The following is a 72,089-nucleotide window of genomic DNA, read 5'->3' as shown; positions in this document are numbered from 1 at the left end:
TTGACGCTATTAAAGCCTAAAGGTGCCAAATTTCTGTCTCATTTTTTAACAAACGTCCATGTGTCATAACTTATAAGGTTTTCTTTTTGTACAAATGGATGTGTTTTAAGGGCTTTTTAGTAATTTTTTATATTAATTAATGTGATTTTAAATATAATATAAAAAAATAATTAATTAAGGTGATTATAACGAGGTGAGAATATGATTTGAAGTAATTTTATTGATTTTGGATGAAAATAACCCTAATGTATTAAGTTTTTAATACAAAGGTGAAGGCATCTTTGACCTTTCAAATTTTAGCATAGAACCACTTCTACTCCACCTTCTCATTATAATAGTAAAGATACAATGTATTTAATAAGGCTAATGATAATCTAACTTGAAAATTTTCACTCGGTCGATGCTCGTTTGAGGTGATAAGTGCATAGAATCGTAGATCTTTTCCTTTGTGGATCTCGAAGAAAAAGATTCATGGTTATGCGCACTTGCCACGTTGACCAAGTGCAGACCGAGTGAAAACTTTTGAGTCGAATGTCACCACTCATTTAATAAAACTTCATTTCATATATTAAGTGATTGGTTTCAATGCTTGGAAAAAGTCTATCAATTTGAAAAGTCAAGAGATTCAGGTGTGAACATGGACATGATCAGCATGTGTTGACCTCAGGCGACAACCTTGCTAAGATTCCGTTTGATCATCTGACCATCACATCATAGACACAAAACTAATAAAAAAATATGAAACTGCTATTGGCACCCAACTTGTACTTATTGCATCCCAATTAAAAATGAGTTAGTTTAATTTCACACTTACTTAGGGTCCTTGGGTTCATTTCTTGGCATTTTAAAACATGATCCTATGATTCATGGTTGTAGAGGATGAAATTTTATAAATTTTGAAAAAAAAAAAAAAATTTAATGTTATCTTTCATCATAGAATTTCATGTTTTTATTTTTGGGAATTATGTGGAAGTTCAGTAGTCATCCATTTCCAAACCTTGGATTTAGTTCAAAATAAATTATTTTTTGATTTTTTTCATTTTTAGATATGAGTTTTTCGATGAAGCTTAAAGAGTTGTGGACGTGGTGTTGGATTTTTGATGTGGTAATCCATTTTTGAGCAAAATGATCCTTAGAAAGGAAAGGGTTTAACATTAAAAATAAGAAAAATAAGTAAAAGTTGGGGTTCCAATAAAAATTCTCTTATTTTTCTCTTAGATTTTTATGTTTTGGGTTTAGGATTTTATTTGAGCCTTGATCATAATTGTAAATAACTACTGGAATTGTTTGAGTGTTATATAATGTTTTGTAATGTTGAGATTCTAATCTGAGCCAAACCTATATAATGTTTGAAGATTGTGTGTTAATCTTTACTTTGAGGTGTGATTAATAATTTAAGACATTAGGTTGTAATAAGTGAAAGTTGGGTGCCAATGGCAACTTTCTAAACCTAACCTTCAAATTTTGAGGCTTTTTTATGAAGCATTTGGGTCAATGATCATTAAATGAGATTTCATTCTAGGTTCATTTATTAATAAAATGATAGGAAGGTACAATTCTCTTAAATCATTCAAGATCGATGCAAATGTGTTTGACTGAAACAACTTTAATAAAAGGACATTTAATAAAATAAAAATTCCATAGGTTTACGGAAATGGAAAAAAAAACAGGTCACTTTTTTCTTTATATACTAAAAATAGGGCTTTTTGGTACAGTAACTCATGTTACCCCTAATTTCTTTAATAAATCTTTGAAAAATAATATTTTAAATTGTAACTTTCACATTTTCAACATTTTGTATTCTATATATAGGGGCCAATGCATGGGACATATGTAAACCATATGTAAAAACAATGATTTTTCAAAATATGGGTTAGATCTTTTGGATTGAGCTGATTATTTGCGATGATGGTCACTATGATGAGAAGATCATCCTTACAAAAAAACAGCTCAATCTGAAGTTTTTAAATCCATTAAGAGTGATTTACAAATTATTGACAAAAAATAACGGTCCACATTCTAAACCACTTTTAATAGGGTTAGAAGTTTCAGATTGGACTGATTTTTTTTTTTTCCGGATGATCATCCCATCATAGAGATCATCCTAACAAAAAATCAGCTCAATCTGAACATATTTTGAAAATTTATAAATATTACATTGTTTTTACATATGTCCCTTGATCCGTTCTCATATATGTATAGTATGTCAAATCACAAATATGTTGTTGGGGCTCTTGCGCCACACGCGATCATGTGACTCTTTGAAAAAAAGTTGTTGCTTTGTTGGTATATAGACCGACTAATAGAATAGTATGGGAAATCTAAGAAAGAGGAGTAGACAATCTGGGAGGTACTGGTCCGGCCCGGCGCACAAAGCAGGAGGAAATCGATACCCCGCGAGGCTTGCGAAGTCGGCACAAGAAGTAGGAGGATCTAAAGTAGAGGTAGCAGTTGCGGGATGAAGAACTCATCGAACACTATCTACGTCCAAAGATCGCAGGGATCCATCAGGACAGGGAAGTCATCAGAGAACTCCAGATCTGCAACTATGAACCTTGGGAATTGCCAGCACATTCGATTATTCGGTCCGACGATTCAGAGTGGTTCTTCTTTCACCCTTATGAGAGAAAGTACCATGGCAGCTCACGGATCAATAGAATAGGTTTTCGACTGTTGATCCAATAGGCCTTAAAGAGAGAATAGGGGTGAGAGCGAGATGTTCAGGATTTCTATCTTCATCCCCAAGTGTCTCTCATTGATGAAGGGAGATATATTCATCCAGCAAACTCTTAGTTTGCTTATGTTAATTGACCCATCGAACACCTTCTATTGAAGATAAATAGATGTATATATAGGGTGAGGATCCGTAGACACATAAAGCTACAGCGTATTTTGTCTTATATGGGTAAAAAGGTTCGGAATAGGTTGATTTTTTGCGGGGATGATCTCTATGGTGAGGATATCATCATTGCTAAAAATCAGCCCATTTTGAAACTTCTAACTCCATGTTTATAAGTTGAAGAATTTTAGATAATCCATTTTTTGTAAACCACTTTTGATGGGGTTAGAAGTTTTGGAATGGGCTGATTTTTTGCAAGGATGATCCTTTCACCATAGAGATCATCCTCACAAAAAAATCAGCCCATTCCGAACCTTTTTACCTATGTAAGACAAAAGATGTTGTAGCTTTATGTGCATACGGATCCATATATATATATATATATATATTATATATATATATATAGAGAGAGAGAGAGAGAGAGAGAGAGAGAGAGAGAGAGAGTCATTCTCTACCAAATAGGCTCTAGATTTGAAGGACTATAATGAACCTTTTAGATGTATGCACTATCGCGTTCGATTCCTGATCTATTGAAGATTTCCACCAAAGATAATTAATTTCTTTTTTGTTCTTATAATTTTTTAAAATCATTTATATATTCTTATAATCTTGATACATTTCTCGTCCATAGTTATCTAAATGAAAACTAGTAATAATTTTTTTTTTTTTTTTGATTTCATGGAATTTTTAAGATTTTATTTATAAAACTTACCCAATGTCAAACCTTGACGCTAGAATGTATTATAGAGTCAAAACTCAACGGTACTTATTGTTGAGGTTCAACGCGATAAACATTTTTCACTTACAGAAAATCTTGTTGGATAATTTCGTCGAGATTTGTCAATAAGTATTGGTGAGCCTTGACACTATAATACATTCTAGTGTCGAAGTTCGACACTGGATAATGAAATCGTAAAAATTTCGTAAAATCACTTTTTTTACTATCATTTTTCATTTTTATAACTATGGAAGATCATAAGAATATATACATGATTTAAAAAAAAAAATAAAGAAATAAAGGAGAACTACAAGAATCACTATCGTTTCTCAAATCGGATGCCTCTTTGGTGAACTCCAACGATTTTTTTTGTAGAGAAAACAAATCTCTCTCTATTTTGATGGTATAAAATGTTAAGAGAGAGAAAGTTATAATTTAGAAGATTATTCTTAAGGATTTATTAGAGAAATTTTAGGTGAGGGTATTTCTTTCCAAAAACATGAATGACGGTAGCAAATAGTCTTATTTTGAGTATTAAAAAAAATTATTCTTTTTTTCCATTGCTGTAAACCTATAAAATTTTTATGCAAAATGTCCATAAAATTGAAAATTCTGAAGTTCAATGACATTAGATGCTTTGTGTCAAACAAACAATTGAATTGTAAAAATATTCTTACAAATTCCATACATAACGGATCATGGAATATCTATATTTTCTCTTCCATCTGAGCTGTAAACTGAAGTCCTAATATATCTCCTTATATTTTCAGAGTCAGGTTGCAAACTTTTTTATTGGACATTTATGTCCTGTATTAGGGAGGGGAGGGGTGTAAAAAGAAAGCTTCTATTAACATACCAATATTTACTTATAACATGCCAATCAATATGTAAAAGTTGTAAGTAGATAATTATTGTAAGTAAAGTTGGTGTGCCAATAGAACCCATCATTTTTTTATCCAAAATTTTCATAATTTTTTTTTTTTACTTTTCCGAAAATCCTATTGTGATATTAAGGTTTGAAGGTTGAAATAAATACAATTTTAAGGTCAAGGATGAAAATATAACAATTTACCCAAAAAATTAAAGATGACTAATTTCTTTGAGAGTTGCTAGTGTCATCTCAACTTTTACTTATTACATCCCAACTCGAGATTAAAACACATCCTTCAAACATTACAAAGATTTGGCTCAAATTATAATCTCAGCATTACAAAATATTGTAATTAACACTTGTTCAAAAAATTTAATAGTTGTTTATGATTATGATTAGGCTCATAAAATCCTGAATCCAAAATTTAAAAATCTAGCAAATAAAAAATGTGAGAACTCCTATTGGCATCCCAACTTTTAATAACTAAAAGTTGGAGTGCCAATAGTAGCTTTATTTTCTTTCTTAATTTGAAGATGAGGGCATGTAAGTCATTTTACATGGGTATTTTAAAGTAGGTCAATTTGAAAGTGCACGTCATCATTTTAATAAAGGGATGATTATTCGCACACATCAAAATGGCTTATTGTACCCACTTAAGTGACTTTTGTAAAAGAAAAAAAAAAGTTAATGACCATTTCCCCTTTTTTTTTATGTCTACTTTGGTTTATCGCACTCACCACCACCTATTGAACAAAAGTCCAAAATCCACTTTCTTTTTATTTCTTTCTTTCCTTTCTCCTCCTCATTCTTCCTTCCTTCCTTCCTCTTCTTCTTTTTCTTCTTATTTCGAGTTATGTGAGAGGTTAATGGAAATTAGGTTTTAGTATTTTTTCTTTTCTTTTTTTAATTTATCTTATTTCTTTGAAATATCTTTTATTTATTTATTTATTTCTTTTTTATATTTAATTATCAAAAAAGATGAAAAATCGTTATTAAAATCTCAAAACGACAATTTTAAATTGAAGAACTCGAAGATTTTTTGACAGTTGTATTCGATAGATTTTGACCAAACTTATTTTAATAAATTTGATAGATACCTACCGAACAAAATTACTAATCATTAAAAAATCGATTCGATAGGTGTCTACTAAATCTTACAAAATAGATTCATTAAATAACTACTAAATATAACTTTCTCATGCGAATGATTTCGATTCGATTGAAAGTGTTTAGGATAAGAAAAATAATAAAGATCAAAATTTGAAATTCTCATTAAAATCTTTCTAAATAAGAAGAAGAATGAAGAAGAAAAATGATTTGATGTCTTTAAGAGTTTAGTGGGTGAAATAAGTAATTTAGTTAAATTACATTTAATAGTTGTGTGTAAATAATTATTTTAAGGTTACGGTGGGTATCCCAATGACCGACCCTTTTAATAATTGCGATATGGAAAAATAGAACAAAACAGGAAATCGTAAGAAAAACCTCACCACATATGCAAACTTTTCTAATCTAAAAACTTAAAAACATTAAATAACTCCTTATTGTAATCTAGAGAAAAATCCGATGAAAGAAAATCTATGGTTCTGGCACATCCCACGTCAGGAGAGTATTTTAAGTATACTAAGTGGTGGAGTATCAGATTATGATTACTCTAATATCATAAGTAAATACAGAACTATAGAACATAACAAGACTTCCACTGATCCTCTCTTATCCATGGAGTTCTCCTGGTTCTTCATCTTAGTTGCTCTCTGTCTCTGCGTTTCCCTCAAAGCTCTCCTCAATCTGATCCAACACATCGGAACCAAGAAAACCAAGTTACCACCAGGCCCACACACTGTACCAATCTTAGGCAACTTTCAATGGCTTCGCAAATCCTTCTCTGATCTCGAACCAATACTCCGTAATCTACGCTCCAAATACGGTCCCATCATCACCCTCAAAATCGGTCATCAACGAGCCATCTTCATCGCCAATCATGATCTGGCCCACCAAGCTCTCGTCCAAGACGGTGCCACCTTCGCTGATCGACCACCAGCAACCGAAACGGGTCGGATCGTAAGTAGTAACCAACATAACATTAGCTCCGCTTCGTACGGTCCATTATGGCGTCTCCTTCGTCGAAATATCTCTTCTGAGATCTTCCACACATCTCGCATCAAATCCTACGCTCATGGCCGTAAATGGGTTTTACAGATTTTAAAGAAAAATCTAAAATCCGAATCCGAATCGGGTCAACCTGTTTGCGTTGTGGATCATTTCCAGTACGCAATGTTCTGTTTGTTGGTTCTCATGTGTTTTGGGGAGAAATTCGATGAGAAGGTTATTCGAGAGATAGAAACTGTGCAGAGAGATTTCTTACTGAGATTTTCAAGGTTCAACCTTCTCAATTTTTTCCCCAAATTGGGGAAAATTGTGTTTCGTAAATTACGGTGCGAGTTCTTCGATCTTCGAAGAAATCAAGAAAAAGTGCTCATCCCTCTAATCAGATCCCGTCAAGAGAAGAAGATTGAGGATTCCTCTTTTGTTGCTTACGTGGATACTCTCCTCAATCTCTCTTTACCAGATGAAGGAGGGAGGAAACTCAACGATAGCGAGTTAGTGAGTTTGTGTTCCGAGTTTCTAAACGCGGGTACTGATACTACGTCCACCGCGTTGCAGTGGATCATGGCAAATCTGGTGAAGAATCAAGAGATACAAGCAAAGGTGTTTGATGAGGTACGGAGAATCGTTAGATCAGTAGATGATGATATCGAGGAAGATGATCTACATAAGATGCCGTATCTCAAGGCAGTAGTGTTGGAAGGACTAAGACGACACCCACCAGGACACTTCGTGCTTCCTCATACAGTCACGAAGGATACATCTTTGGACGGCTACGATGTACCGAAGGGTGTTTTGGTAAATTTCATGGTGGCTGAGATGGGGTGGGATCCAAAGGTTTGGGAGGAACCGATGGAGTTCAAACCCGAGAGATTCTTGAACAGTAGTGGAGAAGTGGAAGTATTCGATATAACAGGGAGTAGGGAGATTAAGATGATGCCGTTTGGTGCTGGGAGAAGGATTTGCCCTGCTCTTGGTTTGGCTATGCTTCATCTTGAGTATTTTGTGGCTAATTTGGTGAGAGAATTTGAATGGACGGCTAGGATTGGAGATGAGGTTGATTTATCAGAAAAGCAAGAGTTCACTATTGTGATGAAGAATCCATTGCGGGCCCACATCACTCCTAGAATTAAATAAGGTAAAAGTCGATGTCGCGTTATGTTAATAATTTCTAGAAATTATATAAATGGTGAAATAATGTCTTGGACTCGTTATGTTAATAAATCGTCTTTGGGTTGTCAAAGTCAATTTCATTATGGTAGCTTTGTTTTTAGGATTTTGTTAGGTCACACGTCAAGGTGCACTAAATACACTTTGAAAATTGGAATTAGAGGGTATTTTAGTAAAATACAATTTTTTAAGGGTTTTTTACGTATAAAATTCAATTTTCAAAGTGTACTTACGGCACACGTGAACAAGACCTTTTGCAGTCGTACGTTACATTCCTTTAATATTTGTGATCTTGGGACCGTTTAGTTTGAATTCTAGAATCTGATTCATGGAAGAGCAATGGATATTTGGTTGGATCTAGTTGAAAGGGTATCCTCTGCTTTTCTTACAAAAACCCTCTGCAATTTGATTCAATACAACGCACATAGCAATATAAATTTACAACCGGGCCCACCCACATATCTATCATCAGCAACTTCCAATGGCTTTGCGAGTCATCCTTCGATATCGAACAAACCCTCCGCCAACTACGCTCTAACGGCCCTATCTTCTCCCTCCAAATCGGCCATCGTTCCACCATCATCATCACCAATCATGATCGGGCCTACACAGCTATCATTCAAAGTGGTCCACCTCCGTTGATCTACCACCAGCTCCCTTGTTGAGGTGGATGATCTACAGAAGATGTCGTATCTCAAGTCAGTGGTGTTGGAAGGACTGAGACAACACCCACCAACGCATTTCGTGCTGTCTCACGTAGTCACATAGGATACATCGTCGGATGGCTTCGTTGTACCAAAGAAATGTATGTTGAATTTCTTGATAGTGAAGATGGGCTGGGACCCAATGGTTTGAGAGGAAATATGGATTTCAATCCAGAAAGATTCTCGAAGAGAAGTGGAGAAGGGAATGTAGGGGTGGCAATCTTAACACGAGCACATGACCTACGAAATTAGTGGGTTTGGATCAAGGCTAATTGGGTTTGAGTTATAATAGTATCAATCAGTCTAACACAATTATTAAATGAATCGGGTCTAGATTAGGGATGTCAATCAGCTTAACATGTTTTGACATGTTTAGTTATTTTGTTGTTAACATGTTGTTTTAAATCATGAAACATACGAGGTATCTCTAATATCAACAAATTATTTAAGGGATTTTTAAATTATTCATTTTAAGTTAGAATTTCGTAAAAAAAATTCATAATAAATTTTTTTCTCCTTTATATTTTATAAAATATAGAAGGTGTTTTAAGATATTTTTCAAATAATTAATAGTTAAGCTTTTAGTTTGAGAAAGAAAAAAAAACATTCTTTACTAAATTATTTATTTATAATTTTTTTTAATCTAACTTTTTCATTGAAATCTAGAGGTTTGTAGCGTTTGATTCCTAATAGGATGATCCATATAGGCAAAACGACTCTTATCAAGATTTAAAATCTTACTAAGGCTTGTATGATTCATATGATAATGAAAAATGCTTTCCTTACAAAGTAAGGAAATGGTGTTTTTCTTTACTTCTTTTCTCATTCCTTTAATTGGTTCTGATTCATTTTTGTGATGAAACTTAGTTTTTGTTTTGTGATACTTATTTATGTTGGTCGGTATTGATTTGTAGTTGTGTGACTTTATTTTTCGTAATGATATTTTATTTTTGGTGGTGGAAATGAAACTTATTTTTTTCAATTAAAAGTTTAGTAAACAGTTTAAATGGGTCGGGTCAGGTAATTTATTTATTGAATGTCCCCAAGGGGTGGTAGACAAGCAATTTCAAATCGATAAACGGTTAATACTTGTAGGTTATGAGTTCGATACTCAATATAAGCATTAAATCATTAGGAGTCACCCACGAGGGCACACCCTCACTACTTGGTGTGTGTGATGTGTGTGAGTTGCATGTTCTCCTAGACTAGTCCTTCGACAAGACTATGGTCTATGGATTGGGCAAAGCCCAAATACGGGCCCGGCCCATTGTCTATAAGGTACTCGATTATCAAAAAAATGTCAGGTTTGGGTTTAAATTTTTGACATGATTATTAAATTATTAAATGGGTCATAAATTTTCATATTACCCTTACCTCAACACTAGGGGTGCAATTTGATTCAATTTGAGGTCAAATTGAAATCGAACCGACAGAGGTCACTTCCACTAAATAAAAATTAGAACCGCCCCAAATTCCATTGGAACCAAACCAACCCAAATCAAACTAAAGTTGATTTGGTTTGGTTCAGTTCTATGGGTTGCCAATATTCTATAAATTGTAATTAACATTATTTTTTTTATATGAAAAAACAAACATAAAATTTCATACAATAAATCTCTAATTTATCCATTAAAAATCATTAGTTTATCCCTAAAAGACCATTAATCTATATCCTAACCCCTAAAATAATTCATAATAATTATTATATACATATACATTCATTTATTGCATAAGGGTTCGGTTCTATACAAACTTGATCCGAGAATCAAACCAAATTGATCGGTTATCTATTTTTGTAATCCGGAACCGAACCGCAACTTGTTCCAAACCGAATCAAACTACCCCAAAGCTATCTGTTCAGTTTGATTCTCGGTTTGAACCGGACCAAGTTGCACCCCTACTCAACCTGACCCGATCCATTTCCACTTCTTAGGGAAAGTATTTTATATAATAGGGAGTAGGGAAATTAAGATGATACCTTTGGGTGTTGGGAGAAGGATTTGCCCTGATCTTGGTTTAGCAATGTTTCATGTTTGAGTATTTTGGGGCTAATTTGGTGAGGGAGTTTGAATTGACGGCTACGATTGGAGATGAGGTGGACTTATCTGAAAAGCAGGGGTCCACTGTGGTGATGAAAAATCCATTGCGGGCCCACATTATTCCAATGTTAAAATAACGTATGTTATCACACAGTCTATTATTAGTCTTATTATTATTAACGTAGTTGCCATAACTAGCCATTGATAACATTTGCAATCAACTTATATGGTAAATGTCATGGGAACACCAAACGCATTGTTGGGAAGGTAGAATGTCATACAGGGCTGCAACTTGGGCAGGCTGGCCCAAACTAAACCTGGGCTCAACCCGATTTATGGTGATCTTGGGCTAAGCTATGTATAACATGATGTGAGCCTAGGTTAGAATAACTCAACCCAACCTTGAGGGCCTGGCTCAATAGCAATTTCGGATCCAATAAGCGGTGACATTCCGTAGATTGTGAGGTCGATGCCCAGTATGAGCAGTATTTCCTTGGGGCCACCTGTGAGAGCGCACCCTCACTAACTCGGTGTGTGTGATATGCGGGCGTTACACGTGCTCGGGGGAGAGACCCTATGCCTTGGCTCCAGCCCTGGCTCTTTCGATCCCCCTTAGTTGGACATAAGTTCGAACACCCCTGTAAAAGAAAAACAAAAAAACTTAACCCATCTTTTATTCGAGTTGAGGATTCAGGAAACCCAAACTCAACTTGAATCTGAGGCTATATACTAATAATATATAGATTTTTTTTATATAAAATATATATTGATTTTTTTAATTTTATTTTGGGTTAAGGCAGACCCAAACTAGTTACAATCGAAGAATCAGAACACCACAGGCATCTTGATAAATAATAGAGACAAGGTTGCTAGAGAGCAATTCACAATCTAATTCAGTACAACTTAAATTAGTCTGGTAGAATGCAAGCATGTCAGCAATCCTATTAACCTCTTTATAGACATGGGAGAAGGAAACTTCGTTGAATCAGTCAAGGAAGTTCCTTATAGCAAGGACCACATGAACGACACTCCATGGGGGGTTCCACCTTTCCTGTAGGACTTTGATAGTGAGCAAGGAATCGGATTGGATTTGAATCTTAGAACATCCTTCAGAGAATTCTATACTTTTAATTAGTTTTGTTTTAGATATATAATTTTTGTTTATTTTAATTGAAAATGACGATGTTGAGTTCGAGAGAAGTAGAGGAACTTAGGTGAGCACTATCACAATCATTCATTGAATGAAATGAGAGGTTTTAAGCTGAATTTCACATTATTACTTTAAGATGATTTTGGAGGTTGGTTATGGTAGAAATGCAAAGAAGACCTTTGATAAATATTTCCAAACATAGGGGTGTAGACCTTTGATAAATGTTCAAAACTATAAACAATGTCATTAATTTTGGCCAAACACTCTGGCCGTTTTAGTACACCACCCTTTCAAAACCACAACATCAATTAATAAATTAAAAAGAGTAATAAATCAATTAAAACCTACAGTTTCCAAAGATCTATCCCATTCTCTCTCTATATAAGACCTCCCCCCATGGCATACAATATATCTTAGAACCAAACCACAACCAATCATCCTAGTACTCACAGAACAAGGAAAAGGAGATCGTTTTGAGGATCATGGCTTGGAGGAGGACAACGATGATATTGATGATAACGATGACATGCACAGCAATGTGTGTCATACCAAGGGCGGAGTCATTACGACGAGAAATTGAGGCTCCTTCCCCCAAACCTTATGATAACGACATTCGTACTTTATCAGATGTGATAGTAGTCGACGTAGAGAAGATAAAGTGTTGGTTACCACTAACGGACATAGGAGACTGCGATAAGGCCATAAGCTTTGGGTTTTATAAACAGGATTGGTCTTTGTTGAATCAGCCATGTTGTCAAGCCATCTCCAAAGTTACCCAGATATGTTGGGCGAAGTTGTTCCCTTCCTCCCCTCAATTCCCACCACTACTCGTGAACAATTGTGCTAAATTTGCACCCAAATCCTTGTAAACTGGGTTGGAGGAGCAATTAAATTTCGAGTCAGGGTTGGTTCAATAAAATAAGAGTTAAATTATGTGAGGGTTGGTTCAATTAATTAATAAAACTTGAGTGTTATCTTGATAGATCCAAGTTTCTTTTTTTCTTTCTTAATGCCTCCTCATCTCCATCTCCCCTTATAATATTTTTCTTAAATGCTTAAAATAGTCTGATGGGCTATGTAAAAGACAGTACATTGAATTACTAAATCGGTAGACAAAAATTGAAAAGGTTACCAAAATGGTACATTGTTCATTTTCATTTTGAAATCGATAATTTACCATTTTCGAAGTTAAAATATTTGATGAAAACTGTAAAAAAAACAAAATATTAAAAGTGGATATTAATAAAATACCCAAAGTTTTTACTACAATACCCATTTCACCATTTTAGTAAATTTGTTCTCCTTTGCTTCTCTTTGTAGATTGACCATGCCCTAAAACCCAAACGCACCCATCACCATCGTCCTTTGCCGCCGGTGAGGCCGTTATTCAGATTTCTAGTCATCAACTTTGTCGTCGTTATGTTAGACTATAATAGACTTTACAACATTGAATCTATGATAATATGTATGAGGAAAAAGAAAAAACAATGACAAACTTAATATTAAGTTTTATCTGATTAGTGGATATAGGCACATTGTCGAACCAAGTAAATCCTTGTGTTTTTGTGTGATTACTCATTTCTCTTTGTCGTTTCATTTTTCACAGGTGTTCGATACAATACATGATCCCAAAGAGGAAAACCCTCTCAAAACTTTCTAAAATCCCTTTTATCTTCCAAAGCTCATCTCTCTCTTGAACTTAGAAAAAAATGGAGAAAACTAAGATGGACCTTCTCCTCCGTTGTGTTGACTTTCAGGTCCATATGTTTTACCCCTTTTTCGCAAAGAATCATGACATCCCTAGGTCCAAAACGATGCTAGTCCTCGGGCTTCACAGTACAAATTTCCAGCACAATCCAACGGCCTAGAATGAACCCGAGAACATGTAGGGAGGATAGCAATAATTTCAAAAACCATCTGCTAGGCATCCAATAACTTGTCGGATCTTTGAGTAACTTCTTGTTCTACATGCTTTCAATAATTTTGTATGCATTTAACTAATAATGTCAGGATTCAAATATTATGGACCAATTGGCCAAGCCCAACAAGAAGGTACATACCCTAAAAATTTCTCTATCAATGAAGTTGGCGTGGCACATTAATTTGTGCACCACACACACATATACGGGTCCCGTTCAATGGCCAACAGTTTGGCAAACATTTTGGCAAACACTTTTTTAAAACATGGGTTAGAGGTCTTGGAATGGGCTGATTTTTGGTGAGGATGATCTCTACGGTGAGGTGATCATCCTCACCAAAAATCAGCTCATTCCAAAACTTCAAACCCCAGTTTACAAGTTGAAAAATCATGAACCGTCAATTTTTTGTAAAGCATTTTTGATGGGGTTATAAGTTTTGGAATGGGCTGATTTTTGGTGATGATGATCTCCTCACTGTAGAGATCATCCTCACCAAAAATCAGCCCATTCCAAGACCTCTAACCAATGTTTTGAAAAATGTGTTTGCTAAACTGTTGGCCATTGAACGCTACCCCCATATAAATATATATATATATATATATGGGTCCCGTTCAGCAACAACATTTTGGCAAAACATTTTTCAAAACATGGGTTAGAGGTTTTGGAATGGGCTGATTTTTGGTGAGGATGATCTCTACAGTGAGGAGATCATCCGCACCAAAAATCAGCTCATTCCAAAACTTCTAGCCCCATGTTTACAAGTTGACAAATCGTGGACCGTCCATTTTTTGTAAATCATTTTTGATGGGGTTAGAAGTTTTGGACTGGGCTGATTTTTGGTGATGATGATCTCCTCATCGTAGAGATCATCCTCACCAAAAATCAGCCCATTCCAAAACCTCTTACCCATGTTTTGAAAAATGTTTTGCCAAAATGTTTGTTGCTGAACATTTCCCTATATATATAGGGTGGGGTTTCAACGACACACATTGCGACAACGTGTTGTCTTATATGGGCAAAAATATTTGGAATGGGCTGATTTTTTGTGAGGATGATCTCTGTGATGAGGGGATCATCCTAGCAAAAAATCATCCCATTCCAAAACTTGTAACCCCATCAAAATTGATTTACAAAAATAGGACGGTCTATAATTTTTCAAAAAAAATTGGATGGTCTAGAAGTCTCATAATGAGCTGATTTTTGGCAAGGATGATCTCCTCACCATAGAGATCATCCTCACAAAAAATCAGCCCATTCCAAACATTTTTACCCATACAAGACAAAACACGTTGTCGCAATGTGTGTTGCAATGTGTGTCGTTTGAACCCGACCCATATATATATATAAAGTGTGTGGTAAACCTTAGGGTGCTGAACATTTCCCATATATATATATATATATATATATATATATATATATATTATATATATATATATATATATATATATATATATATATATTATATATAGGGGGGCGTTCAATGGCCAACTTTTTAGCAAATTTTTGGCAAAACATTTTTCAAAACATGAGTTAGAGGTTTTGGAATGGACTGATTTTTGGTGAGGATGATCTCTACGATGAGGAGATCATCCTCACTAAAAATCAGCCCATTCCAAAACTTCTAACCCATGTTTACAAGCTGAAAAATCGTGGACCGTCCATTTTTTGTAAACTGTTTTTGATGGGGTTAGAAGTTTTGGAATGGGCTGATTTTTGGTGAGGATTATCTCCTCACCGTAGAGATCATCCTCACCAAAAATCAGCCCATTCCAAAACCTCTAACCCATGTTTTGGAAAATGTTTTGCCAAAAAGTTTGCCCTTGAACGCTACCCAGTTTGGCAAACACATTTTCCAAAACATGGGTCAGAGGTCTTGGAATGGGCTGATTTTTGTGAGGAGATCATCATCACCAAAAATCAGCCCATTCCAAAACTTCTAACCTCATCAAAAATTGTTTACAAAAAATGGACGGTTCACGATTTTTCAACTTGTAAAATGGGGCTAGAAGTTTTGGAATGGGCTGATTTTTGGTGATGATGATCTCCTCACCGTAGAGATCATCCTTACCAAAAATCAGCCCATTCCAAAACCTCTAACCCATGTTTTGGAAAATGTTTTGCCAAAAAGTTTGCTAAAAAGTTTGCCCTTGAACGCTACCCAGTTCGGCAAACACATTTTCCAAAACATGGGTTAGAGGTCTTGGAATGGGCTGATTTTTGGTGAGGATGATCTCTATGGTGAGGAGATCATCATCACCAAAAATCAGCCCATTCCAAAACTTCTAACCTCATCAAAAATTATTTACAAAAAATGGACGGTTCACGATTTTTCAACTTGTAAAATGGGGCTAGAAGTTTTGGAATGAGCTGATTTTTGGTGAGGATGATCTCCTCACCGTAGAGATCATCCTCACCAAAAATCAGCCCATTCCAAGACCTCTAACCCATGTTTTGAAAAAGTGTTTGCCAAAATGTTTTGCCAAACTGTTGGCCACGAATAGGGACCCATACATATATATTATATATATATATATGGGAAATGTTCAGCACCCTAAGTTTTACCACACACTTTAACAAACGTTTTTTGTCCTACATGGGTTAGAAGTTTTGGAATGGGCTGATTTTTGGTGAGGATGATCTCTATGATTAGAAGATCATCCTCCCCAAAAATCAGCCCATTTCGAAATGTTTAGCCCCATGTTTACACGTTGAAAAATTGTGGACCGTCCATTTTTTGTAAATCATTTTTGATGGGGTTAGAAGTTTTGGAATGAGCTGATTTTTGGTGAGGATGATCTCCTCATCATAGAGATCATCCTCACAAAAAATCAGCCCATTCCAAAACTTCTAACCCATGTAAGACAAAACACGTTTGTTAAAGTGTGTGGTAAAGCTTAGGGTGCTGAACGGGACCCTATATATATATATATATATATATGGGAAATGTTCAGCACCCTAAGTTTTACCACACACTTTAACAAACGTTTTTTGTCCTACATAGGTTAGAAGTATTGGAATGAGTTGATTTTTGGTGAGGACGATCTCTATGATTAGAAGATCATCCTCCCCAAAAATCAGCCCATTCCGAAATGTTTAGCCCCATTTTTACACGTTGAAAAATCATGGACCGTCCATTTTTTGTAAATTAATTTTGATGGGGTTAGAAGTTTTGGAATGAGCTGATTTTTGGTGAGGATGATCTCCTCACCATAGAGATCATCCTCACCAAAAATCAGCTCATTCCAAAACTTCTAACCCATGTAAGACAAAACGCGTTTGTTAAAGTGTGTGGTAAAACTAAGGGTGGCGAACGGGACCCTATATATATATATATATATATATATATATATATATATATATATATATATATATATATATATATATATATGGGTCCCGTTCAGCAACAAACATTTTGGCAAAACATTTTTCAAAACATGGGTTAGAGGTTTTGGAATGGGCTGATTTTTTGTGAGGATGATCTCTACGGTGAGGAGATTATCCTTGCCAAAAATAAGCTCATTCCAAAACTTCTAGCCCCCAGTTTACAAGTTGAAAAATCGTGGACCGTCCATTTTTTGTAAATCATTTTTGATGGGGTTAGAAGTTTTGGAATGGGCTGATTTTTGGTGATGATGATCTCCTCACCGTAGAGATCATCCTCACCAAAAATCAGCCCATTCCAAAACCTCTAACCATGTTTTGAAAAATGTTTTGCCAAAATGTTTGTTGCTGAACATTTCCCTATATATATATATATATATATATATATATATATATATATATATAATATATATATATATATATATATATATATATATGGGTCCCGTTCGGCACCCTAAGTTTTACCACACACTTTAACAAACGCGTTTTGTCTTACATGGGTTAGAAGTTTCGGAATGAGCTGATTTTTGGTGAGGATGATCTCTATGGTGAGGAGATCATCCTCACCAAAAATCAGCTCATTCCAAAACTTCTAACCCCATCAAAAATGGTTTACAAAAATTGGACGGTCCACAATTTTTCAACGTGTAAACATAGGGCTAAACATTTCGGAATGGGCTGATTTTTGGGGAGGATGATCTTCTAATCATAGAGATCATTCTCACCAAAAATCAGCCCATTCCAAAACTTCTAAGCCAAGTAGGACAAAAAACGTTTGTTAAAATGTGTGGTAAAACTTAGGGTGCTGAACATTTCCCTATATATATATATATATAGGGTCCCGTTCAGCACCCTAAGCTTTACCACACACTTTAACAAACGTGTTTTGTCCTACATGGGTTAGAAGTTTTGGAATGGGCTGATTTTTGGTGAGGATGATCTCTATGGTGAGGAGATCATCCTCACCAAAAATCAGCTCATTCCAAAACTTCTAACCCCATCAAAAATGGTTTACAAAAAATGGACGATCCATGATTTTTCAACTTGTAAACATGGGGCTAAACATTTCGGAATGGGCTGATTTTTGGGGAGGATGATCTTCTAATCATAGAGATCATCCTCACCAAAAATCAGCCCATTCCAAAACTTCTAACCCATGTAGGACAAAAAACGTTTGTTAAAGTGTGTTGTAAAACTTAGGGTGCTGAACATTTCCCATATATATATATATATATATATATGGGAAATGTTCAGCACCCTAAGTTTTACCACCACACACTTTAACAAACGCGTTTTGTCCTACATGGGTTAGAAGTTTCGGAATGAGCTGATTTTTGGTGAGGATGATCTCTATGGTGAGGAGATCATCCTCACCAAAAATCAGCTCATTCCAAAACTTCTAACCCCATGAAAAATGATTTACAAAAAATGGACGGTCCACGATTTTTCAACTTGTAAACATGGGGCTAAACATTTCAGAATGGGCTGATTTTTGGGGAGGATGATCTTCTAATCATAGAGATCATCCTCACCAAAAATCAGCCCATTCCAAAACTTCTAACCCATGTAGGACAAAAAACGTTTGTTAAAGTGTGTGGTAAAACTTAGGGTGCTGAACATTTCCCATATATATATATATATGGGGTAGCGTTCAAGGGCAAACTGTTTGGCAAAACATTTTTCAAAACATGAGTTAGAGGTTTTGGAATGGGCTGATTTTTGGTGAGGATGATCTCTACGGTGAGGAGATCATCATCACCAAAAATCAGTCCATTCCAAAACTTCTAACCCATGTTTACCAGTTGAAAAATCGTGGACCGTCCATTTTTTGTAAACTATTTTTGATGGGGTTAGAAGTTTTGGAATGAGCTGATTTTTGGTGAGGATGATCTCCTCACCGTAGAGATCATCCTCACCAAAAATCAGGCCATTCCAAAACTTCTAACTCATGTTTTGAAAAATGTTTTGCCAAAAAGTTTGCTAAAAAGTTTGCCATTGAACGCCCCCCATATATATATATATATATATGGGGACGGTTCGAGGGACGTGCTGAAAACCAACTGAAAAATAGACGCTTGAGGGACGTTAGATCTACGAAAACGGACGATGCAGATTGTGCAAAACGTCCAATCCAACTAAAGAAACTCTGTTTCTTTTATTTACAGAAAACTCCCTCCTCTTTTGTGCTATAGAGTATAAGTCCACATTGTAATCCATCTCTCTTCTCTATTCATCTTCGTCTCGACAGAATGACTGAAAAACCCAAATCTGCACGTTTTCCTTTGAACCCTTCGCCAATTGGAAACCTAAGAGAAGAAGTATCACACACACACACACACACACACACACACACACACACACACACACACACACTCTCTCTCTCTCTCTCTCTCTCTCTCTCTCTCTCTCTCTCTCTCTCTCTCTCTCTCTCCACTACAACATTTTTGATCTACAGCGGCGGATTTCTCCGCCGCTAAAAGGTAATTTTTCCGCCGGTAAAAGCTATTGCGGCAATGAGCAGCGGAACCAAATATCCGTCGTTGTTTCCTCCGTCGCTAACTATAGCAGCGGATAACGTATTCCGCTAATAGAATAGTATGGGAAATCTAAGAAAGCAGGAGTAGACAATCTAGGAGGTACTGGCCCGGCCCGGCGGACAAAGCAGGAGGAAATCGATACCCCGCGAGGCTTGCGAAGTCAGCACAAGAAGTAGGAGGATCTAAACTAGAGGTAGCAATTGCGGGACAAAGAACTCATCAAACACTATCTAAGTCCAAAAATCGCAGGGATCCATCAAGACAGGGACGTCATCAGAAAACTCCAGATCTGCAACTATGAACCTTGGGAATTGCCAACACATTCAATTATTCAGTTCGACAATTTAGAGTGATTCTTCTTTCACCCTTATGAGAGAAAGTACCATGGCAGCTCACGGATCAATAGAGTAGGTTTTCGACTATTGACTCGAGAGGCCTTAAAGAGAGAATAGGGGCGAGAGCGAGATGTTCAGGATTTCTATCTTCATCCCCAAGTGTCTCTCATTGATGAAGGGAGATATATTCATCCATCAAACTCTTAGTACGCTTATGTTAATTGACCCATCGAACACCTTCTACTGAAGATAGATAGATGTATATATAGGGTGAGGATCCATAGACACATAAAGCTACAACGTATTTTGTCTTATATGAGTAAAAAGGTTCGGAATTGGTTGATTTTTTGCGAGGATGATCTCTATAGTGGAGATATCATCATTGCCAAAAATCAGCCCATTTTGAAACTTCTAACTCCATGTTCATAAGTTGAAGAATTTTGAATAATTCATTTTTTGTAAACCACTTTTGATGGGGTTAGAAATTTTGGAATGAGCTGATTTTTTGCAAGGATGGTCCTCTCATCATAGAGATTATCCTCACAAAAAAATCACCCATTCCGAACCTTTTTGCTTATATAAGACAAAACATGTTGTAACTTTATGTGTATACGGATCCATATATATATATATATATATATATATATATATATATATATATATATATATAATATATATATATATAGAGAGAGAGAGAGAGAGAGAGAGAGAGAGAGAGAGAGAGAGTCATTCTCTACCAAATAGGCTCTAGATTTGAAGGACTATAATGAACCTTTTAGATGTATGCACTATCGTGTTCGATTCTTGATCTATTGAAGATTTCCACCAAAGACAATTAATTTCTTTTTTGTTCTTATCATTTTTTTAAAATCATTTATATATTCTTATAATCTTGATACATTTCTCGTCCATAGCTAAATGAAAACTAGTAATAATTTTTTTTTTTTTTTGATTTCATGGAATTTTTAAGATTTTATTTATAAAACTTACCCAATGTCAAACCTTGACGCTAGAATGTATTATAGAGTCAAGACTCAACAGTACTTATTGTTGAGGTTCGACGCGATAAACATTTTTCACTTATAGAAAATCTTGTTGGATAATTTCGTCAAGATTTGACAATAAGTATTAGTGAGCCTTGACACTATAATACATTCTAGTGTCGAAGTTCGACACTGGGTAAATTTTATGAATGAAATCGTAAAAATTTCGCAAAATCATTTTTTTTACTATCATTTTTCATTTTTATAACTATGGATAAGAAACATATCAAGATTATAAGAATATATAAATGATTTAAAAAAAAAATAAAGAAATAAAGGAGAACTACAAGCATCGCTATTGTTTCTCAAATCGGATGCCTCTTTCATGAACTTCAATGATTTTTTTGTGGAGAAAACAAATCTCTCTCTATTTTGATGGTATAAAATGTTAAGAGAGAGGAAGTTATAATTTAGAAGATTATTTTTAAGGATTTATTAGAGAAATTTTAGGTGAGGGTATTTCTTTCCAAAAACATCAATGACGGTAGCAAATAGTCTTATTTTGAGTATTAAAAAAAATTATTCTTTTTTTCCATTGATGTAAACCTATAAAATATTTATGCTAAATGTCAATAAAATTGAAAATTCTAAAGTTCAATGACATTAGATGCTTTGTGTCAAACAAACAATTGAATTGTAAAAATATTCTTCCTAATTCCATACATAACGGATCATGGAATATCTATATTTTCTCTTCCATCTAAGCTGTAAAGTCCTAATACATCTCCTTATATTTTCAGAGTCAGGTTGCAATCTTTTTTATTGGACATTTCTGTCCAGTATTAGGGAGGGGAGGGGTGTAAAAAGAAAGTTTCTATTAACATACCAATATTTACTTATAACATGCCAACCAATATGTAAAAGTTGTAAGCAGATATTTAATTTCAGAAGGCTAGTGTTGTAAATAAAGTTGGTGTGCCAATAGAACCCATCATTTTTTTATCCAAAATTTTCATAATTTTTTTTTTACTTCTTCGAAAATCCTATTATGATATTAAGGTTTGAAGGTTGAAATAAATACAATTTTAAGGTCAAGGATGAAAATATAACAATTTACCCAAAAAATTAAAGATGGCTACTTTTCTTTGAGAGTTGCTAGTGTCATCTCAAGTTTTACTTATTACATCCCAATTAGAGATTAAAACACACCCTTCAAACATTATACAGGTTTGGCTCAAATTATAATCTCAGCATTACAAAACATTGTAATTAACACTTGTTCAAAAAAATTTATAATTGTTTACGATTATGATTAGGCTCATAAAATCCTGAACCCAAAATTTAGAAATCTAGCAAATAAATAAAGTGAGAATTCCTATTGGCATCCCAACTTTTAATAACTAAAAGTTAGAGTGCCAATAATAGTTTTATTTTCTTTCTTAATTTGAAGATGAGGGCATGTAAGTCATTTTACATGAGTATTTTAAAGTAGGTAAATTTGAAAGTGCACGTCATCATTTTAATAAAGGGATGACTATTTGCACACATCAAAATGGCTCATTATACCCACTTAAGTGACTTTTGTAAAAGAAAAAAAATAAGTTAATGACCATTTCACCTTTTTTTTTTTTTTTACTTTGGTTTATCACACTCACCACCACCTATTGAACAAAAGTCCAAAATCCACTTTCTTTTTATTTCTTTCTTCCCTTCCTTCCTTCCTCCTTTTCTCTTCTTCTTTTTCTTTTTTTTCTTCTTATTTCGAGTTATGTGAGAGGTTGATGGAAATTAGGTTTTAGTATTTTTTTCTTTTCTTTTTTCAATTTATCTTATTTTTTTGAAATTTCTTTTAATCATAAAAAACGATGAAAAATCGTTATTAAAATCCCAAAACGACGATTTTAAATTGAAGAACTCGAAATTTTTTTGATAGTTGTGTTCGATAAGTTTGACCAAACTTATTTTAATAAATAAAATAAGACTTCCACTCATCCTCTCTTATCCATGGTAAGTGGTGGAGTTCAGATTATTATTACTCTAATATCATAAATAAATACAGAACTATAGAACAGAAGAAAGACTTCCACTGATCCTCTCTTATCCATGGAGTTCTCCTGGTTCTTCATCTTAGTTTCTCTATGTCTCTGCGTTTCCCTCAAAGCTCTCCTGAATCTGATCCAACACATCGGAACCAAGAAAACCAAGTTACCACCAGGCCCACACACTGTACCAATCATAGGCAACTTTCAATGGCTTCGCAAATCCTTTTCTGATCTTGAACCAATACTCCGTAATCTACGCTCCAAATACGGTCCCATCATCACCCTCAAAATCGGTCATCAACAAGCCATCTTCATCGCCAATCATGATCTGGCCCACCAAGCTCTCGTCCAAGACGGTGCCACCTTCGCTGATCGACCACCAGCAACCGAAGCGGGTCGGATCGTAAGTAGTAACCAACATAACATTAGCTCCGCTTCGTACGGTCCATTATGGCGTCTCCTTCGTCGAAATATCTCTTCTGAGATCTTCCACACATCTCGCATCAAATCCTACGCTCATGGCCGTAAATGGGTTTTACAGATTTTAAAGAAAAATCTAAAATCCGAATCCGAATCGGGTCAACCTGTTTGCGTTGTGGATCATTTCCTGTACGCAATGTTCTGTTTGTTGGTTCTCATGTGTTTTGGGGAGAAATTCGATGAGAAGGTTATTCGAGAGATAGAAACTGTGCAGAGAGATTTCTTAGTGAGATTTTCAAGGCTCAACCTTCTCAATTTTTTCCCCAAATTGGGGAAATTTGTGTTTCGTAAATTATGGTGCGAGATCTTCGATCTTCGAAGAAAGCAAGAAAAAGTGCTCATCCCTCTAATCAGATCCCGTCAAGAGAAGAAGATGGAGGATTCCTCTTTTGTTGCTTACGTGGATACTCTCCTCAATCTCTCTTTACCAGATGAAGGTGGGAGGAAACTCAACGATAGCGAGTTAGTGACTTTGTGTTCCGAGTTTCTAAACGCGGGTACTGATACTACGTCCACCGCGTTGCAGTGGATCATGGCGAATCTGGTGAAGAATCAAGAGATACAAGCAAAGGTGTTTGATGAGGTGCGGAGAGTCGTTAGATCAGTAGATGATGAGATCGAGGAAGATGATCTGCATAAGATGCCGTATCTCAAGGCAGTGGTGTTGGAAGGACTAAGACGACATCCACCAGGACACTTCGTGCTTCCTCATACAGTCACAAAGGATACATCTTTGGACGGCTACGATGTACCGAAGGGTGTTTTGGTAAATTTCATGGTGGCTGAGATGGGGTGGGATCCAAAGGTTTGGGAGGAACCGATGGAGTTCAAACCCGAGAGATTCTTGAACAGTCGTGGAGAAGTGGAAGTATTCGATATAACTGGGAGTAGGGAGATTAAGATGATGCCGTTTGGTGCTGGGAGAAGGATTTGCCCTGCTCTTGGTTTGGCTATGCTTCATCTTGAGTATTTTGTGGCTAATTTGGTGAGAGAATTCGAATGGACGGCTAGGATTGGAGATGAGGTTGATTTATCAGAAAAGCAAGAGTTCACTATTGTGATGAAGAATCCATTGCGGGCCCACATCATTCCTAGAATTAAATAGGGTAAAAGTCGATGTCGCGTTATGTTAATAATATCTAGAAATTATATAAATGGTGAAATAATGTCTTGGACCTCGTTATGTTAATAAATCGTCTTTGGGAAAGCAATGGTTCTTCACACAACAATGCTAGTTGGTGTAAATAGTCACTCAAATCGTCTTTTTGGATTCTCAAAGTAAATTTCATTATATTATTTGACTCAATTTCTTAAGTCACACCTATGTGATAAATGAGTGGAATTCTCTTGAGAAAAATATGTTTTTAGAGTTATGTTAATCTAGCTATCCCACCTGACACATTCTATTGACTCTCCTGATGTGACAAGTTTGGGAACTGTACATTAATACGTCTTGGGATACATGGGAGACACATTTTTATAGGAGTGTAGTTTTGTATCTAGAGGTGTATAGATCTACGATTCCGAACTTAGTCACATTAGGAAAATGGATTGAGTGTTGCATGTGAGGTTGTTAGAGTATCATGATTCATGTTTTTATCTTAGGATTCTCAAGACTTAAGAAAAGGAAAATCAAACAGATGAAGAGGGAGAAAAGAACAAGGTGTTAGAATTTTTCGAGGTCATCTATTGTCTTTAAGAGAAAGATTATGTGTGAGAGATCTTCCTTTTGAACCCACCACAGAGTATTGAGTCTTTTCCATCAAGAATAAAATGATTTATTTATTGTTAAAGTTAAAATTTTATTTTTCTTCAATTATTTGTAATACCTCAAGTTTTGGACAAGATCCTGAGAAGAGAACCCTTGTACCATTATATTCTCTTAATGCATTGAGAGGGATTTCACGTAAAATCTTGGTGTTGTGAGGTTTACCTTTTATGTGTTTAATTAATTGTCTCTTAGATTTCATTGCTAATTTATTTCATGGTTTGATTTAGTAATTGCATTTTTACCATTTAATTAATAATCAGAAAGGTTCTACTCATTCCCCAACAATATCTTTTTAAGGCAAAATTGCAATCTAAATAATCAGTTTGTAGTCTTGAACAGTTGAAATCTAGGCGTTTAAGAGGTTCCATTTCTTTATTTTTATTTTTTGAATTTAATTTTGAACTTTAAAATCTTAGGGCCATTCATAAATGGTTATAAGGTCTCTGATAGGAAATAAAGAAATATTGGACCGTTGCTCAAACTGCACCACGTGGCATCTAACGAGAATAAGAGTACAGGATCATACAGCTTAGATGCTGAAACGCTTCTGTATCTCTCTCATATGTTTTAATCGCTTGTCAATGGAGGTCCTCTACTCATCATATTAATCTCTCCTTTCCTCTGCTTTTCTTAAAAAAAATTAAAAATAAATAAATAAATAAAAACCTCTGCAATTTGATTCAATACAACGCACATAGCAAAATAAATTTACAACGGGGCCCACCCACATATCTATCATCAGCAACTTCCAATGGCTTTGCGAGTCATCCTTCGATCTCGAACAAACCCTCCGCCAACTACACTCAAACGGCCCTATCTTCTCCCTCCAAATCGGCCATCGTTCCACCATCATCATCACCAATCATGATCGGGCTTACAAAGCTATCATTCAAAGTGGTCCACCTCCCTTGATCTACCACCAGCTCCTTTGTTGAGGTGGAAGATCTACAGAAGATGTCGTATCTAAAGTCAGTGGTGTTGGAAGGACTGAGACAACACCCACCAACGCCTTTCGTGCTGTCTCACGTAGTCACATCGTCGGATGGCTTCGTTGTACCAAAGAAATGTATGTTGAATTTCTTGATAGTGAAGATGGGCTGGGACCCAATGGTTTGAGAGGAAATATGGATTTCAAACCAGAAGGATTCTCGAAGAGAAGGGGACAAGGGAATGTAGGGGTGGCAATCTTAACACGAGTACATGACCTACGAAATTAGTGGGTTTGGATCAAGGTTAATTGGGTTTGGGTTATAATAGTATCAATCAGTCTAACACGATTATTAAATGGATCGGGTCTAGATTAGGGATGTCAATCAGCTTAATCTGTTTTGACATGTTTGATTATTTTGTCGTTAACATATTGTTTTAAATCATGAAACATACCAGGTATCTCTAATATCAACAAATTATTTAAGGGGTTTTTAAATTATCCATTTTTAAGTTAGAATTTCGTAAAAAAAATTCATAATAATTTTTTTTTCTCCTTTATATTTTATAAAATATAGAAGGTATTTTAAGATATTTTTCAAATAATTAATAGTTAAGTTTTTAGTTTGGGAAAGAAAAAAAACACATTCTTTATTAAATTATTTATTTATAGTTTTTTTAAATCTAACTTTTTCATTGAAATCTAGAGGTTTGTAGTGTTTGATTCCTAATAGGGTGATCCATATAGCTAAAACGACTCTTATCAAGATTTAAAATCTTACTAAGGCTTGTATGATTCATATGATAATGAAAAATGCTTTCCTTACAAAGTAAGGAAATGGTGCTTTTCTTTACTTCTTTTCTCATTCCTTTAATTAGTTCTGATTCATTTTTGTGATGAAACTTAGCTTTTGTTTTGTGATACTAATTTATGTTGGTCGGTATTGATTTGTAGTTGTGTGACTTTATTTTTCGTAATGATATTTTATTTTTGGTGGTGGAAATGAAACTTATTTTTTTCAATTAAAAGTTTAGTAAACAGTTTAAATGGGTCGGGTCAAGTAATTTATTTATTGAATGTCCCCAAGGGGTGGTAGACAAGCAATTTCAAACCGATAAACGGTTAATACTTGTAGGTTATGATACTCAATATAAGCATTAAATCATCAGGAGTCACCCATGAGGGCACACCCTCACTACTTGATGTGTGTGATGTGTGTGAGTTGCATGTTCCCCAAGACTAGTCCTTCGACAAGACTATGGTCTATGGATTGGGCAAAACCCAAATACAGGCCTAGCCCATTGTCTATAAGGTACTCGATCATCAAAAAAATGTTAGGTTTAGGTTTAAGTTTTTGACATGATTATTAAATTATTAAATGGGTCATAAATTTTCATAATAACCTTACCTCAACACTAGGGGTGCAACTTGATTCAATTTGAGGTCAAATTGAAATCGAACCGACATAGGTCACTTCCACTAAATAAAAATTAGACCCGCCCCAAATTCCATTGGAACCAAACCAACCCAAATCAAACTAAAGTTGATTTGGTTTGGTTCAATTCTATGGGTTGCCAATATTCTATAAATTGTAACTAACATTTTTTTTTATATGAAAAAACAAACATAAAATTTCATACAATAAATCTCTAATTTATCCATTAAAAATCATTAGTTTATCCCTAAAAGACCATTAATCTATATCCTAACCCCTAAAATAATTCATAATAATTATTATATACATATACATTCATTTATTGCATAAGGGTTCGGTTCTATACAAGCTTGATCCGAGAATCAAACCAAAATGATCGGTTCTCTATTTTTGTAATCCGGAACCGAACCGCAACTTGTTCCAAACTGAATCAAACTACCCCAAAGCTATCTGTTCGGTTTGATTCTCGGTTTGAACCAGACCAAGTTGCACCCCTACTCAACCTGACCCGATCCATTTCCACTTCTAAGGGAAAGTATTTTATATAATAGGGAGTAGGGAAATTAAGATGATACCTTTGGGTGTTGGGAGAAGGATTTGCCCTGATCTTGGTTTAGCAATGTTTCATGTTTGAGTATTTTGGGGCTAATTTGGTGAGGGAGTTTGAAATGACGGCTACGATTGGAGATGAGGTGGACTTATCTGAAAAGCAGGGGTCCACTGTGGTGATGAAAAATCCATTGCGGGCCCACATTATTCCAATGTTAAAATAACGTATGTTATCACACAGTTTATTATTATTAGTCTTATTATTATTAAGGTAGTTGCCATAACTAGCCATTGATAACATTTGCAATCAACTTATATGGTAAATGTCATGGGAACACCAAACGCATTGTTGGGAAGGTAGAATGTCATACAGGGCTGCAGCTTGGGCAGGCTGGCCCAAACTAAACCCGGGCTCAACCCGATTTATGGCGGTCTTGGGCTAAGCTATGTATAACATGATGTGAGCCTAGGTTAAAATAACTCAACCCAACCCTGAGGACCTGGCTCAATAGCAATTTCGGATCCAATAAGCGGTGAGAGTCTGTAGATTGTGAGGTCGATGCCCAGTATGAGCAGTATTTCCTTGGGGCCACCTGTGAGAGTGCACCCTCACTAACTCGGTGTGTGTGATATGCGGGCGTTACACGTGCTCGGGGGAGAGACCCTATGCCTTGGCTCTTTCGATCCCCCTTAGTTGGACATAAGTTCGAACACCCCTGTAAAAGAAAAACAAAAAAAACTTAACCCATCTTTTATTCGAGTTGAGGATTCAGGAAACCCAAACTCAACTTGAATCTGAGACTATATACTAATAATATATAGATTTTTTTTTATATAAAATATATATTGATTTTTTTAATTTTATTTTGGGTTAAGGCAAACCCAAACTAGTTACAATCGAAGAATCAAAACACCACAGGCATCTTGATAAATAACAGAGACAAGGTTGCTAGAGAGCAATTCACAATCTAATTCAGTACAACTTAAATTAGTCTGGTAGAATGCAAGCATGTCAGCAATCCTATTAACCTCTTTATAGACATGGGAGAAGGAAACTTCGTTGAATCTGTCAAGGAAGTTCCTTATAGCAAGGACCACATGAACGACACTCCATGGGGGGTTCCACCTTTCCTGTAGGACTTTGATAGTGAGCAAGGAATCGGATTGGATTTGAATCTTAGAACATCCTTTAGAGAATTCTATACTTTTAATTAGTTTTTTTTTAGATATATAATTTTTGTTTATTTTAATTGAAAATGACGATGTTGAGTTCGAGAGAAGTAGAGGAACTTAGGTGAGCGCTATCACAATCATTCATTGAATGAAATGAGAGGTTTTAAGCTGAATTTCACATTATTACTTTAAGATGACTTTAGAGGTTGGTTATGGTAGAAATGCAAAGAAGACCTTTGATAAATATTTCCAAACATAGGGGTGTAGACCTTTGATAAATGTTCAAAACTATAAACAATGTCATTAATTTTGGCCAAACACTCTGGCCGTTTTAGTACACCACCCTTTCAAAACCACAACATCAATTAATAAATTAAAAAGAGTAATAAATCAATTAAAACCTACAGTTTCCAAAGATCTATCCCATTCTCTCTCTATATAAGACCTCCCCCCATGGCATACAATATATCTTAGAACCAAACCACAACCAATCATCCTAGTACTCACAGAACAAGGAAAAGGAGATCGTTTTGAGGATCATGGCTTGGAGGAGGACAACGATGATATTGATGATAACGATGACATGCACAGCAATGTGTCTCATACCAAGGGCGGAGTCATTACGACGAGAAATTGAGGCTCCTTCCCCCAAACCTTATGATAACGACATTCGTACTTTATCAGATGTGATAGTAGTCGACGTAGAGAAGATAAAGTGTTGGTTACCACTAACGGACATAGGAGACTGCGATAAGGCCATAAGCTTTGGGTTTTATAAACAGGATTGGTCTTTGTTGAATCAGCCATGTTGTCAAGCCATCTCCAAAGTTACCCAGATATGTTGGGCGAAGTTGTTCCCTTCCTCCCCTCAATTCCCACCACTACTCGTGAACAATTGTGCTAAATTTGCACCCAAATCCTTGTAAACTGGGTTGGAGGAGCAATTAAATTTCGAGTCAGGGTTGGTTCAATAAAATAAGAGTTAAATTATGTGAGGGTTTGTTCAATTAATTAATAAAACTTGAGTGTTATCTTGATAGATCCAAGTTTTCTCTTTCTTAATGCCTCCTCACCTCCATCTCCCCTTCTAATATTTCTTAAATACTCAAAATAGTGTGATGGGGTATATAAAAGACAGATTGTCAAACATAGGGACAATTACGACAAAAATCAGATTTTTGAACTTATGTACCAAATAATCTCATCTAAAAAAATAGAGACTCTTTAGTACTCTTACTTCTACAAATATTAGACTAATTAAGGACTTTTGAAGGTAAAGTACCGAAATCACCCTTTCAATGAGGTTTGAAGAAGTGTGTTGGCTTGAATGTCCATTCAATCAACTCGAAAAATCTTGTCTAAAAAAAAGTTATATTATTTTAACTTGCTCAAGTTTTTACCTAAACTTGATGTATATTTTTGAGTTAGCTTGAGAAAGTCAAATTGGCAACTTGATTCCGCTGAGTTTGGGGCCAAGTCACTATGAAATCAATTCGAATCGATTGCAATGTACAAAAATTGATTTTTGAGTTGACTCCATTGTTTTTTAAAAATGACTTGGCCAATCTCAGTGGAACCAACTTGGTCGAGTTAGATAAAAAATGCACTGAGTTATTCTCATAAATTTAATATAACTTTATTTGACTCATTTGAGTTGATTTGATTTGATGGACATTGAAGTTGAGTTTCAAAATTATGATTTGCGAGTTTATGATTTGATTTGATTCAATTACTTGTAATACTTCAAGCTTTGGACAAGAGTTTGAAAAGAAAACTTTTGTATCGTTATCTTTTGAATAATGAAGATTGTTCGAAATTGTCTCGTGGCTTTTCTCTCACCTTGAGAGGGATTTCACATAAAATCTTGGTGTTGTAGTTTTGCTTGTATGTAGCTAAATAATTGTCTCTTAGATTTCTTTGCTTGATTATTTCATGTTTTTCCATATTTAGTTGAGTGTCTCTTTATTACACATATTCGGGGAGGTTCTCATCCTTCCCCCAACAATACCATTTAAGGCAAAACTGTACGCTAAAGAATCAGTTTGAAGCTAGACATTTTAGAGGTCCCAATTTTTTTTATTTATTACATATTAAATTTTCATTTTGAGCTTGAAACGCTTGTCAATGGAGGTCTTTTGGCTCATCATCTTAGTCTCTCTTTTCTCTCAAAACCCTATTCAGATACAATACAATGCACGTAGCAAAATAAGCTTACCATCAGGCCCACCCACCATACCTATCATCAGCAACTTCCAATGGATCAGAAGATGATCTTAAGAAACTGTCGTATCTGAAGGCATTAGTGTCTTGCTTTTAGCAATCTTCATCTTCAGCATGGTTTTAAAAATCTTCCAATATATAGTCCGAGTTAACTTGGTAACTTAGCTGAACGAGACTAACTCACAAGTCACTTTTTTGACCGAAAGTTAATACCGCATGTTCAATTTTTGATTTTTTGAAAAAGACGTCTCAAACATATCGGAAAACTCGTCCGAGATGACTCCATATCTGGCCTGGACGAGACGAGATGCGAAACTGAATTTTAAAACCATGATCTTGAGTATTTGATGAGGGAGTTTGAATAGACAACTAGGATTAGCCCAAACCAAACCAGGGCACGGTCAGATTGATGGCAAGTTTTCACCGAGTTATGTAGAACTTAAGTTGAGCTTAGGTTAGAATAACTCAATCTGACCTTTATTCGAGTTGAGGATTCGGGCAATCCAACTCAACCCGAATCAAAGTCAATATAATAATAATGCATAAAATCTTTTATATTAATTATATATTTTTATTTATTCTTAAAGTGATTAAATGTTTTTTTTTTTAAGATATACAATTTTTATTTATATTATAATATTAATAGTTTTTCTTGTTTAAGATATAAAAGTCAAAATAAAATTAAGCTTGTTCAACGAATCTAACCCACCTAATCCACTCAAAACTACGTAACTCAAATTAACCTGATCTCAAACTCAAGTTTAGAAGCTCAAGCTCAGGTTGAGGGCTAGCTCTACCCTCAACCCGCCCAGGTTACAGTTCTAATGCCATACATGCAAAAGGCTGGCCTCACCCAAACCAAACCCGACCTCAACCAGATCGATGGCAAGCTTTGGCTGAGTTACGCAAAACATGAGTTGAGCTTATGTTAGAATAACTCAATCTGAACTTTATTCGTGGTGAAGAAAACTTAAATGATGAAATTATTCCGAGAAGAAGATGGACTCAACAAATTGATCTAATTTGAATTGGATGGTATAAGAATGAAGAATCAATTCGATTCAAAACTGTCGAATAAAACTTAAATGATGAAATATTAGTAAAGAAAAAAAAACTCTACATATAGGTCTAATTGGACAGTATACTTTTGTGGAATATTAATTTCATTTTTTTTTTCTTTTTAATTAAGAAAGTAGATATAATTGTTATTATTAATATATAGGGGTATTCATAATTTCGCCACTATCTTAATAAGGTAAACGTAAAATTCCCTATAATAAAATAAAAAATTGAAAATTATCCTAATATTCTAATGAGTCGTGATAATATGACTTGCCAGGTGGCATACTCAATCGACTCCCTAACATGGACAAGTTTGGGAATCGTAGATCTATACGCCTAAGGATACATGGGTCCCTTGAGATACATTTTTTACAGGAAAGTGCAATTGTGTGTCTCAAGACGTATGGATCTACGGTTCCTGAATTTATCACATTAGGGAGTCGATTGAGTATGCCACTTGGCGACTCATATTATCAGGACTCTATCCTAATGGGTATATGACCGCTTTGATAAACAGTTCATTTAACATACAAATTGTCATTAATTTTGGCAAAGCACTCTGGCCGTTTTTGTACGTCACCCTTCCAAAACTACAACATCAATTAATAAATTAAAGAGAGTAATAAATTAATTAAAACCTCTGTTTCCAAATATCTCATTCTCTCTCTCTATATATAGAACGTCCCCCCAAGGCACATACAATATATCTTAGAACCAAATCACAACCAATCGTCCTAGTATTCATAGCAGAAGGAAAAGGAGATTGTTTCAAGGATGATGGCTTGGAGGAGGACCACGATGATATTGATGATAACGATGACATGCACAGCAATGTGCATCATACCAAGGGCGGAGTCATTACGACGAGAAATTGAGGCTCCTTCCCCCAAACCTTATGATAATGACATTCGAACTTTATCAGATGTGATAGTAGTCGACGTAGAGAGGATAAAGTGTTGGTTACCACTAACGGACGTAGGAGACTGCGATAAGGCCATAATGTCTGGGTTTAATAAACAGAATTGGTCTTTGTTGAATCAAGCATGTTGTCAAGCCATCTCCAAAGTTACCCAGATATGTTGGACGAAGTTGTTCCCTTCCTCCCCTCAATTCCCACCACAACTCGTGAACAATTGTGCTAAATTTGCACCCAAATCCTTGTAAACCGGGTTGGAGGAGCAACTAAATTTCGAGTTAGGGTTGGATCAATAAAATAAGAGTTAAATTATGTGAGGGTTGGTTCAATTAATTAATAAAATTTGAGTGTTATCTTTATAGATCCAAGTTTCTTTTTTCTTTTCTTAATGCCTTCTCATCTCCATCTCCCCTTATAATATTTTTCTTAAATGCTTAAAATAGTCTGATGGGCTATGTAAAAGACAGTACATTGAATTACTAAATCGGTAGACAAAAATTGAAAAGGTTACCAAAATGGTACATTGTTCATTTTCATTTTGAAATCGATAATTTACCATTTTCGAAGTTAAAATATTAGATGAAAACTGTAAAAAAAAAACAAAATATTAAAAGTGGATATTAATAAAATACCCAAAGTTTTTACTACAATACCCATTTCACCATTTTAGTAATTTGTTCTCCTTTGCTTCTCTTTGTAGATTGACCATGCCCTAAAACCCAAATGCACCCATCACCATCGTCCTTTGCCGCCGGTGAGGCCGTTATTCAGATTTCTAGTCATCAACTTAGTCGTCGTTATGTTAGACTATAATAGACTTTACAACATTGAATCTATGATAATATGTATGAGGAAAAAGAAAAAACAATGACAAACTCAATATTAAGTTTTATCTGATTAGTGGATATAGAGGCACATTGTCGAACCAAGTAAATCCTTGTGTTTTTGTGTGATTACTCTTTTCTCTTTGTCGTTTCATTTTTCACAGGTGTTCGATACAATACATGATCCCAAAGAGGAAAACCCTCCCAAAACTTTCTAAAATCCCTTTTATCCTCCAAAGCTCATCTCTTTCTTGAACTTAGAAAAAAATGGAGAAAACTAAGATGGACCTTCTCCTCCGCTGTGTTGACTTTCAGGTCCATATGTTTTACCCCTTTTTCACAAAGAATCATGACATCCCTAGGTCCAAAACGATGCTAGTCCTCGGGGCTGCACAGTACAAATTTCCAGCACAATCCAACGGTCTAGAATTAACCCGAAAATATGTAGGGAGGATAGCAATAATTTCAAAAACTATCTGCTAGGCATCCAATAACTTGTCGGATCTTTGAGTAACTTCTTGTTTTACATGCTTTCAATAATTTCGTATGCATTTAACTAATAATGTCAAGATTCAAATATTATGGACCAATTGGCCAAGCCCAACAAGTAGGTACATACCCTAAAAATTTCTCTATCAATGAAGTTGGCGTGGCACATTAATTTGTGCACCACATATATATATATATATATATATATATTTGAACAAGTCGAAAGCCTTCTTTCTCATATAAGATCTAGATTGGTACGATTATACCATTGAAATCAATTTGATGCAACTCTCTCCATGTGGAACAAGGAAAGGAAAATCTTTTCGTTTCAGCAGTTTGATGGTAATAGAACAATTGTCTTGCTTTGTACATAAATTTCAATATATTATTCTCATTAAAACAAGGGAAATCGATCTGAGCAAAGTATGGCAATAATCACCCATTAGTCTGATCTTCATGAGATTTTAGAACCATTCGATTAATAAGATCACTAACCTAGTCTCCTACCTTTGAGTTTTCACCAACAACCTGAGTGGCTTGTAATTTAGGATTTGGTAAGGGGGTGGATGTTGAACCACTAATTTCTCCATAGCTTGTTTGATTGACACCAAGGTAACTTTCATAGTGACAATCACTTCTTCTAAACAGTCAACTCACTCGTCAAAAAAGCTCATCTTTGTTGGCTTTTTGTTCTTGCTGGTGTGTCCAAAACAATGCTCTGGTATCAATTGTTAGGAACCTAGTTCCTAACGTGCCCAATCAAATAAGAGAAAGGGCGATCTCGAGTGCTCCACGCACAAGGATTGTGTAAAAATATTATTAAAATAAATATTCTCTATTAATTGATAAGGTATTACATCATTTTATAAATAAAGAATCATAGTCCTAATAACTTACTAATTCTACTCTTATTAGAATACCTATCCAAATCAAATACCTATTAAATCAATAATTAATCCTAGCGATAGAATTCTAATAGAAATAGAAATTAAATCTAACTAAAATAGCTTCCTAACACAATCTTACAATCCTATCTTCTTCAAACCTTGAGAACAACATAAATTATTGGTTAAGCATAGAATGATGGGTTGAAGAAGAGAATGAATGTGTTAAAGTGGTCTACCCTAAAGTTTCACAAGTTAAAGATGATGAATTTTTAGGTTGAGCTTGTCTCCGATCTTAAGTTTCTTTCTTCTTCAACCTTGAAATCTCAAGATCAAGATAGGATTTTGTAGTAATTGAAGAATGGAGTTTTGGGTAGAAAAATCAAGGACTTTCCACCAAATATTGAAAAGGTTAAAAATAGTCATTCCTAATAGTAAATAGCTCGAAGTTGACCTCGTTTTAAGAGAAAACAAAAGGGGCTATGTCTAGAGTATGTAGATGAGGGTAGTTAATTCTAGTACATTAATATTATAAAAAAAGACTTGGGTCAAGGGGCCATGTCATCGATTTAAAAACACTTGAGTATCATCGATCAAAATATGGTGGATATGTCTAAATCACCATAGTGAGGAATTTATGCAATGTTTGCAGGGTGTGAAAATCGCTCGATGACAACTATAAAAGAATTCTTTGGAGGAAGTAATTAAGTGAGAAATATTAATTTTAAAAAATAAATCCCATTCATTAGTGCTTGAATTTCCTTCTCAATGGTATGTTATTTATATATATATAATAAAGTAATTAATATATTTTATGTTCATTTCCTTGTTCTTTTTGAAAAAAGTAAGTAATTAATAATAATATCAGTCAACTATAGTTTGCCCCCCTAGAAGAAAATCCTAGCTCCACCCTGACTACAATGAACCATTTAAAATCTAGACGCTTAATGTCTATTCCCGCTATTCGGGAAGACGAAGAGAACTTCTCTTGATTTTGTCATTTTTTGTTGATTCTAAGATTTAAAAGGTTCTAAAATAATTATTTCGACGGATTATGACAATAGCAGTAACATAAAATCTCTTTCTATTTTTAGGTTTTCTTATTGATTTACTTCATTTGTTTGAAATCAAATGAATGATTCCCAAGAACTCAATCTAAAAAAGGAAAAAAAACTCAATCAACTGACCACAATTACAATGAATGTGATAGTTTAAAAGTTGTAAATAAAAATTGTATCTTTTCATGCATTTATCGATTTTTGTTTTTGTATTTTACATTGTAAAAAAAAAATTTGTGTCGACAAGAAATGTCTAACATAACTTAAGTCATGTCGACCATGTCCGGTCGACGAAGTGGTTTTAGGCACACAAAAAAAATATCGATAGGAAACATTTGACATGGCTTAATTCTTGTCAGATGTGTGTTGTCAACATGGTTTAACATATGTTGACCTTTTTTAATCAACATAAGAAAACAAAATTTGATTTTTTATTTTTATTTTTGGTAGATTTAACACATTATCAACAAGTTCTTGTTATCAATACTCTCTAAAAATATTTCAACGATTTTTAAGCATTCAAATGTTGTACATTATATTTTTTAACCATAATCTAAATTAATGCGTGGCATTTGGCAAATATTTCTATCGTTTTTTTTTTTTTTTTTTCATTACAAAGTAGAGATGATAAACAAATAAAAAAAGAACTTAAATTTGATGCCTTTCAAGATTCAAATCAACTCTTAGTCCAAGATGACAATAGTTCATTGTAAAGTTTTCTATGGGAAAACAATGAGGGCAAGATGTGAAGTTCAATCGTGGATGATAGCAAAATGTATTTGGTAGGTGCATTTACCATATAGGTATGTTAACAACCATGTTTTGAATTTTGGGGGCATGACTACTAAGTGGAAGTAGATGTCTTAAAAAGTGGGTGCAAATGTTCTTACCATTTTTTTTGTTCTTTTTAAAAAGTAGATATAATGGTATCTTAATAATTTCACTCTTAAGAGGACATTTTAAATAAATTTCAAATTCTCCATTATTTGTTGTGAGTTGACGCTAGTTTTCGATAAAGGAATTTTATAATTTCCCCTCTATATTAATAACATACACCTAAAATTCCGTCTAATTAAAAAGAGAGTTATTGTTGGCACCCCAATTTTTACTTATTACATCCCAATTTCTTAATTTATTTATCACTACCTATCAAAAGATTAAAACATAGTACTCTTCAAACATTGCAAAGTTTTCACTCAAATTACAATCTCAACATTACAAACCACTATCACCCTAATTCAAAGAATTTCAGTGGTTGTTATCCATTGTGATTAGGCTAATATAAAATCCTAAACCCAAAGAGAGAGAGAGAGAGAGAGATATTTTCTATGGCACCCCAACTTTTACTTATTCTCAACAATTCACTTTCTTAGAGTAAATAACAATTTCACCCCCGACAGTTTGGCATAATTCTTGGCCGACCCCTTAATGTTTCAACAATTATCTAATGAGTTCACTTACCCCCTTTCATCTAATTGCCTTCAACCAAACAGTTAATAAGTTTTCATAAAGACTATTTTATCCTTTTAAAAATTAATTATCATTTATAAACAAAAATATCCCTGTGAAATAATGGTTTACTTGTGAATACTTAGATGGGGACATTTTTAATAGTTTTAAAATTTATTTATTTTTTATTTAAAAAGATAAAATGAGAGGGTAAAATAATAAAATACATTTCAATTTTAACATTGTGTGAGGTAAGTGCAACTGTCAAAATATTAAGGAAGGTAACTGCCAAATCACAGAGGGATCAAAGTGTAACTTACCATTATTTTTATTTGGGATGTAATAAGTAAAAGTTGGGGGGGTGCCAATAACAGCTCTCATTAAATTAAAATAAATAAATAAAAAGGTCAAAATTATCTTAATATCCTAATGGGTATATGTGAACCCTTTGATAAATATTTCAAGAAGAGTACTAATAGTACGACTTGCCAGATGGCATACCCAATCCACTCCTTGTCACAGACAAGTTTGGGAACTATAGATCGATATGCCTTGGGATACACTTTTTCATGAGAAAGTGCAATCGTGTGTTCTAAGACATACAGATTTATGATTTCCATCAGGGAGTTGATTGAGTATGCCACCTAACTAGTCATATTATCAAGACTCTTTCTAGAATATACATAAACAATATCATTAATTTTGGCCGTTTTGGTATAGCATCCTTTTATAATTACAATATCAATTAATAAATTAAATAGTTGTAATAAATTAATTAAAAACTACACTTTCCAAAGATCTCATTCACTCACCTCCTCTCTCTCTCTCTCTCTCTCTCTCTCCTCTCTCTCAATATATATATATATATATGGGAAATGTTCAGCACCCTTAGTTTTACCACACACTTTAACAAACGTTTTTTGTCCTACATGGGTTAGAAGTTTTGGAATGAGCTGATTTTTGGTGAGGATGATCTCTATGATTAGAAGATCATCCTCCCCAAAAATCAGCCCATTTCGAAATGTTTAGCCCCATGTTTACACGTTGAAAAATCGTGGACCGTCCATTTTTTGTAAATCAATTTTGACGGGGTTAGAAGTTTTGGAATGAACTGATTTTTGGTGAGGATGATCTCCTCACCATAGAGATCATCCTCACCAAAAATCAGCTCATTCCGAAACTTCTAACCCATGTAAGACAAAACGCATTTGTTAAAGTGTGTGGTAAAACTTAGGGTGCCGAACGGGACCCTATATATATATGAGTCAGGTTCAAAGGACAACCATTTCTACACACATATAGACAACGTGTTTTGTCTTATATGGGCAAAAATGTTTGGAATGAACTGATTTTTTGTGAGGATGATCTCTGTGATGAGGGGATCATCCTGGCAAAAAATCATCCCATTCCAAAACTTGTAACCCCATCAAAATTGATTTACAAAAATTGGACGGTCTATAATTTTTCAACAAAAATTGGACGGTCTAGAAGTTTCATAATGATCTGATTTTTGGCAAGGATGATCTCCTCATCACAGAGATCATCCTCACAAAAAATCAGTCCATTCCAAACATTTTTGCCCATATAAGACAAAACACGTTGTCTATATGTGTGTAGAAATGGTTGTCCTTTGAACCTGACCCATATATATATATATATATATATATATATATATATATGTATGTATGTATGTATGTATGTATGTATGTATGTATGTATGTATGTATGTATGTATATATATACACATAAAACTTCCGCTCAAGAATGTCTTAGAACCGAACCCACAAGTAATTGTCCTAGCTAGTATTCGTAGAAGAACAACAAGGTGATCAATCGAGGATTATGGCTTGGAGGAGGACAATGACGATGATAGTGATGATAACGATGACATGCACAGCAATGTGTGTCATACCAAGGGTGGAGTCATTACGACGAGAAATTGGGGCTCCTTCCCCCAAACGTTATGATAATGACATTGGTCATTTACCAGTGCCGATCGATAAAGAGACGATACAGTGTTGGATACCAATAAAGAACTTAGATGGGTGCGATGTGGCCATATTAGCAGCTTTTCATCAACAGAATTGGTCTTTGTTTGATAACGCTTGTTGTCAAGCCATCTCCAAAGGTACCCATAGATGTTGGACGAAGTTGTTCCCTTTATTCCCTCAATTCCCACCACTAGTCGTGGACAATTGTGCTCTATCCGCACCCAAATCCTTGTAAACTGGGTTGGAGGAGCAATTAAATTTCGAGTCATGGTTAGTTCAATAAAATAAGAGTTAAATTATGTGAGGGTTGGATCAATTAATAAGATTTGTGTGTTAATTATCTTGACTTGATAGTCCAATTTTTATTTCTTATAACCGAGTATCCCTATAGACAGCAGACTAGGTCCGTATCTGGGCATTGCCCACCCCGTCCATAGACCATGCATGGTCTCGTCCAAGGAATAGTCCCGAGGCACGCACATCACACGCACTACGTACATGAGGGTGCACCCACCCAAGTGTGATCAAAAGATTCACAAAAAATCAGATTACAAAACTTTTAACTTCACCAAGATTAATTTACTTACAAGTAAATGGTAAAAATTGATAGCCCATGATTCTTCAACTTATAAATCACTTTTGATGGGGTTACAAGTTCAAAATTGTTGAGATTGCAAGTTTTGCCACTAAAAACAAAACCTATTTACAACTAGAAAATATCAATCTAAGACCAAAAAAAATTATTTTAAATCAATATTTTCTAGCAAATATCTGAATTTTTCAAGACACATCCATGCATCTAATATTCAATATAGATAAATTTTAAGATCCAGAATTTATTTAGAAAAAATCAATTGCTCAGATATACCAAAACAAATAAGAGCCCAGTCTCTTCTAAGACTCTAATCTAAGAGTGATGAACCACCAAAATATCGTCGAGGTATTATGTACGATGTCTTGTATATTCTTTTTTGGGCTTGGGCTTCAAGAGCCAAAATCAAAGGGGACATTTTCTGAAACTAGTCAGGCTTCTCGACTGGGCCCATGCAGGGTTCGATGGCAGCGCACCGAGGCAAAAAATTTCTGGGTACATATATGTATTCTTTTGGAAAAGTCATCAAGGGTTTTCTACTTTTGGTAGTTTTTTTATTATCTGAACCATGGGTGTACACATACTGCCAAACCACGTAAATCCTTGTGCTTCTGTGTGAATTTTCTTTGCCGCTTCATTTTTCACAAGAGGTTAATACATGATCCCAAGGCAAAAAAATTCTCTAAAATCCCCTCTATACTCCAAAGTTCATATCTCTCTTGCACTTGTAAAAAAAGAAAAATGGAGAACACTCAGATGAACCTTCTTAACTGCTGTAGTGACTTTCAGGTCCACATTTTTCAACTCCTTTTTGCAAAGTAGCACAGCCTCCCTAAGTCCAGAACCAAGCTAGTCCTTGGGCTTCACACGACATAAATCTCCAGCACAATCCAATAGTCTAGAAAAAACCCAAGAATGGTTTAGGGATAATTTCGTAAACTAATAGTGCTCTTTGTTCAATTAAGCTGTTAGGAGTGAAAAAGATTTGGAGAGTTTAAACGTCGTAACAATATTTGGAGTATGAACTTATTTTGGAAGTAATACTCCGAAATCCAATAATTTTTCAGTAGGAATCACTATTGGCATCAAATAATTTTAATGATTTGTTCTACATATAATGGACAAAATAAGTGATGTTGCTAGCTTTATGGAACCAATTGGCCAAGCCCAACAAAAAATGTTAGATTACCAAGTCAGCTTAGGAAACTCTTTGTCTTGATTATGAAACATGGTAAAAAGAAAAAAAAAATTCTTCATGTTCTATAATTTACTCTTTTTTATTAATAATTTGTAAAGCAGTACAAAGGGATCCACATCATGAAAGTAAACTAAAGCATGCCAAGTAATACTCACTGTAGAACATCATAACTACTGCTTAATACTTGGTGCAATCAGTTGGTTTGAAGGAAACCAACTCATTTTTGAGATCATATACAACATGCAAGTTCATCTGAGCCATGTTTCCAAAGATCCCAATTTCTCCTCCTGGCACAATAATTAAGCAAACGAAATCTTCTCCATATCGAACAAATGTACTCAATGAAGGTAACTTCACGTCAGCACCACCGGAGAAATGAAAAGTGATGATAGGAAACTTGATCTCATCAGACTTTGTGTTGTAGCATAATTTGTGGGAGGGAAGCGGATCCGGGGTAGGTTTAAGTTTAACGAACTCCTTTATCGATGATTCAATCTTTCTGTAAAGCTCGATAGGTAGCAATGTTAAGGTAGTCCCTGAATCAATTACAATGTTGCCCACATTATTGGTCTTTGATGAAATATTATAACCAAATTTCTTATCTCCAACACTAACACCTTCTAGTGTTAGACGATACACAGTCTTTGGTTCCATGTTTCTCACTAATGGAGTTGTGACAACTCCTTCACCTGAGACCATAGCTTCACTACCAAACTTCATCTTACTAGAAGATGAAGTTAAAAAAAAGGGGATTAAACAGTAGGCGAATTTCCAATCAATTTTAGGACCCAATTGTGATATCAACGAAAAAGGTCCACCTCCTAAGCCAATCAGACCCGAAAATGTATAACTGAACGTCTCTTCGTTTCCATATGCGCACCCAAATATGATATTTGGGAGCGCCACTGATGATCTTCCACTACTTGATTGCAATTTAAATGTCTCAGTGGCAAGGTTTCCCTTAGTGAATGATCTGTCACCATAACCGTACAAGTAATTGCAAATGTCTTGGCTAGTACTACAATTAAAGTTCTTACCAAGAGCTTCACAAGGCTTGGACAAACAAAAAATGTTTTTGTAGCTAGAAGATTGTTTGGGATAAAGGTAATCGGTTTCAAACATGTGGCATTTTTGGCAAGACTTACATTGGACCCATACTAGATCACTACCAGTGTCGGCAATTGCGTATATTTGAACAGGAAGAGTTCCAACAGAGATTCCCATCAAATACTCAAAATCCGAAGGGTACACATTGGATTGAATTTGTTCTGTTGAAGTTGATGAAGAAGATGATAGCTTGAGACGATTCATACGAGCCATAGACCGATGATCAACGTTCTCCATTCGGTATAATTACTTTCAGCGGGATTGAAGAAAGGAGAGATTGGAGAATCTCTATGTATCAAATCAACATGGAATCCATGACAAACATGAACAATAGTGAAATGAAAGTTGTAGAGGTAAGTGACAATGACTATAACCATTAAGACGGAGTTGGATGCCATGGTAGAGAAATGATTTATTGGTTATAGGAGACTTCAATTTATAGTTAAACCTTAATAACAATTTGTTATTTGTCATCAATCAATAAAGACTAATGAGGGACTATTAAGAAGAAGAAAAAAAGTTTACTAAATGGACTATCAAGTTATCACCAAGAATTCAAGGACTATTAAAAAAGAAAACCCTCTATGAGGGACCTTTAAGTAATTTTCCCATTATGTTTCATGATAACAGGGCTACAATGGCATAATGATATCTTTTTAGTTTGGGTAATAATGCTAAGATTTAATTGGGTGATGTAGACATAGTCTTCCATATTGATGAATATTTGAGATCATGTGTTTTTTAAGTCTTCTTGGGCCAAAAAACCGTTAATTTTTTTTCCCCAAAATCTTTTAGTTTTTATTTTTTCTTTTATTGGTAAAAATCTGTCATCTTCCTACTCTTCAACCTATACGATATATTATTGTAATATATTAAACGTTGTCTTCAATCCACGATTTCCATCCTATCTCTATTTTTTTACCCAAAATTTCAACATCTTCTATTTTAAAAATTAGTTCTTACTTTAAGACTTGACGTAGAATCTTAATGGTGAAGATGACAGTAAACAAATTTTATCCAAGAAATTAAGGATGGCATGGTTTTAGAAAGAAAAATCAAGGTCTTTTGACTAAAGTTGAAAGGAAAATGCTGAAATGACAAAAAGAATCTCACAAGTCTGATGTGGGATGTACACATAATAACCATAGATGTGTTTCCTCGTGATACGAGTAAAAACCATATGTGGTTATGTATGCACGTCCACTTCAGAATTCTGAGAATCACAGTAAATCCATTGTCACCCCAGCACGACTCGTGTTGAAAATGAGGTCATTTTCTATTGGTCGGCTAGATAAAACAAAGGTCAAGGGACATGTAATCACCAAAAGGTGGCTGGGTTAGTGGGTATGTCTAAATCATCGAACTTTATTTCATAAATGGGTTTAAAGGTTAAGAAGAAAAGCCCAATACTTATTGCATAGCCCAATAGGGATTTTTCTTTTAAATGGTCCCTAAGTTTTGGATGGTATCTTAATAGTTCATTTAGTAAATTTTCCATTTCTTAATAGTCCCTAGACCTCATCTCACGTGTATAATGTCTTTGAAATACTCAAACTACATTTTTCTCATCTTCTTCACGTAGTAGTTTTCCAGTGGAGATTGTAATCTTTTCTGATGATCTTTGATCATGAATGACGAACGGATAATGATATTCGCGTAATTTTGAACATCTAGGCATATTTTATTGATTTATTTCGAGGATTTATAAAAAAAGAATTAAGAACAAAGTTGAGATTCTAAATATTTTTATGATTATATTGTAATTTTTTTTATTTGTAACTATTTAAGCATTTTGAGTATTTCGAGGAGATTTACTCAATATCGAACTCAAAAAAATAAAAATAAGATCAAAAAATCTTATTCACATTTACAGTGTCGAGTTCACCACTTTTTATTGTCTATTTCAACATATTTATCATCGAACTTACCACTTTTTATTTTGTAGTTCAACATTTAATAATTGTCAAATTTGACGGGATTTTTTATATGAAAATTATGTCAAAATCAACAATAAATAAATGTTGAACTACACAATAAAAAATGATGAACTTGACTCTAAGTAATTAATGGCTAGCTCGATAAAAAAATAATAGAAGTGTTGAGCTCGACACTAAGTAATTAATATTGAACTAAACAATAAAAAGTGGTGAACTCAACACTAGTTGGTGAATTCAACAATAAAAATATTGAACCAGACAATAAAAAGTGGCGATGCGCGCAAGTTGGTTCGGACACTCGGTTAGAAAAAAAAAAAAGTGGTGAACTCGACACTATAATATGGGTACCCATTGACACCCCTAATGGAGAATGATATTCTCTTTTGAACATTTAGGCATATTTTTTTTTCATATTCGTTTTCATTTTTTCGACTTTGATCCTTGTTAAATCTCCTCGAAATACCAAAAATGCATTTGTCATAGTTGCAAATCAAAAGTTACAATGTAATCTTCAAAATTTTATAATCTCAATTCGTTCTTCATTTTTTTTAATGAAACGTCGAAATAAAATAAAAAAATGTATAAATGTTCAAAATTAAGAAAATATAATTCTCCAGTAGGGGTGTCAATGGGTACCCGTTTACCCGGTTCCGATTCCAATTCCCTTTCTATTAGAATTGATTACAGCCGAGTTTAATATGGAACCGAACCAATAAGACCATAACCATTAGGTTCTATCCAATGGGTACACAGAGGTACCCAAAACAAATTTATTTTGTCATTTTATTTTACAGTATACATGATTTAAAGTTTTCCTATATTTTAAAGTTAACATGTACATGTATAATGTACACGTGGGTCACCTATTCTTAAAGCTTATGCCTTGTAAAGAAGTGAATTTTAATTTTTGAGCAAAAAATCATATTTTTAGTGGAAAAAGGTATTATTAATTTGATACTTTGTAGATAATATATTAAAAGAAAAAATAATAATAATGATTTTGAAACATTCTTTTCCCATTCGATTCTTGAGAATCGGAATCGACGGGTACCTGTGATTTTTGGCAGTTCCACTTATTTTTTAACTATAATCGAAACCGTCAAGAATTAGAATTGAAACTATATAATGGTTATGATTCTCATTTTCTTAGGAACTAACCCATTGGCACCCCTTTTTTCCATTCGTTGTTCATGATCAAAGATCCCAAAAAAATTATTAGAATCGCAATTAAAAAATCTAACTACACGAAGAAGATGAGAAAGGGTAATTTGGGTATTTAAAATATATTATACACAAGAGATTAGGTCTAGGGACTATTAAGAAAAAAAAAATTTATTTAATAGATTATTAAGTGATCGTCCAAAACTTTGGGACTAGCTAGAAAAAAGTGCCTCCATCAGGATGCTTTATGTAATTTTCCCAACAATTATTGAACACTAGTGCCAAAATTTGCCATGTTGGGTTTAAGGAAGATCAGGACTGACTGATAGTACTAAGGCTATTAATGAACAGATTGGATCATACCCATATTGATGAATATTTGAGATCATGTGTTTTTTGAGTCTTCTCTGGCCAAAAAACCGTTAATTTTTTTTCCCCAAAATCTTTTAGTTTTTATTTTTTCTTTTATTAGTAAAAATCTGTCATCTTCCTACTCTTCAACCTATACGATATATTATTGTAATATATTGAACGTTGTCTTCAATCCACGATTTCCATTCTATCTCTATTTTTTTACCCAAAATTTCAACATCTTCTATTTTAAAAATTAGTTCCTACTTTAAGACTTGACGTAGAATCTTAATGGTGAAGATGACAGTAAACAAATTTTATCCAAGAAATTAAAGATGGCATAGTTTTGGAAGGAAAAATCAAGGTCTTTTGACCAAAGTTGAAAGGAAAATGCTGAAATGACAAAAAGAATCTCACAAGTCTGATGTGGGATGTACACATAACCATAGATGTGTTTTCTCGCGATACGAATAAAAACCATCTATGGTTATGTATGCATGTCCACTTCAGAATTCTGAGAATCACAGTAAATCCATTATCACCCCAGCACGACTCATGTTGAAAATGAGGTCATTTTCTATTGGTCAGTTAGATAAAACAAAGGTCAAGGGACATGTAATCACCAAAAGGTGGGTGGGTTAGTGGGTATGTCTAAATCATCGAACTTTATTTCATAAATGGGTTTAAAACGTTAATAAAAAAAAGCCCAACACAAATACTTAATGCATAGCCCAAGATGTGTTTGCTCCCCAAAAAGTTAATTGGAATTCCTTTGAATATTATGGTAGGGTCAGATCTCTTTATTGAGAAATTGCTTGCATTTGCCTCAATCATATAATTTTTGGTTCACTAAAACATCAATCAAAATTCCTATAGAGAGCTACTATGGGCACCCAACTTTTATTTAATACACACCAATTAGAAATAAAGAAAATAAGAGAATGATTGAGAATAAGTAAAATTTGGGGTGCCAATAGAAAGTATCTTCTTCTTTTTTATAGTTAAATTTCCATTTTTTGGATTTTGGATTTTATATGAGCCTAATCATAATTGTAAACAACCAAGGAATGTTATAATTTGAGTCAAACTTTTGTAATGTTTGAAGAGTGTATTTTTAATCTTTAATTGGGGTGTGATAAATAATTTAAGAAATTAGGGTGTAATAAGTAAAAGTTGTCATTATTTGCTTGCAATTGGGTTCCAAGCCAATGGCTTCCAATAAGCAATTGGATAATTTTTGTGGAAAATTACTTAAAGGACCCTAGTGAAGGGACTTCTTTCTAAATAGTCCCTAAGTTTTGCACAGTATCTTATTAGTCCATTTACTAAACTTTTCTTTTCTTAATGGTCACTTGACCCTATCTCACATTGTAATGTTTTTGAAATATCCTAATTACCTTTTTTTTATCATATTCTTCACATAATTAGTAGGTTTTCAAATGGCGATTGCGATTATTTTCGACATTTTTTTGCGATAAATGACAACTGGAGAATGATATACTCTTAATTTTGAACATTTAGAAGTATTTTTGTTGATTTTTTTCGATGATTATTTTTTATAAAAGAAAATTACTTAAAGGACCTTGGCGAAGGAACATTTTTCTAAATAATCCCTAAGTTTTGAGTGGTCTCTTAATATAGTTCATTTAGTAACTTTTCTTAATAGACCTGGACCTTTCTCCACATTTCTCATGATTAAATGGCCTATCCGTTCGAACTCATCATTTTCATTATAAAACAATTGGATTTTAAGCATCTCAATCAAGTTTTGGAAAGTCCATTCTGTTGGAAAGGATTTAAGAAGGAAGAAGAAGTCATTTTCTAGGGTTTTTCCAAACATTTTGAAGATGTATGTAAAAAACTAAGATTTTTTCCCTTTTTTTTTATATAATTTTTTTATGAAAATCAATCAAGAATGATTCTTTTGGGTTAAAATCATTTAAATAAGTCATTATCTCAAGTTTTTAGTTGATCTTTCCATGTATTTTAGTCGAAAAAACTGGAAAATTGAAAATGGGTGGGTTTTTACCATTGTCGAGTTCACCACTTTTCATTTTAAAGTAGTGAACTTAATAATAAATAAAAAGCATCGAGTTCGACAATAAATATAAAGTGCTAAACTCGACAATAAATAAAAAACAGTGAGTTCTCCAATAATGAGGGATCATTAGGAAATAAAAAATTTCCTAAATCTCCTATCAAGCTACCACACAAAACTTAGGGATAATTTAAAAATAAATCCCTCCACCAGGGTCATTTAAGTAATTTTTTTCAAAAAAATGAAGAACGCAGTTGAAATTCTAAAATTTTCGATGATTATGTTGTAATTATGATTTATGAATTTAGGTATTTCAAGCAGATTTACCCAGTATGGAAGTAAAAAAATTAAAAATTAAAAATATGAAAAAAATTAAAAAATCTGGATCACATTCAGAGTGTCTAGTTCACCAACTTTTATTGTCTAGTTCAACATTTTTTATTGTTGAGTTTGATGGTTTCTTTATGAAAATATTATTGAACTTGACAGTAATAAAATGCGACTTAAAAGAGTCAAGTTCATCAACTCAAAAGGGTAGTTTGGGTATTTCAAAATATTAACGTTGGATGAGGTACAAAGACCATTAAGAAATAAAAAGCTTACTTAATGGACTATTTAGATACCGCCCAAAACTCAGGAACTATTTAGAAAGAAATCCCTCCACCAAGGTCCTTTAAGTAATTTCCCTAATTTTAATTTACTAGACGGGTTAGCGATGGATGAATGGGCCAAACAACTATGGGAAAATTACTAAAGGACTCTGGAGGAGGGATTTTTCTTTTAAATGGTCCCTAAGTTTTGGATGGTATCTTAATAGTTCATTTAGTAAATTTTCCATTTCTTAATAATCCCTAAACCTCATCTCACATGTATAATGTCTTTGAAATACTCAAACTACATTTTTCTCATCTTCGTTGAGTAGTAGTTTTCCAGTGGAGATTGTAATCTTTTCCGATGATCTTTGATCATGAATGACGAACGGATAATGATATTCGCGTAATTTTGAACATCTAGGCATATTTATTGATTTATTTCGAGGATTTATAAAAAAAGTATTAAGAACAAAGTTGAGATTCTAAATTTTTTTATGATTATGTTGTAATTTTTTTTATTTGTAACTATTTAAGCATTCTGAGTATTTCGAGGAGATTTACTCAATATCGAACTCATAAAAATAAAAATAAAGTCCAAAAATCTGATTCACATTTACACTGTCGAGTTCACCACACTTTTATTGTCTATTTCAACATTTTTATCATCGAACTCACCACTTTTTATTGTGTAGTTCAACATTTAATAATTGTCAAATTCGACGGGATTTTTTATATGAAAATTATGTCAAAATCAACAATAAATAAATGTTGAACTACACAATAAAAAATGGTGAACTTGACACTAAATAATTAGTGGTTAGCTCGATAAAAAAATAATAGAAGTGTTGAGCTCGACACTAAGTAATTAAATATTTAACTAAACAATAAAAAGTGGTGAACTCGACACTAGTTGGTAAGTTCAACAATAAAAATATTGAACCAGACAATAAAAAGTGGTGACGCGCGCAAGTTGGCCCGGACACTTAGTTAGCAAAGAAAAAAGTGGTGAACTCGAAACTATAATATGGGTACCCATTGACACCCCTAATGGAGAATGATATTCTCTTTTGAACATTTAGGCATTTTTTTTTTCATATTCGTTTTCATTTTTTGGACCTTGATCCTTGTTAAATCTCCTTGAAATACCAAAAATGCATTTGTCTTAGTTGGAAATCAAAAGTTACAATGTAATCTTCAAAATTTTATAATCTCATCTTCGTTCTTCATTTTTTTTAATGAAACGTCGAAATAAAATAAAAAAATGTATAAATGTTCAAAATTAAGAAAATACCATTCTCCATTAGGGGTGTCAATGGGTACCCGTTTACCCGGTTCCGATTCCAATTCCCTTTCTATTAGAATCAATTATAGCCGAGTTTAATATGGAACCGAACCGATAAGACCATAACCATTAGGTTCTATCCAATGGGTAACATAAGTACCTAAAACAGATTTATTTTGTCATTTTATTTTATAGTATACATGATTTAAGGTTTTCCTATATTTGAAAGTTAACATGTACATGTATCATGTACACGTGGTCACCTATTCTTAAAGCTTATGCCTTGTAAAGAAGTGGATTTTAATTTTTGAGCAAAAAATTATATTTTTAGTGGAAAAAGGTATTATTAATTTGATACTTTGTAGTTAATATATTAATTTTTAAAAGAAAAAAATAATAATAATGATTTTGAAACATTCTTTTCCCATTCGATTCTTGAGAATCGGAATCGACGAGTAACAGTGATTCTTGGCGGTTCCACTTATTTTTTAACTAGAATCAAAACCGTCAAGAAGTAGAATTGAAAATATATAATGGTTATGGTTCTCATTTTCTTAGGATCTAACCCATTGGCAACCCTTTTCTCCATTCGTTGTTCATGATCAAAGATCCTAAAAAAATGATGAGAATCGCGATTAAAAAATCTAACTACAGGAAGAAGATGAGAAAGGGTAATTTGGGTATTTAAAATATATTGTACACAAGAGATTAGGTCCAGGGACTATTAAGAAAAAAAGTTTTATTTAATAGACTATTAAGTGATCGCCCAAACCTTTGGGACTACCTAGAAAAAAGTGCTTCCGTCAGGATCCTTTTAAGTAATTTTCCCAACAATTATTGAACACTTGTGCCAGAATTTGCCATGTTGGGTCTAAAGAAGATCAGGACTGACTGATAGTACTAAGGCTATTAATGAACAGATTGGATCATACCCAAAATTTGTTCCGACTAAGTCTTGAATTTGATTGATGATTTGGGCATCAAGGAGGATCTGATTTGATTAAGTAATTGAGAATCCAATGATTGTTTACTTTTCATTTTTATCATATTAGAAAATAGAGATTTTGAGATGGAAATAAGTATAGTAATTTAAGCTTAATTTCAGATGATTACTTGGGGTGTAATAAGTAAAAGTTGGTAGTGCCAATAACAGCTCTCATTAAACTAAAATAAAATAAAAAATAAGTTCAAAATTATCTTAATATTCCAAAGGGTATATGTGGATCATTTGATAAATATTTCAAGAAGAATGCTGATATTATGACCCGCCCAGTTGGCATACTCAATTGACTTTCTAACATGGATAAGTTCGGGAATTGTAGGTCTGTATGTCTCGGGATACTCTTGTTATAGGGAAGTGCAATCGTGTATCCCAAGGCATATGGATTTACCGTTTCTGTTTGGGAGTCGATTGAGTATGCCACCTGACGACTCATATTATCACGACTCTTTCAAGAATATATATGCACAATATCATTAATTTTTGCCGTTTTTGTATAGCATCCTTTTAAAACTACAATATCAATTAATAAATTAAAGAGTTCCACAAAGATCTCATTCACTTGCCTCCTGTTGTCTCTCTCTATATATAACCTCCCCTCAAGAATATGTCTTAGAACCGAACCCACAAGTAATTGTCCTAGCCAGTATTTGTAAAAGAACGAAAGGGTGATCGATCGAGGATGATGGCTTGGAGGAGGACGACGATGATATTGATGCACTATGTGAAAAAGGCTCATATTTGACGGTCTTAGCCCGTCAAATTTTGAGAAATTTGACGGACCCTCCTGTCAAATATGCCCGTCAAATATTCTCTTGTAGAATTTTTTTTTTGACAGCCCTGGACTATCAAACTATTGGAGAATGGAATTAAAAAAAACAAAAAAAAATCCATAGAGTATGATATGACCGTCAAATTTGGAGGTTTAACAAACAATATCACGGTCCTCTAATTCACTAATCACAATGAACGAAATAATATATAAAAAAATCAGAAAAAGAAAAAAAAAAAAAAAAAATCATAAAACAAGCTCCAAACTAAACTAAATAACCCAAAATTAATATACATGTAAACCTATTTATTAAGATCGAAAATTCTGTCGAAACTACAAATAACTGACAATAAAGCAGTATATGATATATATATACAGCTATTTATGTCACACTCCTGATTTAATTTAGAACACAAAACACAAACAATTGAAGAAGCAATAATAGATTCTAAGAGATACCTAAGAGAAAGCCTAAGAAGTAACTTTATAGACAAACTGTAAGAGAACCAACTCTCCTCAATACTATATGTCTAAATCCATGGACATTAGGAATTCCATTAGTGACAGATGACCCCACCTGCCACACTTGATTCACCGTCGCCCCCGCCATGTTCTTCGGCAACACCACCGTAGCATATAGCCTCATCACACCATCTACGTACTCCGCTTCCATTTCGGGCACATCGAACGCTATCTTCGACCGTTCGATGTTCTTGTAAGAGGTCACATTGAAGGTTTTCACTGTCATGGATCCATCATCTTGTTTATAGGCAATCAGAGAATCATCACTCATAAACAATCAACTTAAAGGAAATTTTAAGCATTTCGACAAAACATTCACCAGTCTTTCTCACACTACCTCTTCTCATGACAAGTAAAACAAACTCCTCAGAAGATGCGAACAGGCTTTACCATGGAACTCTTCAGGTACAAGCACCTCACCTGATTTCCAAGCACACCCAGAATCATCGAATCAATTATTGATATTTTAGTATAAAGTGATTTCAACTTCTTCTCATGTTCTATAAAAGGAATCAAGTGCACAACTGAGCACAGAATAAAAAGAGTAAAACAAAAGGATCTTCCAGAGTAAAAGTGGGAGCTTATATTTGGAGGGGAAAGCTCACTTCAACACAATCTCCTGCCTTGGCTACAATTCTTTTGATCAACACATCAAAACCATTTTCCTGCACAAAGTAACTGAATGATGTCATTTCAAAGGGCTTTATCACATATATCGCACGAATAAGGCTGCATAGTAAAGTTGCATATTGTACCTGCATAGTAAAGTTGCATATAGTAAAGTAACTGAACAGAATTCTAACACAGTCAATGTCTGTAGAAGCCCACTTTGTGGCTGCTTTCACATTAGAACCCAAATAGCCATTTTTCCCAGGTTGACCCTTCTATAAATGCCCTTGATTCTCACTTAATGGTTAGATTTGAACTGGAGAGATGGTGCTGGTTCTGGTAACAAATGAGGTGAACCCTACCAATATACCAAAAAATAAAAAATAAAAAAGGTTAAGCCTAGTGTGCAAAAATCTTAGCCCACATTTCTTTGGGGAAGCTGGGAAGGGGTGGTCAGTAGCAGTTACAACACCTATAATTTATCCAATCAACCACATGGACCCTAGTTAATGGTCAACAATAAAATGAAAATTCTGGGCAGTTGCCAATTCTGCAAAATGTAACCAAAGGGGTGAAGGAAAAATCCCTAAAATCGGTTAAAAATCAACAAAGGCCAAACACAATAGATTTATTTAAAATTGGAACAAAAAAAAAAAATTGAACAGGAAATATTGAATTAATTGTGTAAGTTTGTTAGAAACAGAACAAGGGCCGATAGAAATAACTATGTAAGCTCGTCAAATCGATCATACAAGCTAAGTAGAAAATATATGTAATCAGACATTGTAGATCAACAACAATGGGAGATATTATAAGCCAATACACCATGAAAAGATTTATATGGCAAATAAATTGGTGAAAATTCAAATACCCAATATGAAAAATAGAACATAATTCAATTAAAGATGACAATGTGAAATAGAATAAACAGGTATGATGTAATCTTGACTAACCTGGTGCAATATAACCACATGAACCTGTGATCGCAGACATGGATTTAGGCCCAATGCTGATCACATCAACCACTTTGGAAACCCCCAAAATCTGCCACTTGTGCACTGAACTCTCTGTCCAACAAAACATTATTTGATTTCACGTTTTGATGAACAATTGGAGGCACGCAATCATGATGCAAGTTGGATACCCGTCCTTTACTACTATGAAGCAAATCACCCAAGCTTCTACTCGGCTACTAATTCCAAGAGAGAGAGTTCAATGACATTCTCATGTACCTTGTAACCCTACGATACATGGATGCACCCCTAGAAAAAACCACTGCTTTTTCTGAAAATTACAAGAAGACAAACATGTAAGTTAGAAAAACATCAATACAATCAATCACTAAGTTAATTTCAACTGTAATTAATGTTGCTGCCATTGTACCCACCAGAGTATACTCTGGTGGAGAATGTTGATCAAGTAAAGGATGGTGGCCACAATTTTACTCATTAAGAACATATTGTTTCTGGTCAGATCAGACACTCACTAACACTAGACAATGTCTAAGCACCTTCTATTTGGACATGTATCCTTAATATGTGACCCTGAAATGAGATGCGACCATGCACTTAAACTCATGAATGTATAACTAAAATGGAATATCAAGTTTGATACTAGTCTGTAACTTGAGGTGTTGAACAAGTACGACTTTGTTCAACTCAGACTTACCCAATGAATCTTGAAGTAAATGTGTCAACTTGGAGTTCCTGAAAAATCCCCAAGATCGAGGCACATGGTACCTAATAAGGTGAACATTAATTTGAAAAAGGTTATAGTAAGAAATCATTGATGGATTGAGGCACGTTCTATTACTAAAGTTTTCTTATAAGAGTCATTACCATCATTGAGTTGGGTTAGCCACAACCAACTTGACAATTTGGAGGTCGGAATGTCCCAGAATAGCTACACCTCTACTTCACACAACTAAAATTCAAACACATACATGCAAGTAGAAACCATTCAAGAAATTCAAAACAAAAGAAGAGATTACAAGCAACCGCCATGAATGATGAAGGGCTATAAACATTCAAAAGAAGGGATTCCAAGCAGGAACAAATAAGGCTCACCTACTACCACTAATGATGAAATTCTTCCGTTTCTTTGAAAAGACAACAGCTCCAACAGTTCCCATAATCTCACCTGTAATCCATAGAAGATAATAAACATGAGAAATCAATTTAAAAAGGGAACAAGTTTCACCTATATGGTCATCACTCCAGCTGAACAAGTTGCTCCCCTCCTATCTCTTATTCTTCTTGAAAATAAGGCTTTTTTTTTTTTTTTTTTCTGCTTTTTGAAACGATAGCCTTGATCTTCTGCCCAATCTAGCAAATAAATAAATACAAAGTCTTCTAATTCCTAACCTTAGGTTTCAGATGCTTGAACTGAATGCAAGCAATTAGTTTAGAACCTTAATGTAAGCACAGAAAAATGCATGAGAAAAATAACAATGAAATTTTCTGACAACTATGCACTACTATCAAGAAACAGGGGATGTAAAGGGAGAAGGAATGCAACTCAAGCCACAACACAAACTGTTTCCTGAAATTTGATTTTTCTTTTAATAGGGTATAATAATAACACATACTTTAAAGAGAAAATGGGTTTTAGTAAACTAAAACCTCCCCCATAACGTGGTCACACCGATCAGTGTCAGATCTTGATCATGGCCATGCACGCGACATATGTGTATTAGACACAACGGAGATGAATCTTACATTGATAAATCCATAGCGCATTGTTAAATAGTCCACCTTTGTTATCGAACCGAAAAACTGCCTAAAGAAAGCAAACTGCCAATTTTGAGAGTAAAAAGTTTGAGAATTTTCTAAGTCACTCCATGGGATCAACAAAACAAATAAGAATGAATCTTACAATCCAAGAGCCATGGTGATGACACTGATCGGTGTGACCATGTTATGGATCACACAAAATATGGATTTGAGATATGGGTATAGGTTAAAATGTTAGAAGGTTTGCTTACTTTTGCTTGTCCAAGAGCCATGGTGATGACACTGTAGAGAACGTGGAAAACGGCAAGGACGAAGATAAATGTGTAATTGATGCACCCCTCACTGTGAAACCAATGGGACTTTGTTCTAACACGAACGACAAACAATCATAAGTTAGTGCTAGAAAAAGAAAAAAAGAACATATGAGATTATAATAATCAAATTGTAATATGGTTGCATATATGAAATTAAACTAAATGATACAGACCCTATCGAATATCTAATCAACACTCAAACTAGAAATTGGACACCAATTAAAATAGAAATTGGAAGTTTGCATTCTGAAAATAAAAGTATTAAACAGCTCAGATTTACTAACAGGGCACTATTAGGTATTACAACAGTTTAGGAGGACTTTTGTTTCCTAAGAAAGTGCCCTGAAGTAGAATCAGATAGAACCATTTAAGATAAATGATGAGTTGTATTCTAAAAACAATGTTATATAATACCTTGGAATTCATAAGTTCCAATAGAGGACAACAGAAAAATACTAATGATGTTTGTCACTAGCATAGTCATATTGTAGGCAACTAGGGAACCCAAAATCAAGATTATAAGCAAAATAGAAAAAGCTTACAATAGCGTGATCCTTGCCAAAAGCAATTACACAGATGTACAAGCTCTCACACACGCACATACACGTGAGCACTTGTGTAGAATTCATGGAAGAAGAGGCATTAAGCTCCCCTCTTTACTATTAGAGTTTGGTAGAATATTCAAGTATATGCACCTATTAGATTCCAATGTTTACAAGTTGGGTCATGTTGAAAAAGTTGAAATCATTTGCATTTTGAGCGGTATCATATTATTATTGATTATTTTCAGGAAGAGAGAACTAAGAGTCATAAGATAGATCAACTAGAAAGTGATAGAAGGTGCTTTTCTTTACAAGTTCAAATGTTATCATCCTATTTAAATGTCTAAAAGAAACAGAGTTATTGGAAATTGAAATAAAAAACATCTGCATGCACCAAATAATTTATAGAAACACATAATTGGGTTTAAATTGGTAATCCCATTACCATCATCATTAGGTGAGTTTAAAAATGAAAACTTGCAAAATCAAAGAATTGTATCTCATGCAATACATGCCCCGATTACATCACAATCGTAATTAGAAGGAACATGCAGATTGAAAATTCTAAACGAACAACACTATTATAAAAGAATGTGGATTGAGATAGTTAAAAAAATCAATCTCAATATACTTTATTGAAGATTTGGTACTAAAGAAAATTCCAAATCTTTGATATAAGGTTTTGACGACGAATAAACCCCCCAGCTTTCTAAAGAATCTATGGAGAGAGACTTTGAGGAAAATCATGCTTTGAGCAGAATTCCCATTCCTTAATTATTGTAGCTCCATCCAGCACACTCACTCTCGAGGATTTTCAATGCCATAGAAGAGTCACTTCTAACTTAAATTAGCATGCAACTTTGATATTATTTGTGGGCATTTGGTTCAGATTTCCAACTTCACCAATAATTGATTTTAAAATCTGATGTCACTTTTGATTAGGATTATAAAAGCAATTATCTCATAATTAGAAATACATTAAGAAAATTACAAAATAATACAGCATCTGTTTCTTGCTTTTGTAAAAATGTGTTTTTTCTACTTTTATGTGTCACAACTACAAAATCAAGTTCAGAAAATGAGATTTTAATTCTACAGTCTGAAATCAGCTTCTCAAAAACAGTACAAGAAGAAAACAAGATCTTGAATTCTGAATATCTATTTACATAATCTAATTCTAAATATTTTACCAGAAAATTACATGATTTGAACCAAATATAATCAGAATTTTCCCCCCAAACTACTGCTACACATTCAAGATGGAATCCAAAACACAAACATTCAATAAAAAAAAACAATAATGCTGTAATTAAAACACCAAATCAATATTAAAAACCTACTTTTAAGATCAGATCTATGAATCACCATCAAAAAAACGAAAAAAAAAAATGAACCTTGATCAAGTCAGATGAGAGAGCTGGAGAGAGGTGGGATTGTGAGGGACGATGGACTGGATCAACAGATATGGCTTCAACTTAGCTTTGAGATCATGAACATTGATCTTTGCTGTTTAGATTCACAGAAAAAATAAAACTCATAACCAAGTAAATAATGATTAATACCAATTCAGAGATCGAAAAGTTCGTGGAATGATAAACCCTAGATCTCATCTTCAATAAACTGAACAACATTATGAATCCACCAACCTAAGAAATCGAGAGATCACTTTAAGGCTCCAATTAACCCTAGATCTCATCTTCACTCCATTTTCAGTGTTGACAGATCGAGAAATCAGATACAGAGAGAGATCGATCAGATATAAAAAGAGATGTGATCGAGGAAGACAAAGAGAGAGAGAGAGAGAGAGAGAGAGAGAGATTCTTACAATCAGTAGAGATTCTCGCGAACCAGTGAGAGAGTGAGAGAGGGGAAAAAAACGCAGGAAATTTCTCAAAATCGGGAGAGCTACTCACGAAGCAGAGAGAGAGAGAGGAAAAAAACACGGAGAAATCAGAGCGAGAGAGTGAGAGAGAGGGGGAAAACGCATAAAAAACCAGAGTGAGAGAGACGGGAAAATATCTGCGCAAATTTTGTCTAAATTTCGTGGGCCCGTAGCCGTCAAAATTATTTTTTTAAAATTCGTCGGGCCGAGCCCAACAATTTTTTTCTTTAATTTTCATGATTTTCACGTAGTGATGATAACGATGACATGCACAGCAATGTGTGTCATACCAAGGGTGGAGTCATTATTACGACGAGAAATTGGGGCTCCTTCCCCCAACAGTTATGATAATGACATTGGTCATTTACCGGTGCCGCTCGATAAAGAGACGACACAGTGTTGGATACCAATAAGGAACATAGATGGGTGCGATGTGGCCATATTAGCAGCTTTTCATCAACAGAATTGGTCTTTGTTGGATAACGCCTGTTGTCAAGCCATCTCCAAAGTTACCCATAGATGTTGGACGAAGATGTTCCCTTTGTTCCCTCAATTCCCACCACTAGTCGTGGACGGTTGTTCTCTACTCGCACCCAAATCCTTGTAAACTGGGTTGGAGGGGCAATTAAATTTCGACTCAGGCTTACTTCAATAAAATAAAAGTTAAATTATGTGAGCGATGGATCAATTAATAAAGATACGTGTGTTAATTATCTTGACTTGATAGTCCAATTTTTAATTTTGATAACTGGGTATCCCTATAGACAGCGGATTAGGTCCGTATCTGGGCATTGCCCACCCTGTCCATAGACCATGCATGGTCTCATCCAAGGAATAGTCCCAGGGGCACGCACATCACACGCACTAGGTACATGAGGGTGCACCCACCCTAGTGTGATCAAAAGATTCACAAAAAATCAGATTCCAAAACTTTTTAACTTCACCAAGATTAATTTACTTACAACTAAATGGTAAAAGTTGATGGCCTATGATTCTCCAACTTATAAATCACTTTTGATGCGGTTACAAGTTCAAAATTGTTGATATTGCAAGTTTTGCCACTTTCTACAAAACCTATTTACAACTAGAAAATATCAATTTAAGACCAAAAAAAAATTATTTTAAATCAATATTTTCTAGCAAATATCTGAATTTTTCAAGACACAATCCATACATCTATCATCCAATATGGATAAATTTTAAGATCCAGAATTTTTTTATAAAAACTCAATTGTCCAGATATACCAAAACAAATGAGAGCCCAGTCTCTTCTAAGACTCTAATCTAAGAGTGAGGAACCACCAAAAATCTCGTCAAGGTATTATGTACGATGTCTTGTGTTCTTTTTTGGGCTTGGGCTTCAAGAGCCAAAATCGAAGGGAGCATTTCCTGAAATGGGTCAGGCTTCTCAACTGGGCCCATGCAGGGTTTGATGGCAGTGCACCAGGACAAAAAATTTCAGGGTACAAATGTATTCTTTTCGCAAAATCATCTAGGGTTTTCTAATCTTGGTAGTTTTTTTTATATCTGAACCATGGACGTACGCATGCTGCCAAATCACGTAAATCCTTGTGCTTCTAAGTGAATTTCTTTGCCGCTTCATTTTTCACAAGAGGTAAATACATGATCCCAAGGAAAAAAAAATTCTCTAAAATCCCCTCTCCAAAGTTCATATCCCTCTTGCACTTGTAAAAAAAGAAAAATGGGGAACACTAAGGTGTTGTTTGTTAAACTGAAAAAAAAAAATAAGTGTTGAATAGCATTAACTACTGAAACTTATAAGCACTGAATTTAAGTGCTGAAAAAGTTGTTTGTGTTAGATGCTGAATCATATATGTTACACATTGCTGTAGTTGGTAAATTATTTTTGTTACCCTTACAATCATATTAAACATTGTTTGCATATTTCAAATGCCTTTTTTGTTATCAAACACAATAAAATATATTATTTCTTATAAAATTAAAATATAATTCATTTTTAAATAATAAATAATACTCAAATCTTCAATTTATAAATAATACTTTCTAGCTATAAAAGCCCACAAATTTCAAATTAAAAATAATAATGTCATACAAGTCACCAAAATTTGAAATCAACATTAAAATAACTTAATTTTAGATGAATAATTTTCGATAGAAATAAAGGATGTGTAATTATAAAAGCACCTTATGAATTAATAAGGGCAACCCACACCATAGCCAATTTTTTTTTTTTATATGGGTTAAAGTTTTTGGAATGAGCACATTTTTAGTGAGGATAATCTGGAGATCATCCTCACAAAAAATCAGTCCATTCTGAAACTTCTAACTCGTCAAAAATAGTTTTTTTCTTTAAAGGACGATTTACGATTCTTGAACTTGTTTTGATAGGGTTAGAAGTTTCAGGATGTGCTGATTTTTGGTGAGGATAATCTCCTCATTGTAGAGATCATCTTCATCAAAAATCAACTTATTCCAAAACTTTTAACCCATATAAGACAAAATAATTCAACCATGGTGTGGGTTTATTCATTTGTGGGGTGCTTATATACTAATGAGGTGATCATCCTGATCAAAAATCAACTAATTCCAAAACTTTTAACTCATATAAGACAAAATAATTGAGCCATGGTGTGGGTTTATTAATTTGTAGTGTGCTTATATACTTATCCATGGGATATAAGAGGTAATATCCTTTTAAGAATAAGGGCATACTTGTCCGTGTTGAAAAAAGCAAAGTACTTACTACTGCAGCACTTTTTTCAGCATCAAAATAGTGCTGAATTTTTTTTACTTATTTTCAGCAATAAGTGCTGAAAATATAGAGTAAACAAACGCGCTATTTTGACAAAAAGTGCTGGATTTAATTTTTTTCAGCAATAAGCACTGAAAAATAGCGCAAACAAACACTGCCTAAGATGAAACTTCTTAACTGCTGTGTAGACTTTCAAGTCCACATTTTTCCACTCCTTTTTGCAACGTATAGGACAGCCTCTCGAAAGTCCAGAACTAAGTTAGTCCTTGGGCTTCACACGACAAACCAATAGTCTAGAAAAAACCTAGAATGGTTTAGGGATAATTTCGTAAACTAATAGTGCTCTTTGTTCAATTAAGTTGTTAGGAGTGAAAAAGATTTGGAGAGTTTAAACGTCGTAAAAATATTTGGAGTATGAACTTATTTTGGAAGTAATACTCCGAAATCCAATAATTTTTCAGTAGGAATCACTATTGGCATCAAATAATTTTAATGATTTGTTCTACATATATGGACAAAATAAGTGACGTTGCTAGCTTTATGGAACCAATTGGCCAAGCCCAACAAAAAATGTTAGATTACCAAGTCAGCTTAGGAAACTCTTTGTCTTGATTATGAAACTTGTTAAAAAGATAAAAAAAAAAATTCTTCATGTTCTATAATTTACTCTTTTTTATTAATAATATGTAAAGCAGTACAAAGGGATCCACCTCATGAAAGTAAACTAAAGCATGCCAAGATAATACTCACCGTATAACATCATAACTACTAGTTAATACTTGGTGCAATCTGTTGGTTTGAAGGACACCAACTCATTTTTGAGATCATAGACAACATGCAAGTTCATCTGAGCCATGTTTCCAAAGATCCCGATTTCTCCTCCTGGCACGATAATTAAGCAAACAAAATCTTCTCCATTTCAAACAAATGTACTCAATGAAGGTAACTTCACGTCAGCACCACCGGAGAAATGAAAAGTGATGATAGGAAACTTGATCTCATCAGACTTTGTGTTGTAGCATAATTTGTGGGACGGAAGTGGATCCAGGGTTTAAGTTTAACGAACTCCTTTACCGATGATTCAATCTTTCTGTAAAGCTCAATAGGTAGAAATGTTAAGGTAGTCCCTAAATCAATTACAATGTTGCCCACATTATTGGTCTTCGATGAAATATTATAACCAAATTTCTTAACTCCAACACTAACACCACCTAGTGTTAGACGATACACGGTCCTTGGTTCCATGTTTCTTACTAAAGGAGTTGTGACAACTCCTTCACCTGAGACCATAGCTTCACTACCAAACTTCATCTTACTAGAAGATGAAGTTAACAAAAAGGGGATTAAACAGTAGGCGAATTTCCAATCAATTTTGGGACCCAATTGTGATATCAACGAAAAGGGTCCACCTCCTAGGCCAATCAGACCCGAAAATGAATTATCGAACGTCATTTCGTTTCCATATGCACACCCAAATATGATATTTGGGAGCGCCACTGATGATCTTCCACTACTTGACTGCAATTTAAATGTCTCAGTGGCAAGGTTTCCCTTAGTGAATGATCCGTCCCCATAACCATACAAGTAATTGCAAATGTCTTGGCTAGTACTACAATTAAAGTTCTTACCAAGAGCTTCACAAGGCTCGGACAAACAAAAAATGTTTTTGTAACTGGAAGATTGTTTGGGATCAAGGTAATCGGTTTCAAACATGTGGCATTTGTGACAAGACTTACATTAGACCCATACTAGATCACTACCTGTGTCGGCAATTGCGTATATTTGAACAGGAGGAGTTCCAACAGAAATTCCCATTAAATACTCAAAATCAGATTGGTACACATTGGATTGAATTTGTTTTGTTGAACTTGACGAAGAAGATGATAGCTTGAGACGATTCACACAAGCCATAGACCAATGATCAACGTTCTCCAATCGGTCATAATTAGTTTCAGCGAAGTTGAAGAAATGAGAGATTAGAGAATCTCTATGTATCAAATCCACATGGAACCCATGACAAACATGCACAATGGTGAAATGGAAGTTGCAGAGGTAAGTGACAATGGCTATAAGCATTAATTACTACGTGAAAATATACAAAATTCGATGGCCTAAAACCGTCGAATTACATAACTAATCGTCGGCCTCGACCGTCAAATTTGGCCTTGTCGAAAAAACATTCAGTGGTTGAGAACCATAGAATTTTATAAATTCGACGGCCCAAAACCGTCGAATTTTGAATTTTTAAACCAAATTTCGACGGCTTTAGACCGTCGAATACTATATTTTCAACTGTTCAAAGACATTAAAACTCTTTTTTATGCATTTGTCTTCAACCTATACCTGCGAAAAAAATCACACATTCATATCCATATCGACATTCACATCCCATCCACACCAATTTGCATTCAAGCATTCAATTCATAGTATCAAAGAATAATAAGATTTAAAAAAAAAAATTACTTAAATAAATCAAAATTTTAATCTCACATATTGTAAGAATTTCTGATATCATATTCACATACATCAATGTAATGGAGTCTAAAACCTAAAACAAGGTTTTACCATCTACTCTTGATGGTATGGACCTAAAACAATCAAGTTCAATCATGTACAACAAGTGTATTCTCCATTGAATTCAGATTCCACAGTAACTTGAAAGACTACTCTTCTTCCTTGCCTTAGCAGCAACCTTGGAGACTTCTTCTGCATTCAAGCGTGCCAGTGCTCTTCACTGTTCTATACATCTACATGAACACCACACACACAAAACTGTAAATGACCCTTCACATAAATCAAGATGGTATTTCTCTATAACTTTTAACCTAAACTTTCCTAAATAAACAACAGAAACAAACAATTAACAAGAGAGAAACCCAAGAATACTGTTCTGTGTAAACAATTGTTTTCCCCATACAAATACAAAACAACCATATAAATAATAAAACCAAAACGCCAATCATCATTGTTTGCAAACCATGTTAGGAACTAAAATAACACTATTATTCGATTGAACAAAAAGAAAATGTATACTTCAAAGAACAAAAAACTATACAAACCTGAACTGGGGATGCAACTGTTAGAAGTCTAGCCACACCACCACCTAGAACACGACCATCCAGGCCAGTTAGGGATACACTTAGTCCACCTGTTCTGCTGCGTTGGCCCCCACTGTCAGAGTGCAGAAATCTATGGACACCATCCTTCCCAGTCTATCACTCCTTATGAATAATAAAACCATTACAATGAAATGGTCACTTAATGGGTACCTCCCCACAATCAATTTCAACTAATGCACCATCTCCACTTATGGACATTCCACCACAATCAGTATGAGGAATGATTCTCAGTCATAGCAGCAAGCTAATCTAAACAAGGACAGCAGTGGCTCAATGTCTTGCATGATTATATAAGTGCTGAAGAATTATGGCATAGTTAATAGAGAACAGTCCACTTATGGACCATTTCCCAAAGAAAAAAGCTTCAGCTTAGCATGTTAATTATGTCTTGTTCTCTAAAGCTTACAGATAAGGCTTTGTGTCAATATCATCCCCACTTGTCAATATCATTGTGTTTATCAACAAATTTAATGGGTATTACAGCTGTGAAACTAGTTTCAATTGATGAGATGACCCAAGTTATTTGCATGTTATGATGATGGATGGAAAACATAGAGATGATGATGGTGCATAAACCTAGGAGATTTTGGTAGTGGTGGTGGAGCAGTTGGTGGTGGTGGTGGGTTGAGAAAATGAGAGGTGTGGATGTCTTCTTTCCCACAAGACAATCCACCTTCCACTTCTACAAAACTAAGTGAATAAACATGGGAAGTCAATTACGGAGGATTAGAAGCAGCAATCCTATGTGCCTATGCACTTCCAAGGGGATGGAACCATCATTTGATGGGACTCGAAGCACCAATAGCATTGTTATGTAAATCTTTTGTGCATTGTTTTCCATATCCTTCTTACAAGAATCCCCTAGAACACACAAGTCGGATACTTAAATCATTCAACTATGTCACCTCTTTATAGACAAATATCACGTTCAGCCCCCACAAGTGATGCTCAACTATTTCAACAAAACATAACCTATAAACACAGATTAACTAACCGGAAACTAAAAAACCATCAAACGAAGAAGTTGGATTCACGGGACTTGAACCCACAGCCTCAAAGTTGCATTTTCTGACTCCAATGTACCATCTTGCCTCTCATATAGAGGTTGTACATGTACAACCTTCTAAAGTTTTCCAAGTACAATGTATCAGCTCCCATTTTTCATTTACATGTCCAGGGTGCATTAACACATCAACAAGCTCATTTAGATATGGACCCATATATAATTTATAGATATAAATAATTTATACACTATTTATTTTTCCCTGACCATCTCTATAAGAAAAAAATAAAACAGAGAGAGAGAGAGAGAGAAGTTAACAACTTGCTCCAACTGACATCTACTTGTACTATCTTGAACAACGTGAGAGAAAGAAAGGTTGTCCATAGTGTCACGTAAATAGCAAAGAAGCATTACCTTGCCAATGGCAGCGGTGGTGTTTCCGGCAGCATCAAAAGCATTACCTTGTGGCTCATTCCATCCATCTCAGCAATTCCGCCAGCATTGTCACTTATAGGGCCATAGGCATCAATTGCAAGCCTGCCCCATAGGGGCATGGGTCCCAACAATGGTATATTATCAGTTCCCTATCAAAAAATAATAATAATAAGCGCTCTCCTTTTAAATGAGCCATAAGCATAATTGTGTCTACATAAAAATTCATGCCTGTTTGAAGGATCATACCTTCTCAAGCACCAAACCTAAGCTGCAGCTTTCCTTTTCTTAATTGTAAATCATGGAGTTTCATACGGGAGAATAAAAAGCAGTCTTGCCCACACAGATTTCCCTGCTGGTAAGTTGATCACTCTCGCACATTCCCTCTGCCTCAAGTATGATATGAAATCCTGGAACTGTACAAGAAAAGTATAAGATCGCAAGTATTGGGACTAAACTACAACACAGCCCGTAATTTCAGATACTATGCCACATAGCTAACTTAACAAATGTTAAGCGCTGCAGTCTTCATCTAACAACAAAGTAACTAAATTACAAAGTCAAATTACATGTGCAGTTCATAGCTTACATATTGGAGACACCAAATTACAAAAGAGATAACAACTTACACCTTTATGGTCGCCTTTCGTAGAAGGGAGCAGCCGACAAACCTCTCTCTACATCACCCCAAAAACTAAAGTAAAAAAATCACATGATGCATACGATTAAAAGTAACAGTTAGAACACACCCGAGTTAAAATGGAGAAAAAGTTAAATATAAAAGTGGTAGTTTTCAACAACAGGGCGAGGATGCTTGATTCAATTTAAAGAACCATAGTCACGGAACTCAAAATCAAGTTGACGGCATAAATCTTGACATCCAACAACATTTTATTTTGCTCAAGCAACCCATGAAGAGAAAAATCTAGTAAAAATTGATGATCTGATAATCTAGTAAAAATCCCTCAGCTTTGAGGTTCCATCATCTCAAATGGGCAAAACCTCGTTGGTTTCCATTTCCTTCAAGCATCAAATTAAAATAACTGAAAAAAGATGTTGGACTTCTAATGCCCTTAAAAATTAAGGATAACCATTGGTTCTAATTCTCAAATTAGTACTTAATCTAATTTGAGATTTAAACCAATACTAAAGCTATGGTATCCAGAATTTCCTACATTCAATCTAAATGTTGATCACCACTCAGACACTGCGTAACACTATGAACCGGTTAAAGTTGATGTCATTTTCCTTAAGCAAGATCAGATGCCATAGGGAAGTAGAGTACTAGAGCAACACAATTTTAACAACTTTAAAAAAAAAAAATTAGTTATGTTTCACTACTAAATTAGTTTGAGTGGTAATCAACAGATGGCACTCAGAGACTATGCTCACTACAGGGACAGGGAAAAAGAATAATAAGAATAATAATAATAAGATGATAGCTGATGCAAATGACATTCTCTTCCTCAGTATGATTAAGAAGAACAAGTGGACCACATGACCTAACTGCAACCAGTATGTGGAGCTCATTTCTGGTTGCTCAATGGTTACATGCAGGTAATTAATTACTTAATCAATTTCCTTCTTCCTAACAGTACTACATACATACTATTTATGTATCTCCGATCGACTTTGATGCCAAGACTACACATATATAATAATGATTTGAGTAATTAGCAGACTAGCCTTACTAATTTAGATAGAAAACTTTGAATGTACTTAATCTAATGATGTTGGACTTCTAATACCCAACTTAGTTACTAAAATGCAAGTTGTTGGAACAGAGTACCCATGCAGCAGAACAATAACAGAGTACTATAGGTATATCCACATTATTAATAACAATGGCAGCAATAAAGGAGAAAAGGGGAAGATAATCAACCACACAAGAACTTCAATTGTGCACTGCTAACGCTAGTCCTTGTGCTTCATGGACAGCATAAAATGCAAGTTTGCGGCAGAATATTTTGATAGATAGTAACAGTCAGCCTAAATATCTTTTTAGAAATATGTTAAAAACATTAATAAAATTTACGAAACAAAAATTTTAAGTTTTTGTCGAAATTTCTTGTAAATTAAACATAATAATTCATTGCTAGATGTGAAGTTTTAAAGTGAACCGCTTGCAATACATATATACCAAGTTTCCATTATCTTGATCTGGATCCGATCGAGCTCATGGCTTCATGATATTTTGACCTCCCAAACTATTGATGATTTTCAAGTTAAAAAAGAAAAGAAACACCTTAAACAAATTGTAATGTTTCTGCAGCAATAATTGAAAGAATTAAACATCACTTAAAACAAAGAAAAGAAATTAATCGAATCAGATATTAAAAATCTCAAAAATTGTTTCTTAAACATTAAAACCTAACCTCAGCAATATTGTTAATTCATCTTAAACATTAAAACCTAACCTCAGCAATATTTTTTTATTCATCGAAGATCAAGAAGAGAAGATTTTCTCAATTTCAAAGAAGCTACCCTTAGCAATGTTGTTCATCTATAGAAGATCAAGAAACACTTTCACGATTCCCTTGAGTAAAATTAGTTTAACATGCTCAAATTACACAGTAGAACAAAACAGGGATGGAATTACATCATTTGGAAACAAACTAATAAAAAAATTTAGGGCTTTTTAGGGTTCTTGAGAGAGATGGACTTACAGATGAGATCTGGAGTGATTTTGATCGGTGGCACTGATGAGTGAGCTTTAATTCGTAGGGTTTTTTTACTTGAGCTCGTTTGGTACTCTTGATCGATCCGAAATGGAAGATTGAGGGACATGAGTGAGAGTGAGAGATCGTTCGGCACTTACGATCGCTCGGTGTTCTCAAAATTATCTGTGAGTGTGAATGAGTTTGATCGAACCAAATCAAGAGGGAAAGTCAGCTGTGAGTGAGAGTGAGTTTCTTCTCCAACTGTTTTCGATCTGATTTTCTTCTGAAACGGCAGAGAAGAAGGAAGGCTGTTAAAGACGTTAATGGTTTTTTCGTTAAAAGAAATTTTCGCTGTTTCGTTGGCCAAGCCTGTCGAAATTTGTTCATGGGCTTAATTGGGCCGGTCAAAATAAATGTTGGTCTTGGACCGCCGAGTTTAACGGTAAAAATAGACGGAGTTGGATGCCATGGTAGAGAAATGATTTGCTGATTATAGGAGACTTTAATTTATAGAGACAATGGCTATAAGAATTAAGATGGGATAATTTTATTGGGTGTCATATTCTTTATTTTATTTCTAAAAAGTTTTTTTTTTAAAAGGATTAAGAGTTTTGGTTACATGTCATGTTCTTTTGTCAGTTAAAAAGAGTTTGTTACTTGTCATCAATCAAAATATATAAATAGAACGTCTATATTATTTTTCTTCCAAATTTTAGATTTCATTACAGAAATTAGTTTTCTATTTTTAAAACTTGGAAGAAAGAGTATTTGTTGGTTGTTTTATTTCTTTAAATATATGTAAGATATTAAGGCTTTGCTTAATAGTCTATTTAGCAAAAAATTTCTTTCTAATCAGTCCTTAAACCTTACTCCTCGCATTTCACATGATTGAAATGTTGAATGTGCTCTAACCATTCAAACTCACCATTTTCATCCAAAATTTTGGACTTCCCAATTGAGTTTAAGAGATTTCATTTTGACATAAAGGATTTGAGAAGGAAGAAGAAGCTATTTTCAAGTATTTTGAAGATGTGTGTAGAAAATTAGGGTTTTTTCAAAATTTTAATTCTTTTTGGGATGAAAATCGATTAAGGATGGTTCTTTTGGTTTGAAATCGTTTACACAAGTCATTATGTCAAGTTTTTAATCGATCTTTTCATATATTTCAGTCAAAATTGTGAGAATCACAGTAAATCCTATGTCACCCCAGCATCATTGAAGTTGAAAATGAGGTCATTTTCTATTGATCGGTTAGATAAAACAAAGGTCAAGGGACATGTAATCACCAAAAGGTGGGTGGGTTAGTGGGTATGTCTAAATCATCCAACTTTATTTCATAAATGGGTTTAAAAGGTTAAGAAAAAAAGCCCAACACAAATACTTAATGCAAAGCCCAAGATGTGTTTGCTCCCGAAAAAGTTAATTGGGATTCCTTTGAATATTATGGTAGGGTCAGATCTCTTTATTGAGAAATTGCTTGCATTTGCCTTTTACTATTGGCACCCCAAATTTTACTTAATACATACCAATTAAAAATAAAGAAAATAAGAGAATGATTGAGAATAAGTAATATTTGGGGTGCCAATAGAAAGTCTCTTCTACTTTTTTTTTATAGTTAAATTTCCATTTTTTAGATTTTGAATTTTATATGAGCCTAAGCATAATTGTAAACAACCAAGGAATGTTTGTAATGTTTGAAAGTGTATTTTAATCTTTAATTGGGGTTTGATAAATAATTTAAGAAATTAGGGTGTAATAAGTAAAAGTTGCCATTATTTGTTTGCAATTGGTTTTGGCATAATCATAATTCATAATGCTTGTGTGTAAAAAAAAATGTTGATTCCAAGCCAATGGCTTCAAATCAGCAATTGGATCATTTTTGTGGAAAATTACTTAAAGGACCCTAGTGAAGGGACTTCTTTTTAAATAGTCCCTAAGTTTTGCACAGTATCTTATTAGCCCATTTAGTAAACTTTTCTTTTCTTAATAGTCACTCGACCCTATCTCACGTTGTAATGTTTTTTAAATACCCTAATTACCTTTTTTTATCATCTTCTTCACATAATTAGTAGGTTTTCAAATGGCGATTGCGATCATTTTCAACAATTTTTTGTGGTAAATGACGACTGCAGAATGACATAGTCTTAATTTTGAACATTTAGATGTATTTTTGTTGATTTATTTCGATGATTATTTTTTATAAAATAAAATTACTTAAAGGACCTTGGCGAAGGATCATTTTTCTAAATAGTCCCTAAGTTTTGAGCGGTCTCTTAATAGTTCATTTAGTAACTTTTCTTAACAGACCTGGACCTCTCTCCACATTTCTCATGATTAAATGCCATAACCGTTCGAACTCATCATTTTCATTCTAAAACAATTGGGTTTTAGGCATCACAATCAAGTTTTGGAAAGTCCATTCCATTGGAAAGGATTTAAGAAGGAAGAAGAAGTCATTTTCTAGGGCTTTGCTAAACATTTTGAAGATGTATGTAAAAAACTAGGATTTTTTCACTTTTTTTTTTTTTTAATTTTTGGATGAAAATCGATTAAGAATGATTCTTTTGGGTTAAAATCATTTAAATAAGTCATTATCTCAAGTTTCTAGTTGATCTTTCCATGTATTTTAGTCAAAAAACTAGAAAATCGAAAATGGGTGAGTTTTTACCATTGTCGAGTTTACCACTTTTCATTTTAAAGTGGTGAACTCAATAATAAATAAAAAACGTCGAGTTCGACAATAAATAAAAAACAGTGAGTTCACCAATAATGAGGGACCATTAGGAAATAAAAAATTTCCTAAATCTCCTATCAAGCTACCACACAAAACTTAGGGATAATTTAAAAATAAATCCCTCCACAAGGGTCATTTAAGTAATTTTTTCAAAAAAATGAAGAACGCAATTGAAATTCTAAAATTTTCGATGATTATGTTGTAATTTATGATTTATGCATTTAGGTATTTCAAGGAGATTTACCCAGTATCGAAGTAAAAAAAAAATATTAAAAATATGAAAAAAAAAATTAAAAAATCTGGATCACATTCAGAGTGTCTAGTTCAACATTTTTTATTGTTGAGTTTGATGGTTTCTTTATGAAAATATTGTTGAACTTGACAGTTATTAAATGCGACTTAAAAGTGTCAAGTTCATCAACTCAAAAGGGTAGTTTGGGTATTTCAAAATATTAACGTTGGATGAGGTACAAAGACCATTAAGAAATAAAAAGTTTACTTAATGGACTATTTAGATACCGCCCAAAACTCAGGAACTATTTAGAAAGAAATCCCTCCACCAAAGTCCTTTAAGTAAATTTCCCTAATTTTTATTAGACGGGTTAGTGATGAATGGGCCAAACAATTATGGGAAAATTACTAAAGGACCTTGGAGGAGGGATTTTTCTTTTAAATGGTCCCTAAGTTTTGGATGGTATCTTAATAGTTTATTTAGTAAATTTTTCATTTCTTAATAATCCTTAGACCTCATC

The 72,089-nt window shown here is 34.2% G+C and overlaps 3 protein-coding genes and 3 pseudogenes across 17 annotated transcripts; 2 read left to right on the top strand and 4 right to left on the bottom strand.

Annotated features, from left to right (window-relative positions):
* Positions 1-6,059: 6,059 nt before the first annotated feature.
* On the top strand, positions 6,060-7,777 carry LOC147391699 (cytochrome P450 89A2 pseudogene; annotated as a pseudogene).
* Positions 7,778-22,531: 14,754 nt separating this feature from the next.
* LOC147391698 (cytochrome P450 89A2-like) lies at positions 22,532-24,485 on the top strand. Its single transcript, XM_086459674.1, has one exon. It carries the CDS (start codon positions 22,856-22,858, stop codon positions 24,377-24,379), a length of 1,524 nt encoding a protein of 507 aa, XP_086315800.1. The 5' UTR covers positions 22,532-22,855; the 3' UTR covers positions 24,380-24,485.
* Positions 24,486-41,904: 17,419 nt separating this feature from the next.
* On the bottom strand, positions 41,905-43,149 carry LOC147391697 (aspartic proteinase CDR1 pseudogene; annotated as a pseudogene).
* Positions 43,150-52,343: 9,194 nt separating this feature from the next.
* Positions 52,344-56,406, bottom strand: LOC147391696 (uncharacterized). Of its 9 annotated transcripts, none has more exons than XR_015183215.1 (9): positions 56,169-56,406; positions 55,903-55,977; positions 55,252-55,509; positions 55,024-55,108; positions 54,854-54,924; positions 54,418-54,469; positions 54,139-54,252; positions 52,914-52,996; positions 52,344-52,795 (listed from the first exon to the last, which is right to left on the bottom strand). XR_015183215.1 is itself a non-coding variant. In XM_086459964.1 (7 exons), exons 1-7 carry the CDS (start codon positions 56,187-56,189, stop codon positions 53,220-53,222), a joined length of 315 nt encoding a protein of 104 aa, XP_086316090.1. In that variant the 5' UTR covers positions 56,190-56,406; the 3' UTR covers positions 53,083-53,219. The 9 variants fall into 9 exon arrangements, 1 of the variants encoding a protein (XP_086316090.1); XR_015183218.1 differs by having other exon boundaries at positions 55,024-55,095; XR_015183216.1 differs by having other exon boundaries at positions 55,252-55,324.
* A 5,931-nt stretch (positions 56,407-62,337) lies between these two features.
* On the bottom strand, positions 62,338-63,465 carry LOC147391695 (aspartic proteinase CDR1 pseudogene; annotated as a pseudogene).
* Positions 63,466-63,857: 392 nt separating this feature from the next.
* Positions 63,858-68,975, bottom strand: LOC147391694 (AT-hook motif nuclear-localized protein 2-like). 7 transcript variants are annotated; one of them, XR_015170205.1, is made up of 6 exons: positions 68,610-68,975; positions 66,575-66,620; positions 66,193-66,359; positions 65,926-66,095; positions 64,449-64,757; positions 63,858-64,136 (listed from the first exon to the last, which is right to left on the bottom strand). XR_015170205.1 is itself a non-coding variant. In XM_086417078.1 (6 exons), the coding sequence occupies exons 4-6, from the start codon at positions 66,063-66,065 to the stop codon at positions 64,071-64,073; spliced, it is 300 nt and encodes a 99-aa protein (XP_086273204.1). In that variant the 5' UTR covers positions 66,066-66,095; positions 66,193-66,359; positions 66,575-66,637; positions 68,610-68,975; the 3' UTR covers positions 63,858-64,070. The 7 variants fall into 7 exon arrangements, 3 of the variants coding, with proteins under 3 accessions (XP_086273204.1, XP_086273203.1, XP_086273205.1); XR_015170206.1 differs by having other exon boundaries at positions 64,449-64,752; XR_015170208.1 differs by having other exon boundaries at positions 64,449-64,610; positions 68,610-68,973.
* Between the last annotated feature and the right edge of the window lie 3,114 nt (positions 68,976-72,089).

Source organism: Akebia trifoliata, chromosome 11 (genome assembly GCF_017979445.1).
Source record: "Akebia trifoliata isolate Shusen 1 chromosome 11, ASM1797944v1, whole genome shotgun sequence".
Classification (NCBI taxonomy): domain Eukaryota; kingdom Viridiplantae; phylum Streptophyta; class Magnoliopsida; order Ranunculales; family Lardizabalaceae; genus Akebia; species Akebia trifoliata.
Note: the sequence above shows the minus strand (reverse complement) of the source record. Positions and strands in the feature narration are given on the sequence as shown.

Coding starts and splice junctions, on each gene's coding strand:
- LOC147391698 (XM_086459674.1), top strand. CDS start 22,856: ATGGAGTTCTCCTGGTTCTTCATCTTAGTTTCTCTATGTCTCTGCGTT.
- LOC147391696 (XM_086459964.1), bottom strand. CDS start 56,189: ATGGCTCTTGGACAAGCAAAA. Junction 55,978..56,168: donor TGGCTCTTGGACAAGCAAAA/GTAAGCAAACCT, acceptor CAAAATTGGCAG/TTTGCTTTCTTTAGGCAGTT. Junction 55,325..55,902: donor TGCGCTATGGATTTATCAAT/GTAAGATTCATC, acceptor TATGGATTACAG/GTGAGATTATGGGAACTGTT.
- LOC147391694 (XM_086417078.1), bottom strand. CDS start 66,065: ATGCCCCTATGGGGCAGGCTTGCAATTGATGCCTATGGCCCTATAAGT. Junction 64,543..65,925: donor CCACCGCTGCCATTGGCAAG/GTAATGCTTCTT, acceptor CCAACGCAGCAG/AACAGGTGGACTAAGTGTAT. Junction 64,137..64,448: donor CAGTTGCATCCCCAGTTCAG/GTTTGTATAGTT, acceptor GTGTTCATGTAG/ATGTATAGAACAGTGAAGAG.